The sequence below is a fragment of the Ostrea edulis genome, chromosome 3 (genome assembly GCF_947568905.1).
Source record: "Ostrea edulis chromosome 3, xbOstEdul1.1, whole genome shotgun sequence".
Classification (NCBI taxonomy): domain Eukaryota; kingdom Metazoa; phylum Mollusca; class Bivalvia; order Ostreida; family Ostreidae; genus Ostrea; species Ostrea edulis.
Genome location: NC_079166.1, coordinates 44622679 through 44683626, shown reverse-complemented (window position 1 = coordinate 44683626; position 60948 = coordinate 44622679). Strand labels below are relative to the sequence as shown.

The 60948-nt window shown below is 35.5% G+C and overlaps 4 protein-coding genes across 4 annotated transcripts; 3 read left to right on the top strand and 1 right to left on the bottom strand.

Moving 5' to 3' along the window:
* The first annotated feature begins 1067 nt into the window (after positions 1 to 1067).
* On the top strand, positions 1068 to 19679 carry LOC125673765 (neuronal acetylcholine receptor subunit alpha-6-like). The gene is made up of 7 exons (XM_048910570.2): positions 1068 to 1530; positions 11132 to 11265; positions 14713 to 14867; positions 15936 to 16390; positions 16880 to 16966; positions 17741 to 17859; positions 18985 to 19679. The coding sequence occupies exons 1-7, from the start codon at positions 1467 to 1469 to the stop codon at positions 19315 to 19317; spliced, it is 1347 nt and encodes a 448-aa protein (XP_048766527.1). The 5' UTR covers positions 1068 to 1466; the 3' UTR covers positions 19318 to 19679.
* Positions 19671 to 35179, bottom strand: LOC125673761 (probable ATP-dependent RNA helicase DDX10). The gene is made up of 17 exons (XM_048910554.2): positions 34984 to 35179; positions 34772 to 34832; positions 34501 to 34631; positions 33254 to 33412; positions 33053 to 33173; positions 30121 to 30235; positions 29791 to 29887; positions 29054 to 29158; positions 28439 to 28601; positions 26386 to 26572; positions 26074 to 26161; positions 25121 to 25209; positions 24386 to 24893; positions 23051 to 23203; positions 22876 to 22935; positions 22290 to 22405; positions 19671 to 19961 (listed from the first exon to the last, which is right to left on the bottom strand). The coding sequence occupies exons 1-17, from the start codon at positions 35155 to 35157 to the stop codon at positions 19742 to 19744; spliced, it is 2547 nt and encodes an 848-aa protein (XP_048766511.2). The 5' UTR covers positions 35158 to 35179; the 3' UTR covers positions 19671 to 19741.
* A 28-nt stretch (positions 35180 to 35207) lies between these two features.
* LOC125673770 (N-acylethanolamine-hydrolyzing acid amidase-like) lies at positions 35208 to 45714 on the top strand. Its single transcript, XM_048910575.2, has 10 exons — positions 35208 to 35432; positions 38157 to 38266; positions 39830 to 39899; positions 40297 to 40423; positions 41754 to 41844; positions 42093 to 42172; positions 43177 to 43349; positions 43447 to 43509; positions 43675 to 43770; positions 44370 to 45714. The coding sequence occupies exons 1-10, from the start codon at positions 35239 to 35241 to the stop codon at positions 44446 to 44448; spliced, it is 1083 nt and encodes a 360-aa protein (XP_048766532.1). The 5' UTR covers positions 35208 to 35238; the 3' UTR covers positions 44449 to 45714.
* An 11391-nt stretch (positions 45715 to 57105) lies between these two features.
* LOC125676481 (tripartite motif-containing protein 2-like) lies at positions 57106 to 59016 on the top strand. The gene has a single exon (XM_048914342.2). It carries the CDS (start codon positions 57106 to 57108, stop codon positions 59014 to 59016), a length of 1911 nt encoding a protein of 636 aa, XP_048770299.2.
* Positions 59017 to 60948: the final 1932 nt, after the last annotated feature.

Genomic DNA, 60948 nt, shown 5'->3' with positions numbered 1-60948 from the left:
TTTTTTCTGAGGAATTACTTCTTATCAACCATCAATGGGACTTGTTTCTAGAAAGCACCTGTTAAGGCTTTGAAGGACTCAACTTCAATTACCATCTTGTCCACACAAACATATACATGTAAGATATATTGGCTTGTCGGGCGGATTTAGTGTTTGTCTGAACACAAATCATTATCTTATCCGCATAATCCCATATATACCTTTCGTACCCACCATTTGTGTCCACACAGGATCCAAAGAGAAGACACTTGCCAAGTGACGACTCCATGGAGCTAATTTAATTGTGGGATTTTCAAACAAAGATTTTCATGGTTTATGTTATATTTACTTAAACCTCTTAACCTTTATGAAAAATGAAAAAAGGGAAATGGGACACCAATTGGTCTGTCACCGTGTCAGTTTACATCCCCGCCCGTTGGTTGGTGTCCTGAGTATGACAAAGGCGTAGATTGTGTTTCGACACATTTGAAACCATTTATTCAATTTCCGGATTAGAAGCTATTCTAAGATTACCCTCCAAACATTTTAAAAATGTAATATTTTGTCGATCATGGTGATATACAATCAAGACTTCCATTTATCAACATGAAAGTAATTCCAAAAATTTCTAAAAGAGATAGTGATTTAAGACCAGAGGGCTGATGACGGTTCTAGAGAATGAAATTGATCAGAAGTGTTTCCACTTAACCCGCGAAAAATGCATTACAAAGGAATGTAAGGGCTGATTAGTGAGACATCGGATTTCGCTAGTATAGCCATTATCTGACTTCTGGAGAAAAAACACCAAAAAAAAAAAAAAAAAAAAAAAAAAAAAAAAAACGATGGAAAGTCCCTGCTGTAGGTAAAAATCTCTCAGCTGATGAAAGCATGATAGGCTTTGAAGTGCATGGTGCTTTCGACGAAGACTAGAAGTAGGCGATTGGGAGCTTGATTGCAGTTTCTTACCTGCTTCTTAAACTCATGGACAGTCTTCGTGAAATGAAACCGTACAAGATTTGGTGATATTTTATCGCCTGTGATTTACCAGACGACGAGGACCTCCCGCGGCGAAGCTGCGCGTGCCTCATTGACCACTCCCTCCCGTGGTGCCAAGCCAAACCCTCATTATCTGACAGTCTGCCATCAGAATAAGCACCGATAAGCTCACCAGCGCGACGGGAGCATTCCTACCGCCGCTCTCGTTACAGTCACGCCTCAATCGGAGTAAACTGTTTATATATACTTCTGTTTCTAAATACTACTTTAATGATGGACGCGGCAGGGGAGAGCAGGAGAGCACGGCGCAGAACAATTAGCGACAGTATAGGAACCCGTGATCGCTTGGTCGATTGCTGACTTCCGGAGTAAAACTCGATTCGATGTCAACCGCATCTTGAAGAGAGAAAAAAGTTGTGCGGTGTTTCTGCGGGATGAAAATGGATTCTTAGGGAAGAGTTCTTATTGCTGCGTTTTGGATTATTAGAAGGATGCATAGCTCTAGAAATATGTTTCCTGCTGTTATTCTGCTGATGGCCACTGGTCTGTCTGCAGGTAAGCCAGAATGAAATAAGGTAAAATCTCGTCTAATTCTCAAGCAAAAAGACCAATTTTTTAATGGAATTTTTTTAATTAATTCTTAAAATATTGAAGTCTTGAAAAGAAGTATGAAATAACAAAATCTCAATGCGTTGCGTGTTTAAGTACGAAAAAAATAAAGTATATCTGAGAGTATGAGCACAATAGACCAATCTCGGGCATAGATTGTTTCAAATAAGCACGAAATGAATAGATATGTCATGAACTGAACGATAAGTAATCCTAGAAACCAATTTACCAACACCCCGTCTGTCACTTACGCGGTATCTAGTGGGTTAAATCAAATACAGACGCTTCTAGTCGCCTGGAAAACATGTCCTTTCGGACAACTTTTCTTGTTGCTAGCAATTTTACTTCATTCCGTCGGGCCACTTATACTGTTCTAATTAATTGATTAAGTTCAAACTGGTTCTATAACCTGATAGCGCATTTTAGGGGTCAATATTGAATTGTTCATTGCAAATTTTAAATTTACGCAATTGAAAATAGAAAAACATAAATGATTTAACGTTCCGTTGTAGATTTTATTTTATTTTTTACCCAACTTTCATAATATTTGTAAAAAAAAAAAATTTAAAAAAAAAGTTGTCGACATTTTGCTGTTTCAGTGATACGCCACGATCCGTCTCTTTGAAAATGGACGTTAAAGGAAGAAATTAAATACATGTGAAAACACTGTTCCAATCTATAAACAATCGCAAAATAAACATTATAGAGTAACCCAGTTCTAATCAGTGTTAGGGGATAAACTTAAACAAAGACTGCCTTGATATGCCTGGGTACAGGAACTTCAAGGTAAACATTTACAAACATTTGATGAAGAGTATATATACGTACGAGACTGTATCAACGACGTTAATAACAATGTATCCAATAGATATATATAATGCTAAATAGCCCCCCCCCCCCCAAATCTCACACCATACAAATAGAAAATTTAATACGGTTACAATAAAAACAGCAAGGATGGTGTCATTGCAATCATGTAAAACACAACCAACCGTGACGGCAGCATCCATTGGTGCACTTTTCAGAGTAGGTTGTGTTTAAATAAACACAATGTGAAATCAGAGACACAGGTCAATCACCCCGAACCAAATGAGAACAAACGTCTGTTTTGATATAAGAAAGAATGAAAGATAGAACACATGGCAACTAAGGCCAGCTTATTCCTAATCGCCAGTCACCCGTGACGAACTTTACCTCTTTACGTAGCAGTATCTTTTGTTTTAGGAACTTAGTTTAATGACAAAATTTTTCTAACAATAAATGCCTGATGTCATGCAACTGACCAAAGAAGGAAATCTATTGAATAATTTGTGAAGATTTATTTACACAATATTCATGCGCCAAATGAACATATATTATCAAATTGTAAAGTCCGATATAATGTGTGCAATTAGAGCGCGCATTAATATACCTAAATAACAATGATTCTATATCAGACGTGACTTTAAATAATTCAAAATTACAGCGCATTCTGATTCCTTTTTCATCCAGCAATGGAAAAAGGTCTACAATTTTTAATGAGTTAAATACCTCTCTATCTCTAATTCAGCCGAGGGTGGTTTTATTTAGTGAATTAGAGAGTCCCAATGTTTTTATTTGGCGTTCCATTGTTGTTGTTTTTTTTATTTGCAGTCGATTTTCAAAGTACATTAATAACGCTAAAGGTTCGTTAGACCAGTAGCTGAATGTAGCGCCTTCTTAATGAACTTTCTGGGAAATCCACTTGACCGCGATACATGCCACCCATTAGGGACTCACTTGCCTGCAATTTTCAGTCCAATGGATTTCGATTTGTTTTAGATAAAAATCTACATCATTAAGGAGGCATGTTTACATTCTGACGTATTATAACTGTTAAAAAGATTTCAAATCCTTAATGATGTTACAAGACAAAAATATCAGTGTGACACCACAGTGCAAATACGCGTTAATGTCAGAAAGAAGACAGTTGTTGTCAGAAATTGTGGCGAATTACATTATACTGAAATATGGTTTTACAATATTATTAGAAATTACCAATGGATTTAGATATTTGATACATATGATTGTTTTGTTTGTTTATTTGTTTTTACATCCCTTCGAGAATATTTCACGCATTAAGACGTCACCAGCTCTAGGTGAAGTACCACAAATTCGGGTCCATGCTTAGGCGCTTACGGCCGTAGCATTGGGGTTCTTTAACGTGCCAATGCTTGACGCGTTGTGGGACTACCGTTTTTACATGAAAGTTCATATCCAAAAGACCCGTGATTCTCATTTCTAAATGCCGAGCGTTTGGCGGAGGAACAATCACTACCTATGTTTACATTTGAAGCATCCATGGCACGTGCGGGGCTCGAACTCGCGGTGTAGTGTACATGTATTATCTTACGGATCAAAGATAAGGGGTTATCATGGACCACCCGATATAGTGTAAACTAATGTTCATGAAAAAAATAGATAACTTAGTATATGATGAACCAGGGCGTCTACCACTAAAGCCAATAACGAAACTGGATCAAGTTAAAGTGGACTAGTAATAGCAACAACCACGCTCGCTAGGTGGCGCGTCATGTTCCATTTTTATTTCTACAGGAAAAGTGGGACGAGGTTCCACCCTATTTTTTACGAGCTAGTATGGATAAACCTAGAGCCTAGGAATGATGCGAAGTTGATCGTTCGGATCTAAAATAGCTATATTTAGCGTATCTCACGTGATTAGGAATATTCCAGAAAATCCCTTTGAGATTGAAGCGATTAAGCAGAGCGAGTATATGTAAACATTTACTTAACGGTGAAATACGCAACAAAGAGTGACATATTAATACATTTTATGCATGAATAAATTATACTGAGGTCAAACATGGACGATAATTGCCCGTGTTCATATAGTATTTGATTGATTTAGATATCCAAGGAAAGATAACTCCCATTATTAACGTACTCACAACGTACCGGTGGTATACAATAATACAATGTTTATACATTTCTGAATGATGAGTGAATCTTTATTTTCATTAGAATCTTTTCCATCATACTCGCAGACCAGGTCCCCATTCCCCTATCAGTGTCAATCTGTGACTGATAGCAGTGCGGTATCTAATTTGATATAGTCTAGAGGAAATTCGAAATATGGTAGTCACACAATAACGGAGCGGATCAAAGATCTTATTTTAATCAGATTGATTTCTTCCTCACTGAATTAGCTGGATTTTTAACGTTTAAAGAAAAGTGGGGTATGGACTGGGGGTTTAAAAATGCTATTTGCCAAATTTTCAACAATATTAATTACAAGGCAAGGCAAAAGGTGTCATAAGCTACAGATGATGCAATTTTGACTTGCAAGTTGCACTGCCACAAGTTACACTTAATAAGTGACTTACTTACAGATAAATAAAGTAACTTACAAATATTTTATTTATTTATTTATCTATCATTTCATTTCATTTTTTTTAATATCATGGTTTGTACTTGTAGAGTCATCGCAATAAAGGGACATTAATTATTAGTGTTACAAAAAAATCTGATCATGCAGTTTTTAAATTTCTGAATTTTGTAAAAATAAAAATAAATAAATAATACATTCTGATACCACTCAGCCCCCCGACTGGCCAGATAGTTCTGCTTCTGTCAGTTCTGATGCAACTAGCTCAGCCCCCAGACTGGCCAGAGAGTCCACTGTTTCGGTAAATTCTGATAATGATGCAACTCAGCCCCCCCCCCCCCCCCCCCCCCCCCCCGACAGCTCTACCAGAAGTTCTCGGAAAAGACTTGCTTGCTGTTGTTTAATAAATCAGTTTTCCTATTAATTGTACTTTTGCTCCTGTTCATCAGTTCATTAGGCTATAGCCCAATCTGATTAAATTTAAGATCGTTGATCCGCTCCGTATTCCTCTTCCTTTCCTGTATCTGTGAAGTCCAGAGGTGAGATATATTCTTTCCAAAACAACTAAGAATGTTCATGGAACAATTTAGTATTAATTGTTTTCCTTTTCTGTTGTATGCCTTATTTCAAGAAATAACTTTCAGGTCACTTTTTAATGTGAAATGGAACATTTTCAATTTTTGACAACCTGACGGTAGGGGTGTTTAAGGCCCTATACCTCATTTTCTGTAAGGAAGTGGAGTAAAAGGAATCCAGAATTGGATTCAGCATACTCAAAATTCGTAATTACACCTGCTTTTTATTGTTTTGGGTAATGGTGTTTCAAGAAATAAAGTTGGGTCACTTTTTGATGCGAAATGAAACATTTTCCGTTTTTGACAACCTGACGGTATAGGTGTTTGAGACACTATATCTCATTTTCTATAAGAAATTGGAGTAAAAGGAATCCAGATTTGAAATCAGCATACTCAAAATTGGTAATTACACCTGATTTTTATTGATTTGGGTAATTTTTAAAAAATGGGTGGTGGTTGCTACTAGTAACTATTCTTAAGGCTCTTTATGAGGGAATCCTAGCACGCAATGACATTACCGGTAGATACTAGTAATCTATATTGTACAATATTTTTCCACATACCTACATAATTGTGATATTATAAAACAAAGAATTATTGAAGTTTATAATAAAAGAATTTGAATATATTATATATATCATCGACATCCAAACACATAATATATATATATATATATATATATATATATATATATATATATATATATATATGTATGTATGTATATATATATATATATATATATATATATAGATAGAGAGAGAGAGAGAGAGAGAGAGAGAGAGAGAGAGAGAGAGAGAGAGAGAGCATCGGTATGACCAACTTGTATTTCTAAATGTTCAATTCCTTGGGTATTTGGGACGTATTTTTGATAAAATATGTAACTTCAGAGTTTATATATTTCTATGGAATACACAAATCTCGCATAGAAACCGTTTTTAAAAATGCCATATCACCGATTATAATATATATTATGATCGGTGATATGGCATTTTTAAAAACGGTTTCTATGCGAGATTTGTGTATTCCATAGAAATATATAAACTCTGAAGTTACATATTTTATCAAAAATACGTCCCAAATACCCAAGGAATTGAACATTTAGAAATACAAGAAGGGGGGTACCGGAAGTCCTGTCCACAAGCACCTGTGCTAAACACACAACCTTCGGAACAAAATACTCGTCGAGTAGCCATCATGTTGCAGATAAATTACAAAGAATATAATGGCGAAGATGAATTTAATTTAATTTTTTACACTTAATGATATAAGTAGGAAATATTTTATCACAATTATAGTGTTTTCAAACTGGTGAAATCGTTTTCGGCAAGTAATGTTAAAGATTAGTATCAAGTGAAAAATTAAAAAAAAATTGAATTCACATTTCACTTCCTCGTACTTACGAGATAATCATATCGTAATTATCTCGTAATTCTGAGAAAAGATATCGATTTTACGAGATTTTTATCTTGTAATTACGAGGGGGGAAACGTATATAAAGCCGAGCTGCACTGTTTCAAAGCGTTTGATTTGGTAAACAAGAAATTGTGCGATGGGAATTATTTTAACGATGCTAAGGATTTCAAAACAAAGAAATTCTGCACATAGCTTAGCACTATACTGATTCCATTCTACGTCTATATAAGAAGAGTGTAAAATTCTTTATACAGGATATTATATTTGTACTCGGTGAACAACACTATGAAGTCCTTTCATTGAATGATAGGATCAGTTACCTTTCATTGAATTACAGGATATCATTCCAGGTATCAGTTACCTTTCATTGAATTACAGGATATAATTCCAGACCTGTAGCAGTTACCTTTCGTTACTGTAATGGAAGGTAATCTTATAAAATGATGTAAAACATTTTTTAGGGTTTGAATATGAGATCTTTTCTCGTAATTTCGAGATAATTATCTCGCAATGAAAAGATTTTTTCTCGTAATTACGAGGTAGTATAATGTTACGTATTTATTAATTTTTTTTTTTACATGATTTAAAATTTGATTTTTAAATAAACAAATCACTTTTCCTCAAATGTGTTAGTAGTAAAGTGAATTTGTTATTATGTTGGCAATACTTGGATCTTGAATTTGAGTCCAGATCCCCCCCCCCCCCAATCTTTTGAAGATAAATTTTACAATAAAAGTGCCATTTTACGTTAAAAAAAAAAGTAAAATTTTAAATACCATAAAATTACATGGGTTGTTTGGTGTCTTTTATTTCTATTAAAGATGATCGTTTTTTAATTTTTTAAATCTCTGGTCTCGTGTACCTTGTGGTGGATATAGTGAATTATTGTTTTTTATCGTGTAAAAATATCACTAGGTATAGATAAGATAAGATAAGATAAGAGATAAGATAAGTTTATTCCAATTTTGGGCCCAGAGGGCATAACAGTAAGACATTTTATAAAGAAGGAAATTCAAAAAAGAAAGAAAGTTTACAACATTAACTACAGGTTACATAGACTGCAAACTGCATGTGGATGCAGCATGTTGGGGAAACAAGTACATACATATATGAATTGCTAATCATGTATATATACAAGTAGATGGACAGTATCAGTATTATACCAATATATGAATAATAAACTATAATGATTTTTAATGGTATATATTTCATTATAAATGTTGTTTAATCAATTACTTAGTAAATAACTTAACGGCATGTAATCGGTTTTCTTCTAAAGTTTGAATGAGTTATCATGTAAAATAATTTTCAACAGGCAAAAGTTTAACCATTTTACGTTTTTCCTTCGATTTTAAGTTTTTAATTAAAAGAATAGAAATACATTTCTAAGCTTTGGTCATTTCATTTCAATATCTTAAAAGATTTTTGTCTAATATATCTTTTTTTTCCTAATTGACATATGTTTCTTGAATTTAAGGTACAGGGGACAAAAATGATTCGAGTTTGGCAGACACAAAACTATGTTGATATGAGCTATATTATCGCTTTAAAATTTCTATGAGAGGAAGAAATTAGGTTTATCGTGAGAGCACCCACCCACCAATGATTTATGCGATTTCTCGGTTTGAATTTTTTGCGTTATTAGTCGATCAATCAAACGTCACATCTGAGATTTCTGTTGGGTGAAGAATCTGTTTGAAGTCGTCTGTATTTCCGATTTCTGTCCGGTGTTATGGAGTAATGACATGGTTTTCTTTACTGGGAAACAAGGTCATATAAATTCGCGTTGAAAATATCAGCACAAATAGACTTTTAGGTCACATGAGTCACTATGGACGATTTGTTGTTTCGTCGTCGCCCGTCGTGCTTTTTCCAATTCGTCTACAAAACTATATGGCCAATCTTCTTAAAGTTTGGCATGCATATGCATCATTTGTTAGATAAGGTGAACACAGTTCATGGTCCCGTACCACCTTCCTGGGAACTGAGCAGAGAAACTGCAAAGCCAAAGAAGCGCAATCTTCAAATATTCTCTTTCCCTTGGGACACCTTGCAAATGATGGAAATCATGAACGAGGAAACCTCTACAAAGATGAAGGCGAGACTTTGTGGATCTTCAGTAAAATGCACTGATTCAGAAGCTGCTGCGTGCAGTTATAATGAGTTTGGTGACCTCTCCGTACCAAACTTGTGAAGCCGATGACCCCTAGATCAGGGAATTGTAACATAAGTGCGTCTAAGAATGAACTTTAACTGGACATTAAGGGGCGATGTCCTTCTGATAAAGGTACACAGCGATCATATACTATGTATATTTTCTTCATAAACATGATTTTTCAACAAAAGAAAGTGGTGCAGAATGTATAATTTCTGTCAGAATCTATATGGCGCACAGGGAACATAGAATATCATCATCATTTTTTTTTTTTGCAATGGGGGGGGGGGGGGGCTTCTGATGATGGACAGCATATTTGTGATACAGGGTAGAAAAAGAACATCAATGCATTTACTTAATATACATGTAGTTAAAATGTTAATCGAAATGTTGTTAAACACATGGTATTTGTTACCATAAGTGACATGTTAGAGAAAGTTTTACCATTTGTTTGTTGTTCGTTGTCTCTATGCCGCATATTCAAAACGCGTGAAATGGGTGCTTTTGTCGAAATGAATAAAAACTAATTGTCTACAAGATGAATTTATACTTTTTGTGGAGAGTTGATCTCTGTAACACGGTAATTAATGCGGATTTGATTCTCTGTTGGAGGGTTAGTGTTTTGGGGGTGAGGCTTTACCCCTTTCATTGATTAAAACTGGAGATTTTTTATAAGATATATGACTGTATGACTTTTGTAAGAGTTTAGTAACATAACTATATTGGGACTAGATGACACTTTAGAAGTTCTAACTGTATACATGTAATTAGATATCACACTTCTCTCCTACAATACCTCGTCTTTATCGGGCCACTTCCTTTTTGATAGTATGGACTACTACTGAAAACATTTGCATGCCTATCTTCTTTATTTACAACCCACTTAGTATCTGTGCCATAGCTTAGAAATGGACAGTCAGCAGAACCTCAACCTTGTCACACTGACTACATATCCCTAGAGAATGTGTCTTGACCCGGAACTAAGGTCATAAGGCCAAGGTTAAGTTTACTCGTAAAAAAGAGTTAAGAGTAAGAAACAACGGTCCGCACTACTACATATAATATGGAGACATGAAAATCAGATGTTTTGTTTGCTCTAAGATGTTTAATGATCATGCGAACCAAAACTAAAGTCATTTTAGTGTCAAGGTCACTGATAAATTAAAGGTTAGAACATAGCTCTAGGCCTACACCATTACTTTGTTATTTCAATTTTAGTGCTTTGAAATGCATATAAATGTTAACATTATTATGATTTATTTACTAAAGCAAATGGTTAGATTAAATGATATATCAAATTCACCACACATCAATAAAGTAAGCATATTGGTCATTAGATCTAACATATGCGATTCAATTATCCGGACGCTTCATTTATCTGGACAATTTTGTCTGGATTAATGACGTTCCGCTGTATAGGAAACAATGTTTTATCTTGTAAATATCTGGATTTTAGCTTTTAAAATCTATTCCTCACATTAAAGAGGTTAAATCAATCAATTGTAAGTATGAAATTTACATTATCAAGGTTTTGTCAGTAAATAACCAACGTAGTTTTAGTTTACATGTATATTATTTCTCGGTTGACTTTTCAACTTGATAGAAAAACCTTTGTAATAGAAAATATAAGGAGTAAAAATGTTTAGATTGGTTGTATTACTAGGGACATAGAAACAACGGAAACATAAATAATATATATGCATATAAATCAAGATTTATCGCATATAATCAGCTTTATCGCATATGAATAGCAAGATTATCGAATCTAAATCAAAATTTTTCGCATATTAATTTCAAGATTATCGAACATAAATCACGATTTTCACATGTAGATAACAAGATTATCGAATACGAATCAAGAGTTAAATTTCGCATGAAAATCAAGATTTGTATAACATTGCAACGTTTTACACGCCATGTACAGTGTACCCATAAACTACGTGTATCCACGGAGTGCAGTATGGTAAATCCTAGTCTAAGACATTCATTAAATCTCATTCGAAATGCTTGGATGTTTATTTCAGTTTTACTTCATTACAGGGGAGGTAGGCAAAGAGGGACAACTGATCAAGGCCATGATGTCGAATTACGATGTTATGATCCGCCCCACAAATTTCACTAATCCCGTAGTTGTTGTGGCTCTCGGACTGGCAATGACAGAAATAGCCGAATTGGTAAATATCTCCGTAGGGATGTAATTTGTTCAAAAATTATTTAATGCTTTATTTTTGTATATATGCAAGATGACACATGTTGCACGGATAATATTTGCACAAAAATTTTCCACTCACTCCCACACTCACTTTCATACTGAAATTGCTAACGACCATAAACATACCAAAAGTAATAATCTAATTGTTCCACTCAACAGTTCAACAGTTTTCAGCAAAAAAAAAAAAAAAAAAAAAAAAAATTGTTTTCAAATGGTTCAATAAATCTTGGATATTTGGATCCGTTTTACTTATAGACAGTAAAAGTGTATTGCCCATTGAAGACAATGAAAAAGTGAATGACTGCATTGAATTTCATAAATGATAATCCACCAAACAATGCATTGTTTACATGAAAACCTATTCTTTTTGAAGTGGCATTTTATTTTTGATACCGTGTCCATAAGTTTAGTAATTATATGCAGCCAGGACTCCAGCATATGCTTTCAATAATTATTTGTTGCAGTCTATATCAGTTTTAATTTTCATCACAAAATCAAATTTTGTTACCACATCGTATCTCTAGAGACTTACAAAACATTAATAAGCCTGTCCACAATTGACAAACCTTTTAATCCGAGATATCTGAAAGTTGTTTAGGTTAACCGTGTATAGACCTACTGCTGTATATTTCTGGGTAACTAAAGAACTTCTCACACTTTGATCCCCAAATAGATTTAAACAATTCTATTCTCAGCATAGATACAACATTTTGCTTAGGGTTTGGTAAAGAAATAAATAGGTGATTAAGTTTTGGTGAATTCCGTGTTTTTGTATTAGTGACCCTACCTATACAGGATAAAGCACACCTTTTCCATTGCTGAATAAGTGCATAGAGTTTTGGAATTTTTAAATTATAATTTATCTCTGCAATTTTAGTTAGTCAAGAACAACTGAAACATTCACACCTAAATGGGGAGAGGGTGTTCACTCCCAGTCTAGCTTCTAATAGGGGAGAGGGTGTTCACTCCCAGTCTAGCTTCTAATAGGGGAGAGGGTGTTCACTCTCAGTCTAGCTTCTAATAGGGGAGAGGGTGTTCACTCTCAGTCTAGCTTCTAATAGGGGAGAGGGTGTTCACTCTCAGTCTAGCTTCTAATAGGGGAGAGGGTGTTCACTCCCAGTCTAGCTTCTAATAGGGGAGAGGGTGTTCACTCTCAGTCTAGCTTCTAATAGGGGAGAGGGTGTTCACTCTCAGTCTAGCTTCTAATAGGGGAGAGGGTGTTCACTCCCAGTCTAGCTTCTAATAGGGGAAAGGGTATTGAGTCCCAGTCTAGCTTCCATCTTACATGGTTTCAATAGCAATATGAAGAGAATTTGCAGAACTGTCAATAGTAAGGATGTAACCGCGGCATAAAGGCGGATTCCTTATCATTAACAGCAATACCTTTAATATCATTATTTCAGCACCGAGAAGAAAAAACATGATGCAAGGGGACCGGTCCTGACGACAGCCGCGTTGAATATCAAATTGTTCTGATAAAAATCTACTACGTAAAATAGATACTTTAAAGTTATCCAGCTAATATTTTCACCAAATCCAAAACAGTGAGGAAATTGTAAATAATTGACCATGATGTGGAGCCAAAGGCTTTTTAAAAATATATAGGAACTAAATGAAGGTCCGGATATATCGTGTAACTAGGTGTTTGACGTCGAATCATGTATTTTCATCAATGTACTTACCTTTCATGAAACCTTTCTGATTATCCTATGTTAATACATTCAGCGTAGATTTTATTCTTTGGCCAATGCAACCAGAAATCAATTTATAAAGATATTTAAGAGACATCATATGATCTCAAGTTTTATTGTTTATATTGAAATATCTGCTGAACTGTTTATGTAATATTACCTTAAGGTCATTCCTTATAAAATTCTACCGTAAATCCATCACTCCCAGTGGATTTATTGTTTTTCATATTCTTTAAAACTGATAAAATTTCATGTTCATCAATGAAAAGTGACGATAACGAACAGTGATCAATCTCATAAATTCCACAAAAAATACAACATTAGAGGTGGTCGATCGAGTGCCTAAGAGGAGTAAACATCCCCTGTTGACCGGTCACACTCGCCATGAGTTCCCTATCTTGATCAAGTAAACGGAGTAATCTTTAGTTAAAACAATTGGTATGAAACACGTCAGACAGCATTTGACCTAACGACAGGTTGTATTTGCAAACAAGATGATTATAACAACTTTAGAATTTGCGTTTCTTTCCAGATTGTTGGTGATGTTCTCTTATTATTTTGGAACATCATTAGAACACCAATAAAATCCACAAGTTCAGAATCAGCATTTTGAGAAACCTTTGATTACATTGCTCTGAATGATTGTTATCCACTCCTTTCTTAGGAATTTCAACCTTTTTAATTGTTTTAAGAAAATCATTAGATTCCAGTTGACAGAAATACGTGGCGCGTCTCTCGCCTTCCTTCATCCATCTTGCTTGTAATTTTTGTCTCCTGAGGTTTTCTAGAGAAGCTTGTTTTTCTTTCAAAGAGTTAAATCAATGTTTGTATAATTTTCCCCACTGTTTTGATATCATTCCCTAGCTTTTCTCCCAATTTTATCTCGTTCTCGCTTCTTGAAGGTCTAATATGATACACAGTTAAGCCCCTTATTTCTCTAATACAGAGAAGTAGTCAATATTAGTTGTTGGAATTTTACATTCAGTTTCTTGTAGATACTGTTTTAACACCTCGAATGGCTTTGTTTTACTTTATCAATATCAACTTTGCCACATTGCCCACAGCCTCTTTCGAAAGAATTGATTCTAAGGTCAATAACCACTGCTGAATGGTTTGACCTGTAACCAGATTTTATACAATAAAATTTAAAACACAATCATGTAGTCAGGGTGACTCTGCATCACTGGGTTATTCTTTCTCCTTGTGCACTCCCCTTTCTTCTGATTCATCCAAAACTTGAAACATATCGTAAGAAATCTGAAATATAACAATACATGTTTATAATTCCAATGTTATTTATTACAATGTTTCTAAACTTAAAAGTTAGGGTGAACTTTTCCCACAAAACGGAAATTCTTTTGCCAGGAAACCAGTGTATTAAAGGACGTTCTTACCACTGGAAACTAAATGTCAAAATTTGAGGTTCTCTAAACGACTTTTACTTTCCTTAATCGCAACTTCTCGGACCTTTCCCAGGGAAAATATTAATTTCTAGGAACAGAGATGAAGAGTGTTTCCTTGATCACATCAATATTATCAACAACCAAACAGTAAGCCCCAATGTTCTGACTAATAGTGTGGATTTAAGTTTGAAAATCCACTCTTACTTGAGTACAAGTTATAAATTAAAATAGTAATGTACAGCCAGGCACCTACGATACTTAATTTGACTATAGCAGTTTTCATAAGATGATTGATCAATAAATTTATTGTTTCAGCACGAGAAGGGCCAGATTTTTGAATCAGGTGCATTTCTCCGCCATCTTTGGGCGGATTACAGACTGGCATGGGACCCTTCGAAATACGGCGGAATAATGACAGTCCACATACCGGCGACCAACATCTGGAAACCGGATGTAGTCCTTATCAATAGGTGATGGCATGATATAAGAAATTTTTATGCCTCCGATATGGGGATTATTGCTCTTGGTCTTTTTCATATGTATGTCTGCTCCTAGGAGAACTGCGATGAGGCGTAAATTGTGCCCATTACTCAGAATGATACAGTAATATAGGATGACTGTGTTATTATATAGGGCTTGTTATTATATCTATATACATGTTTATCAGTCGAATATTTCTAACAGTATTTGTTACCCCCACAGTGAAAGTTTTAACCACAGTGGTTGACCATATACAAGTAACACCACAGTGAACCAGTGTTAAACTGGTCGCCGCAGCCTAGTGGTGAGGTTAGGTTGCAACCGGAAGGTCCAGGTTTGATGCTAGATCCCGACGCTGCCTCAAACCCAAGACGTTTAACATAGGTAGTGATTGTTTCTTCGTCAAGTGCCCGAAGTGAACGTCACAGGTCTTTCGGATATGACCTAAAAAAGGAGGCGTGGGCATGATAAAGAGCCTTCACTGCTACGGTCGTAAGCGCCAAGCATAGATCTATTTTTGACACTTCACCTACAACGGGAGACGTCTCTACACGAGTGAAAAATTCTTGAAGGGACGTAAAGCAACAAAAACCTCCTCTCATCTGTATGTCTGTCTGCAACTTGTTACTTTCCATACACCGAACATGGCAACGCTTGGCAACATAACGTTTCTCAAACACCGTTTTTTTTTTTATATATTGAAAAGATTATGTTTTCGTGTCACGACTAGTGACCTCCGTTTAAACGACCTTTAATTAAGTACCTGTCTCCATAACCCAATGTAAGATTCGAATCGGAGTCCTATAGGAACTGCCTTACATCCGATTCTCGAAATACGCGAGATATTGCATTCTATGTGGGTCGTGCAGAGAAAGAACGGAAAATTTAGGGGCGGGCACTCAGCCTTAACGGGAGGGCAATTCGATGTTTGATTGGTTTTAATTGTAAATCAAGACTAATTCTTTACACTTGCAACTTCCTAAATTTCGCAAGATTAACTTTGTGCTTATTTGTACTCGTGTCCACTCTTCTGACGAGTTTCTTTTCTTCTGATTCAGTGCAGATACTGTTATAGTGAAAGAGGAGCCTCTCGCCATTGTCTTTCATACTGGTGCCGTATTCTACAGCCCAAAGATGCGGCTCCGGGCACCTTGTAATCTGGATCTAACCAAATTTCCATTTGATGAACAAATATGTAAATTAACATTTGGGTCATGGACCTATGACAATTCCAATATTAATCTCACGCACTTTGCCCACGGTGTAAACGGACTGGATATAGAAGATCTGAGGTTCAACAGCGAGTGGAAACTAACAGAATCATTGGCGACACGGACAGACAAACAGTTCGAGTACGCCAGTAACAAGTTTCCTCTGATTGAATACTCGTTCCGATTACAGCGGAACCCTACGTATTACCGCCATGTTTTTATTCTCCCAGCTGTTCTGTTGGCGATCCTTGTTCCGTTTCAGTTCCTTCTGCCTCCGGATTCCAAGGAACGAATGACACTAGGTGAGCTGTGATGGGTTACTAGCATGTTGTTAAAATCTTTACCAGAATAGTTAAGTAAAGTGAATACACTACAACAAAGATAACAAACTACATATACCTATCTTGAATGATACATATGGGTGTCATTTCAACATTACTATGGCAGACCTAGAGGGTCCCCCCAACCCCCGATAGAAAATGTTGCCAAAAAGTTTGTCATTTTGGGAGCTGCAATGTAGAAATAGTATCATCTAAGGTAGAATACTCTTCCCACCGCTTGAAAAGCCCCATGCAATATATTTTGTTTTTCGTTTAATATTGTTCATTTCGAGCAATTGCGAAAATGTATTCGATTTCTTCTGAATTTAAACTAATAGCAGTCTGTTACGCCTAGAAACAGTTCTGTTCGAAATACACGTCTTCCATTTCACAAATTCAAATACTTCATGCATTGTGTTTAACAACTAATGTTTCATAGCACAAGATAAAGATGCCCGTGTTGATTTTCAGGCGCTACACTTATGCTGGGAATTATTCTCCTGTTGATGATGCTGCAAGAATTCCTGCCGGAGGCTCACCCAACCCTACCCACGTTAGGTTTGTTCAAACACCTCAGAATACAGTATATTTTCGTCTAAAATTGGGTACTTCAACTGCATGTACTGTTTAGCTGGTGACGTCTGGGGGTGAAATACAATTGGTCAACCTCAATCCCGAATAAAAAAAAAGTATTCATAAAGTACTTTCAGTCCTTACTCTAAGTCCTCTTAACGGTACCGCGGACACAGTGAGGGACGAGGAGGGTAGGGGGCTCTATACGTCGGTCAGTGCAGTTAAGAGCCCGGGGCCTCATGGTTAGGTAATTCAACCGACTTCTACCGGTTTCTTTTTTGTGTTTTGCATCGAATAACAAATAACGTGCATTACTGTCTGTGGGGAGATGGCGCGTCTTCAGTACCCCTTCTTAGGCAAAATATGAAAGTGATTGTGCGCTTGAAACTGTGGCGGCACCGATAGAACTTCTGAAATGCGATATCATACATCACACGGGACGGAGTAAATAGGTTATCTCTACACGCTCAAACAAAATAAATGAAGAAGGCTGTGATATTTCCTCAGACATAGCATATTACTTAGTGCTAAAATTAATGTGTTTATTGTTATTTCTTACCCTATCTGCCCCGCGGAGTTGTAATAAGGAACATCGATATTGCTTTCTTCATGGAGAGCGAATCTGACAGGTCGTTGAAGATAAAATATAGATGCAATATCAGATAAAGTGATTGTTTGATAACGGAGCAAATGGAGTGATATCTCTATTAATGGAATGGCGTGCTGTTTGATTTACCGATGTTTTCTTCACTTTTTTAGCTAGTTATTACAGCGTGACCTTGGTATGGATAGCCTTGTCAATGCTGGCCTCTATATGGGTCATAAACACACAGTCACGTGGTCCCAGAGGCAGACGAGTACCAGATCTGTTGCGACAAGTAAGTCAAAGCAGTTATGGATTCTAATCTCTATATATTTGTATATTAGATATCCCAGCTCATTTTCTTTTGATAAAATGTGCTCCCCGAAATTTTTTCGGGGGAGCATATAGTCTGTTGTGTTTGTCGGTTCGAGTTCCTATTCCCTAAACCTTTCTTCAGAAATTGATCACAAATATTCGTTGGGATAGGGACTTTTGGACCAAGGTCATTTCGAAAAGGTGAAGGTCACTCAGAACATACTTTATGAAAGAAAGTTCCTTATTTCAACAATTTTTGAACAAGTATTAATAAATCATATACATGTATTACACAAAAAAGTAACAGGCAAATGGTTTTCAGACCATTGTCACTCAAGGTAATTTGGTAAAGGTCAAGTTCACTCAGAACATATATATTACCTTATAAATGAAAAAAAAAAACAACCCACCTTCATTTCAACAATATTTCAAGTTACTGATCTTTTGGAACTAGGTCTCTCAAGGTCATTTGAAAAGGGAAAGGTCATTCAGAACATATACCTTAATTGAGCAAAAGGTTCCCCATTTCAACAGTTTTTGATCATATATCACACAAAAAAGTAATAGGCAAATGGCTTTCAGACAAAGGTCATCTTATAAAGGTCAAGGTAATTCAGAACTTACACACCTTATATAAGGAAAAATACCTTCATTTCTACGATATCAAAGTTATTGATGTCTCTCAATGTCATTTTGGAAAGGTCAATGTCACTCAAAGATTATACTATATCCTTAGTTTTTGAACAGGTATTGATCATATATCACACAAATAAGTAATAGGCAAATGGTTTTTAGACAAAGGCCACTCAAGGTAATTTTGTTAAAGACAAGGTCACTCAACATATACCTTGCATATGAAAAAACCTTTATTTCAACAATATTTTTGAGTAATTGATCATTGTGCGAGTCATTAATCATATGAATTCATTGGTTATATGCAGTTCCGGGAACATCCATCAGTTTTACTGATATTCTTGTTTTTTATTTAAAAAAAAAACGAAACTATTTACTGTATTAATAGACCTTGATTCCTCTGAAATTTAACACTTCTGTGCGATCCTTACTCCTAAAATAATAATCACACTGATATTTTAATTTTTTTCAGTGCTTCTTACGAGGACTTAGACGACTAGTCTGCCTTGGTGACGATAGTTACTTCCCTTTAAATGATATAGACACTCTTACAATGAAAGCCCTGGATATTCCCCATGTAGAGCCCATTGTTAAATCAGATGTTACTGGTAATCAAAGTAAGCTGGAGAAGGACGTGGAGGAAATATTACGTCACTTGCAGATGATGATCATTTGTACAAAAGCTACGCAAGTGCAACAGGAAGTACAAAATGAGTGGCGGCAGGTGGCACTCATTCTGGACAGAATTTTGTGTTTCCTATTCGGGGCCACATTCCTTTTATATACTTTTGTTTTACTTGCTTAGTTGTTTTTATAATGGAGAAATTACTTGATAATCATTTGTATTGACAATCATGAGTGTTCAATAAAGAGTATACCAGGGTTAAAAAAAAAAAAAATGTCTCTGCGACGTCATTCACAGTATCTTCACGAATCTGTGGGACTGCACACTTGATATGCATGTTGTGTTACTAAATTTCAGGTACTACATGACCAAGAAACAAAATTAATCAAACTTGTGTGAAGTGATCAAATGACAATGTTACACTGAAATGTATAATACGGACATCTAACAAAGTCGTTGATCTGTGATAAAGCTTGTTCTAGCGACCATGTAGAATTGGCTGTATTTCCTTTATGAAGAATAATACAAAATTTAAAAGCTTATTATATTTTTATTTTTTTTTTATTTTCTATAATATTCTCCAAAGAATGCGTATCATTTTCTATCACTTCTGCAACAGTTTTAGGGCTATTGCCTCATCATCCTGTAGACTGAGTCCAGTGTCCCTATCATCTTCACTGCCCTGTCCATCTTCACTGTCCTGTCCATCTTCACTGTCCTCTTCTTCACTATAATCACTTTCACCTTCTTCATTGTCATCATCATCCCCTTCTTCATCACTACTTTCATCACTGTTCACAACCAGTCGTCTTTTTTTGAATGGTCTATTATTTGAAATAACAAAATGCATATTTCAAAAGTTTTGTCAATACAAATTAAATCATTAAGCATCAGCAATATTTATATATATATATATATATATTTTTTGAAATAAGACTGTTTCTGGTAAATGTGACAAACTTTTCAAAACTGTATTGTAGCAAAGCATGAAAGGGTAATGAAGTGAACAAAGCAATTAAAACAACCTGAGTCCTCTTGGCCCTCCTGTTCTTCATCAGAAGATTTTTACAACATCTTTTCCTTCTCTAATTCTATGATAAATTTTGACCCCAACCCAGGTGCATGGGGTTGTGACTTTAACTCAATTTGAATCTAAACAACATGGGGATACCTCAAAATGGCCTCGCTGTTCTGGAGAAGATTTTTAAAGAAGATGTCTCCCCTTATATTCATGTTTCATGTAAAATCTGATCCCTGATTTTAGCCCCATCCTAACCCAAGGGTCCATTAAAAAACCTGAATTCAGAACATTTGCATATTTATACATGTATGGTATAGTGTGGCCTTACTAATTCCTATATATTCTCATGTAAAACTTTGATTCCCTATATATAAACAAACCCTAGGCAAATATGAATCTGCACCACATTGGAATGCTTGCATATTAATATATGAATCTGCACCACATTGGAATGCTTGCATATTAATATATGAATCTGCACCACATTGGAATGCTTGCATATTAATATATCTAATCAGTAGTCCCTAATAAGAACATTTTCAAAGATTACAATAATTAATGTAAACCTTGGATCCCCTATTGAGGCCCCTCCAACCCCCATGCCATTATTTCAAGGAAATTGAATCTGCCGAGCCCAAGGATATTTGCATAATAATGATGACAAATCATGACAGCTGGTCTTGAGAAGATTTTTATATAAAATTTCCGATCATATTGCCATGTATAAATTTTATTTCCTATTGTGGCACCATCCTAATTCCCAGGACTATGATTTGAAACGGAAATCTGCACTTACTGAGAAGGTTTGCATATTGATATCACTAATCATGGCCCTGCTGTTCCTTGAGAAGATTTTGATTTTTAAAAGATTTTCCCCTATAAATTCCCATGCAAAACTTTTCCCCCTATTGTATCCCCTGCCCCAAGGCCACAATTTGAATCTACTTTGCCGTAGAATGATTGCTTATCATTATGACTAATTATGACCCTGCTGTTTTTGCAAAGAAGATTTTTAAACATGTTTTCCATATGTAAAACTTGTACGGTACCAATTTTGATGCACCAGATGCGTATTTCGACAAATAATGTCTCTTCATTGATGCTCAAGCCAAAATTTTAAAAATTCGAAATAACAATAAACTTGTAAGAGCTAAAAAGAAAACTAGAGTGCCAACAACTGGAGCCAAATTCGTCCAAGGATAAGAGCTATGCATGAAGGAATAATCCTTAATTTTGAAATGAATTTCTAAATTTTATCCCAGCAATTAAATATACATCCGTATTTTCAAGCTTGTAACGAAGTACTTATACATGTATATACATGTATACCCATGTAAAACTTTGAAGTTCTTATCATGGCCTTATCCTACCCCCAGGGTCATTGATTTAAACAACTTTGAATCTGCACTACCTGAGTGAGGATGCTTGCAAATGAGCATGACTATTTATGGCCTACCTGTTCATCAGAAAGAAAATTTTCATTTGAAAGTTTTTTTTACTATATATTTCTATGTAAAACTTTAATCCCCTAGTGTGGCTCTGTCCTACCCCCTGGGGCCACAAATTAAGCAAACTTGAATCTGCACTTTCTGAGAATGTTTAGTCTCTCTGTTCTTGAGAAAAACATTTTAAAATATTTTTTCTATATACCCCTATGCAAAACTTTAATCCCATGTTGTGGCCCTCCCCTCCTCTCAGGGGCCATAATTTGAACAATTTTGAATCTCCACTCATCAAAGAAGTTTTCACATAAGTTTCGTATTTTCTGGTCTCTCAAGGAGATTTTTTAAAATGATGCCACAATATTTTCACAATTTCTTAATCATTTCCCCCTTTAAAGCACCCTTCATTTGAACACTTTTGAATCCCCTTTACCCAAGGATACTTTATAACAAGTTGGGTTGAAATTGGCACTGTTGTAAGGGAGAAGTCAAGAATGTGTACAGCTTGCAGACAAACGGATGAACTGACAGAAGCCAGACAACAGGAGATCCATAAAGCTCACCTGAGCTTATAGCTAAAAACCCAAACATAAATCTACAATGCATTTCTGCAGCTTGATTTAAAGCTCTTTGGATGTGACTCTACTTGTGTTCAAAGACAAACATTTAAAATTTTCATTTCCACTCACACTTCATCTTCACTATCCTCATCAGAATTCTCCGGTGAGGGGATATAACTGAGGGGGTCATCTTCCCCCTCCTCCTCTCCAGACCCTCCTAACTGTACCACCATCTCATCCTTGTCCTGTCAAACAAACGGTTCACATGTTCATTGAAAAGGATTAAATGTCCTAATACAAATAAGCAGCATATAATACTACATATGAATTATGTACATAAATTTTTATTCTCCCACTAAATAGGAGCATTAATTCAAGATTTGTTTAATTAATATGAAATACTCTATCCATGAACTTAATATATTAATGTAGCAGTGATTCATGACCACACCAAGTGATGCATTAGCTCCCTTTGCCCTAAATATCAAATACATGTAGGCTAAATTAGTACACATTATCTGTCTGTGTTATTTGGCACCTATGGCGTACTATTAATTGGTACTTTATACTCATACATTCAATACGTAGATTTTATCAATCTTAAAAGCTATAAGCAACCTACAAATCTAATGAGCCCCCCCCCCCCCCCCCTTCCGACAATACTGATTTCCCCATCCCTGTATCAGAGAGAGAGAGAGAGATCTAATATCACTACCTCCTCTTGTCCCCTTCTGCTGCGGGCTTTTCTCTCCTCTCTTCTTTTCAACCTCTCTTCCTGAATAAAGATACATAATAAAGTATAATAAAAAAAAAGATTGATGAAACCAATATTTTTCTTATTTAGCCTCCTTTTAAATTTAATCCCACACCCTTTGATCTGTGTATCTTACCCTATGCTTTTCTTTGATCCGCTCCCTAAATATCTGTTTATCAATCTTGTCTTCCTCTATCATTCTTTGTTTGGCAGCTGCTATGTCAATGCCTCCCTCTTCATCCTCCTCTTCATCCTCCACAGCGGACTTCTTCAAGACATCTTTCACAGCCTACAGCATTCAACAGATCATAAAGTATTCAATAGATCATAAAGTATTCAACTCATCGTACAGTATTCAACAGATCATAAAGTATTCAACCAATCATAAAGTATTCAACTCATTGTACAACATTCAACAGATCATAAAGTATTCAACGGATTACCAATACAGCATTCAAAGTATTCAACAGATTGTACAGTATTCAACTGATTGTACGGTATTCAACAGATGGTACAGTATTCAACAGATGGTACAGTATTTAACAGATGGTACAGTATTTAACAGATCATAAAGTATTCAACAGATGGTACAGTATTCAACAGATCATAAAGTATTCAACAGATGGTACAGTTATCAACAGATCGTACAGTTATCAACAGATGGTACAGTATTCAACAGATGGTACAGTATTTAACAGATCGTACAGTTATCAACAGATGGTACAGTATTCAACAGATGGTACAGTTATCGACAGATCGTACAGTTATCAACAGATTGTACAGTATTCAACAGATGGTACAGTTATCAACAGATGGCACAGTATTTAACAGATGGTACAGTTATCAACAGATTGTACAGTTATCAACAGATGGTACAGTATTTAACAGATTGTACAGTTATCAACAGATGGCACAGTATTTAACAGATGGTACAGTTATCAACAGATCGTACAGTATTTAACAGATGGTACAGTATTCAGTAAATTTAGGTTCCACTATACAAACAATTACTGTAAAAGTGGTTATTTACGTGTGGGGGAAATTTGCACTAAGCCTAATTATGCAGTCAGGTAATAAGCATGTAAATTTCCCCCATGTGTATAGTTATAAATATTTGATATAATATGTATTACATTGTATATTCAGTTACCGTGTAATTTGCCCCCATGCGTAATATTGGACTTTTAGAGAAACGCATACTAAACCCCCAGCCACTTTTACAGTAGCTGCATTAGACTCTAGAAACCCAAACTCTCTAATCTGTTGTAGATTTGGAAGTATAAATTTTGTGATTCAAATACTGTTGCATATCCAGCACCAGTCTCTGTAGGATTAATTAATAAAAGTTTTCTAATGTTGCTTATAAGTAAATGTTACTCATTTTACTTATTACACATTCTGCATTCCTTACATACATATTCCCATTTTCATTCTTAAAGATTCTGTATTTATATATGAAAGTAATTGTTACCTTTCCTTCTTCATCAAACGTCAGTTTTGTATTCACTTTGACATTCTTTTTCTGTAGTGTTTTGGCTAACGCGTATTTTGTCTGAGTTTTCTTTTCCTTCTCTTTCTTCACAGATTTGTCTCCTTTTTCATTCTCTGAATCAGAATCTGGTAAAATTGTCCTCTTTAAAGTGAATAAATCATCATTGTCATCATTCAAATCAAAATTTAATTTGTTGTCGTTTTCATTAGTCCTCAGATCTCTACTTTCACTTTCAGATTCTGAAGAATCAGGTGCATCCACGTGTTTGATTACAGCAGTTTTCTTTAGTTTAGTTTCATTGTCTGAAAGTGAATCATATTCATTTTCCTCTGAGGAATATTCCTCACTCCCAGAGAAATTCACATCTTCCTCTGCAGCCTGTTTCAATCTCTCAAGACTGGCTTTTTTCTGAGCCTCTCTCTCAGTTTGTCGTTTCTCTTCTCGTTTCAAAAACCGAATTCTTGGTGGAATTGCTAAGCCTAGAGAACTGGGGAGAAAAGACAAATAAGAAACATTCACAATTTAATTTCATCGTCAAAATTGACACAAGAACAAGTCACCAAAGTCTCACACAGCAATGGAGTAATTCAGAAATTATCAACATTTCATCTTCTCTGCTTGATTTAAAAGGTAGCACATAAGATATAATTATGTATCATAACTTTTAATCATTTTTTTTTTTAGAAATACCTGTACATGTAATGTATTTCATACCTGGAGAATTTTTCTGTGTCTAGTTTGTGGACATTAAACACTCTTTTGTTGCTCATCAGAAAAACTGACCTTAAATAACCAAGAAATGCCTGCAAACAAAATAAGTAAATATTAGTACAAAGTAATACTGTGAAATTTTATACCAATTCAAAGATTGAATATGTTCCTAAAACAAGAAGTGTACTAGACAATGATCTAAAACAATATTACACATACACAATGACATATACCTGGTATAAATGTATATGTGTGCATATCGACCTGAAGATAAGTACTTTCACCACACCCCCTTTTTGAGAGCTGGGGAACACTACTGTGCCATCCTATATCAGCACCTATGTTTACCAGATTACACAGAAACTTTTACCCTTCTCCACATCACATTCAGGGCAAAGACTGCTGCCTTAAAACATTTGGACCCCGACAACAGAAGCACACCTTCCCAGTGAGCCCTGACAACAGAGAAACACCTGCCCATTGGACTCTGACAACAGAATCACACCTTCCCAGTGAGCCCTGACAACAGAGAAACACCTGCCCATTGGACCCTGACAACAGAAGCACTCCTACCCATTGAGCCCTGACAACAGAGAAACACCTGCCCATTGGACCCTGACAACAGAAGCACTCCTACCCAGTGAGCCCTGACAACAGAGAAACACCTGCCCATTGGACCCTGACAACAGAAGCACTCCTACCCATTGAGTCCTGACAATAGGGACACACTTAGCCATTGGGTTGCCTCTTTCAAGGTAGGCCCAGACAATAAAGGCATTTTAAACTTTTGGGCAAAACAAATGACAATAGAAGCACACTCTTCCTCTGGGCCTACACAACACAGACACTCTCGCCATATGGGCTATGAAAAATGAACAACAGAAGCAAATTTATCTATTGAGCTTGGACAACACACACACTCACTTTTCAAGCCCCAACAACTGAGATGCACTTACTCTTTGAGCCATCTCTTTAAGGGTGGGGTCTGCTGCCAGTAAAGACTCGAGTTTATTCTGTATGCTCCATAACTTTTTAGGATTGATTCTGTAAATCAAATCAAATACTAATCAATGTTACATACACATATCTTTAAGCCTTTATTATGATATCATTCTGGAAAAATCAACACTTGCTGTATCTTTAAGCCTTTATTCTGGCATTATCAACACTTGCACGAGTCTAATCCAGAATTTTACCATGCTTTCAATGATATCATAGCCATATCTTTGATGAACTTTATAGCTCTACTGTCATATATAAATCATTACCTGATTTTGTTGATGGGTATCTTCTTCTCCTCCAGCTGCCCTACCATGCCCTCCTCCTCCGAGGGGACCAGCACTAACAGGGCCTCACCGTCCTTGTGGAAGCGGGCCGTCCGCCCCACCCGGTGAATGTAGGTGTTAGCATTTTCTGGACAGTCCAGCTGTATTACCCAGTTCACCTCAGGGATATCTGATGAGGAAAAAAATCCTCCCAATTTACTGTGTGTAATTGTAACAGACATTTTTTATGCCTCTGATGGGATTTGAACCCGGGTCTCTGCCACTCAAGTCCAGGGTCCATATTCACAAAATATCTTACGACTAAGATGAAAAACATAATTCTGTCTGATAATCAAATACCGATCCCAAGGTCACAAGTATGTATTCAACTTTTATAAACCATGGATGTACTTTACATATTAATTAAGAAAGGCTACAAGCAATGAAAAATAAAGAAATTACCGTGTTTGTAAAATTTGATCTTAGTCGTAAGATATTTTGTGAATAGGTGCCCTGCACTCTACCAATCAAGCTAAAGGGTTAACCCACTAGCCAGAGCTAGTAGGAATGAAATATCACTCACACTACCACATAATGAAGGACTGATAGGGGCTATTTGACTTTAATAAGAAGTTCAAAGTTGACTTTAATAAGAAGTTCAAAGTTTAATTGTTCATTAGTATCGACCAACTTGAGCTGAACTTACAAAAAAATTGATGGTACCTGTAAGTAGGACAGGTTACTTTGTACAATAATGGACATGGTAGAATAAGGGTCTCATCTGGTCCCCAATTTCACTTAAATTTCAAAATAGACTTAAGACTATGAAACACTGTACAAACTTATTTCAAGATGATTGCTCAGTAAAAATACCTAATCATGATGATGAAAATGTCTATAGCCTTGTCACAGATTTGTCCAAAATTGGGGTATCAGAAGAAACTGGCACATTTTTCGAAAATTTTATATTAATTTTTTGCTTTGGAAAACATGGAATACACATTTACCATTTTCATATCAATTACTTTACAAAATATATACATTTGAAAGGTAGGTAAATGTGTGCTTGATATGATCTAAAGTAAGTGTAATTATTATGCTTCAAATTTGCCAATTTTAGCAAAAACTGAGCTAATTCGGAATTTAATGAACTTTGTGTACTTCCTATCGAAGTCATATTGAGGCCTATCTAAATAGTGTATAGCTGAAGACCAGACACGACTTTCAATGTGATTTATGTTTCACCTACATACAGTGTTAACACCTTATCATAAGACCCGTCACCATGTAAAGTTACTGGTCCTGTTCTGGATCTGTTTGTCCCTCTGGTGACTCAAGATAATGTAATATATTGCTGAACTTTTACTATCAGATTATATTTAGTAAGATTTATTCATAATATTCAGTGATGAATCAGTATCACAATCCAAGAAATCAGAAACATCATCCTCTATTGTTTTATCTGTATTTTTTCAAAACATCAATAACATCAGACTTTTCCTCTAATACCACATCATGTACAAGGTGGGAATCTTTGGATGCAGGCCTACTAACATCGTTCATAAAGCAATTCTCTAATGAAATCAGAAGTCATTTCTATTTCTTTTTTAAATTTCACTTTGTTTTAACTTGGTTTCCATGGCAATGGATAGTAGAAATTTGGTGGTGTGGTTAAAATTATGTAAGATAGTGCAAGTAAAGTTAATACTATAAAAATCGAAGAAATCTGTGAGATAGAGTGGCCAGACCCTCTGATTTCTTTGATTTTTACATAGAACTGATCTTGATATGTGTGATATCCTGGGTTTTTTTGTGTTATAAACCAAACATAAATATTTTACTAGCACAACGTATGTTTAAATTTATCTATCCTCCCAATTGTTTGTTGGTCTCAAGCCAATGGATAGACGTTAATGTCGAACACTGCCTACCAAGCTTTTTGGTCACAAAACTTGAATCTATGTTTAACTAGGTGAAGCTTATAAAGGTTTAATAAACTATGGCTGTTGCACAAAAAAGGACTTTGTCCTCAACATAGAACATAAATAAAACATACCTAACCCTCTGGCTGCGATGTCTGTGGCAAACAAGACAGCATGATGTTTACGACAGAACTGGTTATAGGTGTCCACTCGCTTCAGCTGATTCATGGCACCATGTAATGCCAGTACTGTCACGCCAGGTCGTAACCTTCTGAAGATCTCGTGAATAAACTTCACCTACAGTGTGAAAAACTAAAAATGAATTCTGATATGAAACCACCATTTAACAAATATATACACTATTATATTCCAATAGGAGTGATCTGCCCCTAATTCACCATTTAACAAATATATACACTATATTCCAATAGGAGTGATCTGCCCCTAATTCCAGAATCACATACCAGGATTGTCGCTAACACAAGATTCTGTGTCCTGGATGTAGAAAATTCATATCGGACACAAGAATGTCTTAAATGATAAGTCTGCGGATGTGTCCTGGACTCAAGTAAAAATTTGGTATGAATGACATATCAAACCTGGGTTTGCTATCAAAAATATTTCATTAGTTAATCAGGTTTCCTGAACCATTTTACAAAATTACAGTTAAAGATGTGGGGAAAGGGGCAAGAAGACGATTACCAATGATTACTGATTTTTCACAAAAATCTCCCTGGAGGTCAAAGTACCTGTTTACAACTAGCTAGGAACACAAGGACTTTTGACTTCATGTGATTTTTCACAAAGGACCACAGCATGCTGATTTTGTCATGGAGTTCACACACAACATAATTCTACAAAAAGAAATCATTATCATACAAAGAACATTTCTTCTGCATTAAATGTTTGTGATTGATATTAAAAAGTTGTTAATGTACCTGTATAATTTTACACTGAATAAGAAACTTAAAAGTTTGAAATGAACTCCCTCTTAATTTGCAATTAAAATCAAGAATATACTTCCTAAGTAAACCAATTCGATGCTGAATCAAGTCAATATTTATTATTTTACTTTGAGACAAATAACAATTTCATTTTGATTGGCTTGTACAGGATTCATTTATTTTGATTTTTAAGAGTTTCTATCAGATAAACAATGCCATGATTTATTCCACTTCCAGTAACTGATATAAATTTTCACATAATCTGAAAAATATATTTGGATGGATCAGTTAAGAAACTCCAAGTTCAACACTAAGCATATTTCTAAAGAGATCGTTCATGCCATAATATCATGTGTCAGCTGAGAAGTTAACGTCAGCTAATCATTGGAATCATTTGATGTACAAGTTATCATAAAAGATTATTTACACAATTGCATTCTTAAGATGTCATCATTATCTTGTGTTGCTCTGCTGGTTACCATGGAAACAAAATAATTTGAAAACACTGGAACTGAGAAATGTGATATATGTCATGGTCTTACCTGTTCTAGCTGGGTGGGGGTACTAAACTCAGCATTCTCATGAGCTGATACAAACATTGGATTCTTCAGACTTAAACGAGCTAAATCTTTCACTGATCTATATTACAATAAGAAATACATTGTTTAATCAAAGCATGTTACATGTACAATACATGAAAATAAAAATATGAATATGAACTTTCAAATCAATGTAATGTATGCTTTTACAAGTAGGACTTGGTGGTAGAATGAACATGATAATAAAAAACAACCTAACACTTTATTTCTACATATGAGACAGAGAGTTAGATGTTAAAGAATGTGCCTACTTATTGTAAAGCATATCCTTACTTCGTTTGTGTAGCAGAGAACAGCAGCGTTTGTCTCTCAGGAGGGAGATTTTCAATAATGGCATTCATGTCCCGACTAAAACCGAGGTCCAATATTCTGTCTGCCTCATCCAACACTACAGTGCACACAAAAGTTAGACAGATCCAATTAAACGAACTTACTAACTGTAACACATTAAGCTGTCATATCTTCAAAACTTCAAAATATTTTCACAATTTTTAAATGTCTGAAAGGGGTCCTGTAAAACAGAACATTCCCTTTACAATGTACAATATTTACTAACAAAACACTCCTTTTACAATATACAATTTTACTAACAGAACATTCCCTTTACAATGTACAATATTTACTAACAGAACACTCCCTTTACAATGTACAATATTTACTAACAAAACACTCCCTTTACAATGTACAATATTTACTAAGGGCTGTTCCATTAAAACATATGAGGTACCCGGGGACGGCAATTAAAAAAAAATCTATGGGTGCTTGTCATTGGTAGAAAATTGCATATATGGTGGGTACCTACTGCCAGAAAACTGCATCTGTGGGAGGTTGTATTGATAAAATCTTTATTTTTTACCGAAACTGAGAGGAATGCAACAAAAGAAGGGAAAGGTTGAAAGTAGAATGTGAAACAAACGCCGTTTTCTGTCTTCATTTTATCTCGGTCGATGAGGTTCCGCGATCCGGTTATTGTTTCCAGTTTGACTCTAAAATTATAGCGACCGGAAATTAGGATTATCTCCCTTGTCCAAAATGGAAAACGAAACGTGCGCGTGCTCCATTGAAACGGTTTTTGATTTTTTCTAGCTGCAATAATGTAGCCCTGTCCAATTTTTTTTTATTCTGACATTTTCGGGATGAGGCTACAATTCCATAGGATCTCCGTAATGGTGCAAAATAATTTTATGAATAACCGATAATAAACTCTGCACTGTGTATTAGTCCCAAATGTTGTTTACAAATTACACCAAAAGGAGTACCAACTTTGTGCTCGGGCATGTCTAATAAAGGTGTTTTTCATTAAATATAATGTACAGCATGCAAAATTCTTCGTCTGCTCCGCCATGCTTGTTATAGCGAAATCTCGTAGGTGGATCTAATGAAAAAGCTAAACATTGACAATAGACGCGAAAATGTAGTTACTTGAGCCACTTCGTCAAAGAAAGGAAAATCATTGTTGCAGAAAGAATTTACACTCTGCTGTTTGGTTTTTAACTTGATATTAAATTCAAACCTTTTCAATACCGACGAAATAGCTTTCGCCTCCATACTTGTCCATTGATGTAAATACTACTTTATATGTCAGACATATGCAAATGACTTGACAATCGGAAGTTGAAACTTCAGTACACCATACATGACGCACAAATATGAATCGAGAAATTGGAATTTATCGAAATTGTTGAAAACGGTAGAATAGAGCCTCACAAATCTTAAGTTGCAGGTTGTAAATTTATATATTGACTAAGAAACATAGAATATCATTTTATTTACGTAAAGAGACACATTTTCTTGTTTTTTAATACTCAAAATACCAGTCAATTTTAAAACTTTTAATAGTTGTTTTTGAACATTTACAGTACTAGACTTTTTATGAACAGGTAGACTTATAAAATTAATTTAGTTCATCATGTTTAAGAAAGACAGTCTTGATAAAATAAATTGATGGTTCTATGATCAAGCTTCATTGATGGCCAGTTATTTGAATGGTGATGACACCCAATATACTCTTCTCTTTACTATCATGCTTGGGAACATCTGAAAATAGACCTCTATTCAGGGGTTATAAATAGTCATTCATACATATTGAATTTAAAGAAAAAGTGTATTTCACTTCTATGGGTGGTGCCGCACTATCTAAAATTGCTTCTGTGAGTGGTCCCTCATTACATTTTTATGCTTCTATGGGTGGTTACCCAAATTTTAAAGTGCCTTCCCCGGGTACCTCATATGTTTTAATGGAACAGCCCTAACAGAACATTCCCTTTACAATGTACAATATTTACTAACAGAACACTCCCATTACAATGTACAATATTTACTAACAGAACACTCCCTTTACAATGTACAATATTTCCTAACAGAATATTCCCTTTACAATGTACAATATTTACTAACAGAACACTCCCTTTACAATGTACAATATTTACTAACAGAACACTCCCTTTACAATGTACAATGTTTACTAACAGAACACTCCCTTTACAATGTACAATATTTACTAACAGAACATTCCCTTTACAATATACAATATTTACTAACAGAACATTCCCTTTACAATATACAATATTTACTAACAGAACATTCCCTTTACAATATACAATATTTACTAACAAAACACTCCCTTTACAATTTACAATGTTTACTAACAGAACACTCCCTTTACAATGTACAATATTTACTAACAGAACACTCCCTTTACAATATACAATAGTTACTAACAGAACATTCCCTTTACAATATACAATATTTACTAACAGAATATTCCCTTAACAATATACAATATTTACTAACAGAATACTCCCTTTACAATGTACAATATTTACTAACAGAATATTTCCTTTATAATGTACAATATTTACTAACTGAATACTCCCTTTACAATGTACAATATTTACTAACAGAACATTCCCGTTACAATGTACAATATTTACTAATAGAAACATTTCAATATGACTTTCATTTGTGATCTTTTTCATCCAGCATTCAAAAAAATCTTCTTATCCCTACAGTACATCTCTGCAGCAAGTACATATAAGAAGCCAAAAACTGGAATGGTATACATGTACTACATGTGACCCTGACAACATACATGTCCACAAGCAATGAAGCACACCCAGACAAGATGCCCCTCCAGCCAGATACAAGACAAAATTCTATATCTCCTGCAAATTAATGGCTAGTGAGTAATTCTGATATGTCTTACCTAAAACTTGCAGTGAGTCTGCTGTGAAATTGAAGGTTTCATCCATGTGCTGTAAAAGTCGCCCTGGAGTACAGATGATGATGTTGGTACGATTTATTCTAGCTGTCTCTTCTTTCAATAACTGGATCAAACAACAAGGTATACATTATAAACTTTCTACATCCACATGTACAATTTTTATAAGATAAGGAATAAACCTACCTTTCCTCCTATGACAAGACCTGCTGAAAAATCATGAAATTTTCCAATCCTCTTTAACACTTCAAAGGTCTGGTAAGCAAGCTCTCTTGTAGGGGAGATAATTAGGGCACCTAGTCCATCCAGGGAACTCCATTTCTGACGAAATAAGCACTCAAGAACCTACAACAATACCACAAACATTATAGGTACGAAATACATGGGATATAGTTCCGGAGATTGGCCTCCATAATACAGGAAATTGAGGGCCACTTCCAGGAGATTTTTTTAATTTACATTTATTCATCAGATGCAGCAATTACAACTTACAGCTGTTTTCAGACAACCTTACATTACTTTATCAAAGATGTATCTATATGGTGATTGTTTCCATTTGATCATAATTCTTTTATAATTATTTTTACAACTCGACACAAGTATACGCGTACATATCAATATATTTTCAGAACAGTAAATATATGTGTGTGATAATGATATCTCCATCAATGTATTACGATAAGTGTCACATCATAAAGTGTTGTATCATTTCAGTCCTACTATGGATGGACACCCTGTATAACTTGTTTGTAACAAAGACGTTTATTATACCTCAGTATGAGAATTCTATGCAACGCGTAATCTGATTGGTCTAGACGGTCCCATGCCAGGGATAACAAAACTTCATATCTCCCTCTCAAACACCATATTTCCCTATAATATTTACCACTTGGGCAGCCTCATGCATTTTCCATAAATTTAACGTCAAAGACGACGAAATGTATTGTGACGTCACAATAAGTCCGAGTCATTCTACTTCCATAGTTCGTAAGGCACAAAATATGCGGGTCTCTGATACACAGTTAAATTGCCTGGTTTGGGTTGATACAAAAACAAGCAAGTAAATCAGCATTCAAGGAGAATGGTAAAACAAAAACTGGTTATCATATCACTGAATTTCGCTGTTTGTACCTTCTAATTCATTGAGGCGCGGTGTTACCGTTAGGGCAATCTCAGCTACATAAATGTACAATGTATAGATGAGCGGACTCCAATCTCAAATGCAATTTTGTGGTCTTGCTTTGTTTCGGTATAATAAACAATTTATTGCATGAATGTTCGGGAGATATGAAGATTTATTCACCCAAGAAAAATCATGTTGCCCTCGGGGAATATGATTTTTCTTGGGTGAATAAATCTTCATATCTCCCTCACTATCATGCAATAAATGTATATTATAACAACCAACAAATACATGTAACATGCAGTCTTACGGGAATAAGAAACGCCAGGGTTTTTCCTGATCCTGTTTTAGCAGCACCAAGAATGTCATTACCCTGCAGCGCCAGACCGATGGATTCCCTCTGGATCTCTGTAGGGATGCTGTACTTGTGTCTCTGTAATCCTGTCATATAATTTTGCATCATGAGGAATATTAGGAACCTATGACCGACTTCAATAATGAATAACAACAACAGTACACAGAGAGTATAAAGCTGGATATCACCATACTGTACATAGTACACACTAAAAGATTTCACATACCATCAAGGGTTTTCTTAGATAATGGGAAGTCTGAAAATTTCTTTATTTCTTTAGGTTGTATCTGAAATAATATTACATAGAGGTATCCTCTAACGTCTTCTTTACAGTTACACATTATCAAATACAAATTTCGCACTTCTAATCAATAACTTCTAAGTAATTTTTACCAACAGTAAATTAAAAACCTTAATTCAACAGTCTGCACATCTTACCTTGGGGTATCGGGACTGTAGTCCATTTATTTCCGCGTCGATTAGTTGTGAGTTTTTCGGTTTGGATTTGTACAGTTCTCTTTTCCTAATTTTCCCTTTATATCCCTTAAATTTGTCTTTCTGAGGCTTATTCGTTCCATAATACTTAGCCCTCGTGTTTCCCTTCGGATTCATGTTGAATATTCTTTCACGACTCCTTTACAGAAGAGTTCTTGTCAAGTGTCACGTGACCAAAAATAATCACATGGTACGAAAATGGCACCTTCCGCAGTCGGCAGTTTCGTTGCCCTAGGTATCTTTGTAGTATTTTGTGGCGTCAGTTGCTACCCTGATGTACTAAGAAAACCACCACAGTATACCATCAACTTAGACCTACCTGAGGAAGACAGATGGACTAATGTTGTCAAGGACTATCATCAGATTGTACCTGATGTTTACAACGTTCTGAAGTAAGGAATAGACCGGCATACTGTCAGAAATTTTACGCGCAAATAGTCTCCATTTCCATGTAAAACAATCTAGCTATAAAGATGTGAAATAAGATTTTTGAAATGAAAGGCATTGCTTCACCAGTCACCATTACTGGCATTAGTCTAGTGAGCCTCAAACCCACATATAACTGTATAACAACACTGACAGCAGCACTCAGGGTAGTATAATGAGGAAGTTGTTCATCTTAAACATTGCTTTTAGGTCATCTACAAAAGTATTTAAGTTCAATTTTTAGATAGTTGACATGACTGACAGAGCAATGCTGGATCATTTAAATTCTAAAATTATGTAACTCCCCCTCCCCCCTTTTTTCCCTAAAAAACGGGGGGGGGGGGGGGGGGGCTTTAAAAAGGGGGGTTGGTTTGATATTGTTTAACGTCCCACTGAAGAATTTTTCACTCATATGGAAGCATCACCAGTGCTGGTGAAGGACTGCAGAAGTTAGGGCTATGATTGGTGCTTTCAGCCACATCTGCTGTGACACAGGGCTTCGGTTTTTGCAGTCTCATCCAAAGGACCACCCCATATAGTCACCTCTTACGACAAGCAAGGGGTACTGAGGACCTATTCTAACTTTGATCCCCACGGGATAGTGAAGACTAGAAATTGTATTATAGCTTCTAAAATGAAATAGCTTAAGACACCCAAACTTGATTTCATGTTGGTCCTTGATGATATCATCTGTGAGCTAACTTGCAGGGGAGACATGGTTAGATATGCAAATTTGTGTATTAGAAACAACCAGTCAGATAGTTTTCTTTGGAACTCTTGAATGAACAATATATGATATAGATAAATTAGATGTTGTATTAGAAACAACCAGTCAGACAGAACCATATGGAATTCTTTCAATGAACTTTGACAATCAGACAGATTTGTTCGTTGGTGGCCAGATAGCTCATTTGGTAGAGCACCTGACTAGAGATTCAGGGGGCCTGGGTTTGAATCCCAGTCTGGTCCATTGCATTTTCTCCTTTCTGTTACATTTGGTTCTATAGACCAGCCCCTGGAATTGACAGGTGAAAATGCCTGCAAGAGGATAAAGATTCTGGGTTGATATCTTCAAGGTGCGAAGACATTTAAAGGTCCCATCACCTGCGACATCTTCAGTGCCAAGCTGTATCGGCTCTTGCCCTTCTCTTGGACTATGCTGGTGATGTGGAGAGGGGGGATCTGCTGCGCGGGTAACAGTTTGTCCACCATAAAACCCTGCCCAGGCTTGCCAAGCAGACAGATGACTCAGTTGGTAAAGCCTGACTAGAGATTCAGGGTGCCCAGGTTTGAATCACAATCTGATTCTAGTTACATTTTCTCCCTTCCTGGTTCAATTTTATTGAATAACTAATACTACATAGCTTAAAAAACTTTTGTGTGGTGCATTTAGGTACATTAAATAAATATTTTTTTGAATATTTACTTAAAATGGTTGCAGTATGGAAATTATACAGAAAATTGAAGAAAAAAATTCTTATATGTTTGATAAAAATTATAAGGCCACTGAGTCTAGTATATTTTGGAATGGAACTCTCTAAATTATTTTACGTGGTCGTCATTGGTAGAAAGAAGTAAATTAGACTCCAAGTTTAAACAAAATCAGGGGGAAAACCATGTTTTTATATAACTATACTGTCTATACATATAATTATTATTTTATTTGAGCAAATTCCATTAGAAATCTGTTGCATTTTAATCTTAATTTGCTTCATGACATTTCCAATTATTGGAGGTTTAGTACACACAACAGATTTTTTGTTGCAGTTAAGGTTTACCGATAATAAGGTATAAATTTAATGCATTATATATGAGTAATATGATTATATATATATATATATATATATATATATATAAAAGATAATGTATCTTTATATAATTTATTGTATATCTATGATAAGATTTATTATATATCTCTCTCTATATATGATTTATTAATGTGGATGTGCTATAAATGACACACTGTATGTGTTTGAATATGATAGACTTTTGTTTCTACATTCATACTTCCCATGATGCTCCATCACCATAATCATTTACACAATGTTAAAACTGTTACTTATAGTATAAGTAATTCTCAGTTCTGTTAATTATCTAAGAAATAAATTTCAGTTTTGAATATAAGGATATGAACTGCAACTAATTCTAACACACTTCATGAAATATACCAGCGTGAAGCGTCGCAGAATTCTAACACACTTCATGAAATATACCGGCGTGAAGCGTCGCAGAATTCTAACACACTTCATGAAATATACCGGCGTGAAGCGTCGCAGAATTCTAACACACTTCATGAAGTATACCGGCGTGAAGCATCGCAGTTCAGACCCTCATGCATTTTCAAAAGTGAAATTTATTTCTTATATTTAATCTGCTATTATTTCTGTTAGAATTCACAGCTGTTAAAATAGATGTACTATATTTATTAAGATTCATGAATGCATTGTTCACAATGCAATGATTATGATTTCATGAGATAATGGCGATCAATATAATTTGTAAAGATATCAAAGGCAAAAACATTGGAATATTGTAAATATAACTAATTAATCATAACTCTTGAACCCCCATGAGCAATAGAATGTCATCAAAAGTTCTGTTGACAACTTACATGAAGTTTATGGATCATGAATTCCCATCCCTTATACACATGCATGTATGTATTACAGTAATCATGAATTTGTTTTCAGGTCATACTTGGGCAATTTTCCATTTGCCAACCTGACAATAAAGGCAATCGAGGCGGTAGCTGCCGACATTGACAACTTTTTGCCAAAGCCATATGCTGGAGAAATGAGAGGTAACATTCCCTACAAACAATTTGTTTTGTTTATCAAGCATATTGTGAATGTGCTCCTACAATTACGAGCCTCAGATACCATCCCTGTGTTCCTTATGATTACCTTTTATGTGGTAATAAAAAAATGAATGAAATGAAATGACATATTATGAAAATAAAATGTAATGATCGAAAATAAAAACAAAATAAATATATACATGATAACATAGAATACGAGTGTTGCTGCTGATCCTTCAGCTGGCTGAATGATATATGAACATTAGTACATATTTTGATAATGGAAGTCATTTATTTTTCATATAACAGATACGTTATTCTAATATCAAATGTCACAGGTAATATTATGTCCATCTTTGATGAGGCTGAAATTTTCATGTTGTAACCATCTTTATGCACCCATCTGTTTCATCTCTGATGAGGCATCGTCTGTTTCCCTTTTTACATATCTTGTAAATTATGAATTGTGCACTGTGCATGAGTGAATGGTGCATTTGTCAGTTAATTCATGCATAGAATCTCAAAGGCGATCTCTATTTAGAGACAGTTTATAGGAACAACTTGCCTTTCCCAGTTTTGTTTGATCTGTATTGCATTACTTGAAGTCTTTTCATAATAAATGAATATTTCTTAAACAAATCTCTGGGAAAGGTTTGTCACAGTCCAATGACCTCATTTTGGAATCACATGGCTGTGCATATTGAAATGGAATTAAATCATTCATGTATTTTGCACATTGTGAATTACCGTATTATGCCCTAAAGTACAATCATAGATCTCTATAACCCTGCTGCAGTAGTACAATATATATTCTGAGAGTTTTATCATGTTGCAGTGGTACAATATGTATTCTGAGAGTTGTATGTTGTAGTGGTACAATATGTATTCTGAGAGTTGTATCATGTTGTAGTGGTACAATATGTATTCTGAGAGTTTTATCATGTTACAGTGGTACAATATGTATTCTGAGAGTTTTATCATGTTGCAGTGGTACAATATGTATTCTGAGAGTTTTATCATGTTGCAGTGGTACAATATGTATTCTGAGAGTTTTATCATGTTGCAGTGGTACAATATGTATTCTGAGAGTTTTATCATGTTGCAGTGGTACAATATGTATTCTGAGAGTTTTATCATGTTGCAGTGGTACAATATGTATTCTGAGAGTTTTATCATGTTGTAGTGGTACAATATGTATTCTGAGAGTTTTATCATGTTACAGTGGTACAATATGTATTCTGAGAGTTTTATCATGTTGCAGTGGTACAATATGTATTCTCTGAGAGTTGTATCATGTTGCAGTGGTACAATATTCTGAAAGTTGTACTGTAAAAGTTGTTATTTACGCTAGCGGTTAAGTATGCATTTTTTACATCCAACACTACGTGTGGGGGGAAATTATGTGGTAAATGGATATAATTATCAAATATTTATAACGATATGTGTGGGGGAAATTTACGTGCTTATTACGTAACTGCATAATTAATGTAAATTTCCCCCACGCGTAAATAACCACTTGTACAGTATCATGTTGCAGTGGTACAATTAATGTTTGTGATATTTCAGGAATAGCGAAGGCTCTAAACATGAATCTGGGAGGCATTGTTGGGATGAACATATTGTACGACGTCTCAGCGTAAGTATCTAATATCAATTACATGTTGGGGTTGTTGTTGTTTTTTGTTAAATAGTAATATTTGTTGTTTTCACTGTTGTTACAATGTATGTCTAGATCATGAAATTAAGTGCATCAGATAACATTCAATTGTAATTTCACTCATAAAGAAATAACACTCTGTAGCTTTCTTTGCACTTTATATTAAGAAAACTGTATTTTTGACAAATCCTTACAATTTAATGTACATGAAAATCGAGGAAATCACCATAAATGAAGTTGATAAATGATATGATTTAAATTTTTTTTAATAACCAATGAATAGTAGGATTTGATTTAATCAAGCAAAGCATGTAAAAGATCTTGAATGATATTGTATTCTAAGTTACCGTGACAACAATATTAATGCTGTATCTAGGTTTTGCACCAGTATCGTGACACAAGATGCCAAAGGACAGATCTGGCACTCTCGTAACCTTGACTACAGCTTTGGGGACATGCTACGAAATATTACCATTAGAGTAGACTTCACAAAAAAGAATCAGGTTGGAATTTATTAGTATATGCATACTCTTACTATACATGTACATGTATATTTCATATTTCATTCAATTACACTGTAGATGTTTTTGTCCTATGCACTGATACATTAATCAAGTATATTGGGAGGAGGGGTTGTCGTGTGCCACACGACACAGATAAATTAAGAGTGTTGCAATGTGTTGAGATACACAGATTTATTTCACTATACATGTGTGCAATGCAATATATTTTTCTGAGAAACATCTAAACATCTATTATAGAAAGAGTAAAACTACAACTGTTTGAGTATTCCATATGTAAATAGCAAAATAATCCTGAATCATTTATTTTAAAAATATAAATAAATGACAAATGTTGAGAAGCAGTCATATTGGGGTTGGAAACTCAATGAAATTATGAGCCAGTCACAGGGCTGGCTACACTCAAACGTTTCCAGTCACAGGGCTGGCTACACTCAAAAGTTGTCAGTCACAGGGCTGGCTACACTCAAAAGTTGTCAGTCATAGGACTGGCTACACTCAAAAGTTGCCAGTCACAAGGCTGGCTACACTCAAACGTTTCCAGTCACAGGACTGGCTACACTCAAAAGTGGTCAGTCCTGTTCAAAATCTGCCAGTCCTGATTATCAGTTTTGTTGTGTTCATTATTTTACGTGAATAAAACTACTTATTTGTAATGATTGTTGTACACTGGCTGTTAAAATTAGCCCAACCTCCGGGCTATAGTATGAAATTTTGTCCCTGCCCGCCTGAGAAATAAACCATCTCAGGCGGTCTGTAATCTCCAACCTGGTTGTATTGGTTCAATCGTCAGTGGTTCAGTTGGATGAGCACCTGCCTCAATTCAGGTTTTTTTAGTTTGAATATCAGTCTGGCGTGTTGTATTTTCTTCCATCCTGCTGCAGAGACTTGCCTCTGGATTGACAGGTGAAGAAACCTGCCAGGGTAGAGCCTGATTGTCATTGGGGGTAAAGCCATTTCAAGTGGGAGGAAAATGTAGCAGTCAGACAAGATCAAATTTTGGTAGTTTAGTTGTTAGAGCAACAGACTAGAGAATTGGGGTCAAGGGTTTGAATCCCTGTGAGGTCTGTGGCATTTCATATGCTCCATTTACAATGGAAACTTAAAATGTGTGTTCTTTATAGACAGCATTGTGTAACCTAGCTGCAATAATGTATCCCTCTCCAACTCCAACTCCCCCTGTAGTCCTCTCTCCCCCCCCCCCCCCATCCCACCCCCCCACTGAAAACGTCAGAATAAAAAAAAATCGAAGATCGAGCTACATTATTGCAGCTATGTGTAACCTGACAGACTGATTTCTCTCTTTTTACAGACAGTCTACAGCGGAGTGACGTACGCTGGGTATGTAGGACTAATTACAGGAATCAGACCTAGAGGCTTCACAATGACTTTGGATGAAAGAGGTTTGCAATGCCCAATGCTTTGTATACATTATATTTTATTAGAGTGTAGAACTCTTTTATCAGGTAACAAACTATTACATGTAGACAAATGATAAACATATTTATATAAATGTCTTTTAAAAACTGATTGTTCAAAGTCTGTTCATATAAAGATTAGTTGATACAAATAAGAAACACTGGATGTTCATTTCAGTATTAAGTATTGGCTTGAGTTAGAGTCTCACTTTGTCTGTGTGTTTGTGTTTTAGATCAGGGTGCTTGGTGGGAAAACTTTATCATTGGATTACTGGACAGGAGAGCCATGCCCATCAGCTTCTTAATGAGAGATGTAAGTACCTAAAATTTACAGTCACTGGACACTGTACGTACCTAAAAATTACAGTCACTGGACACTGTCCTGAATATTACAGTCACTGGACACTGTCCTGAATATTAGTCACTGGACACTGTCCTGAATATCACAGTCACTGGACACTGTCCTGAATATTACACTCACTGGACACTGTCCTGAATATTACAGTCACTGGACACTGTCCTGAATATTACAGTCACTAGACACTGTCCTGAATATTACAGTCACTGGACACTGTCCTGAATATTACAGTCACTGGACACTGTCCTGAATATTACAGTCACTGGACACTGTAAGTACCTGAAAGACATCCACCTGTAACCTGTTATTAAAGACTCACTGTGAGATTAATCTTTTAAGTCGTTTTAGTTAGCAGGAGATTTTCTCTTCTCAGAGGGGGCCTCCATGGCCGAGTGGTTAGAGCATCGCGCTCAAAATCACACGGCCTCTCACCTCTGTCGGCACGGGTTCGAATCCCGCTCGCGCTGGTAAGTGAGAAAGTTTCCCAGTTTACTTTCGGAAGGTCGGTGGTTTCTTCCCAGCTACATTGTATCTGGGTTCTCTCTTCCATCCATGAAAACTGGGCGCCACCATATAACTGAAAAATTGTTGAGTGTGGTGGAAAACATCAATGAATCAATCAATCTATTCTCAGATATGTTTTAAAGAGGTTAAATAAGTTAATGTTATCAACAAAATATTTACAGTTAAGAGTAGTACCAATTATATTGATTGCTATTTATAGATACCGGTATAACCCTGATGTCTTTTTCTCTATATACATGTACATGTATGCATAGTATTATCTGGGCATTTTTCTATTAAAAGTAGTTTGAAATCTTAGTGATTTACGTTTTGGTGCAATTTTAACAAGTGTATCATTTATATGAAGAGAAATTTTGGCGAATTTTCCTCATCAGCCATAAAAATCAACATTTCCAACACACCAAACTTACCTAATATACCGTATATGATTGCAGACATTTACTGAGTGTAGTAATTTTACGGAGGCTGTTAATAAAATGGCTTACACCTCCACTGAGGCCTCGGGTTATGTCATCGTCGGTGGGGTCCAAAAGGGAGAGGGAATGGTCATTACCAAGGGAAGACTTGGGCCGGTGGATCTGTGGAAACTGGACCCTGCCAATGGAAGGTAGGGGAGATCAATATTGATGACATACAATCAAGAAGCGATTGCTTCGTCATTGTGTCTTATCAGAAGTGAGCATTGGTTATACTCTTGTTTTCAGATGGTTTGAAGTGGAAACAAACTATGACCACTGGGTTGCCCCTCCAAAGAGTGATGATAGAAGGTAGGTCAATGTTTCTGTGGGTTGACTGAAAACCATCAGATTTTGGTTGAATTTTCCTTTGCACTATTTTTCAAGGGGTAAAATCACAAAATTTTTATATCATGGAGAGGACTAATTTGAATCCCAGAGGTTAAGGATTCAATAAAAACCACTTTGTTTTCACAGAGACCCAGCAGTAAAATTAATGAATGAGATTGGACCCAAAAATATCACAGTGGATACACTCATGTCTGTGATGTCACTTCCTCCTGTACTCAACAAGTAAGTACATTGTACTCACATCTTCTGAAAGGTTAGTTATCTCTCACAATAAAGTTAAAGGGGATGTAGGATCTTACTTCTTAGAGTGTGTCCATAGAAATGTTGTAAACTCAATATAAAGCGTACTCTATCAGTAATAGGTATCATACTTACTAAAAGAGTAGGGAGATGAAAATCTCTGTTAATTATACAAGCGGGACAACAAGGGTGAAAGATCAAATGATATTCTTCCCATTTTTGTTTACAACATTGTTTCATTTGATTAATAACTATGACTATAACCCTTGACTCAGATATAAAGAAACATTTTCCCCATCAACAATGCTTTCTTTCAATTACACTGTATATTCACGGCATTGTTCTGTTCTATAAAGTTGCCAGATAGGAAGAGAAAAGTTCATATTCATTTGTGGGTTAAAGGTCGCATGTGAAGGTCAGGGGCAGTTAATGAATATACAATGTATCAAATCTGATACCATACATGGAGCATTATTGTAGGTTGAAGTAACTTAATTGTAGCAGGAGAGGAGAGATCAAGGTCCCGCTTGTATATTTAGCTTATTATGAATACTTGAATTGACTTAATTATTTCCTTCTAGCCACACTACATACACCATTATTATGTCTGCTGCCAAACCAGAGCTGACCTCAGTATGGATTCGTGACTACCATGGCTAATAGTCCTCACATTGAAGACTGGAATACAGAGGACGGTCATCCTGAAAAGAATATGAAGGAAAGGCTCACACTCCTTAACGCTGAATATCACTCAAATGAAAGCTTTCAATATTGGTGTTAGAGAAGAAAAGTTTTGTTTCTAAGTTCTGAAATATCCATAGATTACTTGTATATTTGTAATTGACATGATATACTTGTTTTATTTTTATTTAAATGTATTTTATCTATTACATGAATATGATTTTGAAACTATTGTTATTGACCACGAATGGTGCTAAATCAACAGAATGAAACACTGTTTGCTCAATACTCACTTCAATTACAATCAAAGACTGGTAACATTTTCTATATGCTACTCTCTGTATAACAGTAATGTATACATTCCAAATTTGTATATTTTCTGATCACTTTAAAATATGTTGCACTAAACTTTTTTTGACTTATCCTAGAAATAAACCATATACAGTGTAATTTTTTCAAAATATCAGAGTATCTTTTACGGAGATGATTAGACAAGTCGCTATTCATATTGTTATAAAGCATATCTGTGATAAAGTGAAGGAGATGTCCTGTGAAACCAGAATTGATTCATGCAGTCTGACGGAAATAAGATATGTCATCCACTCCCATACATAGTACAATGTATGTTGCTACAAGTATCAATATAAGCGTATTTGGGAGCAGATCAAAAGTAGGAATTGAATTAAACCACAATGTAGCTCTTTGGGAAATACCTGCTTTATCCCAATTTCTCCCCAAAAATGCAGTTTTGCAGCTAGTATGGAAGAAAATTGATTTAATTATATGTACTAGTCAACTATATTTTTGTTGGGGGGGGGTGTATCTGCAGACTTACTTTGGTAGTAGGTACATTTTGGAGTCCTTCATGCATTTGGCAAAGTATTAATTCTTGAATTTCAGTGTCATGTAAATTTTGCTGTCTACTGATTTATGACCAACACTAAGATATATCTATTATTGTACAATTCATTATTTTTAATATTATAACAAAATATGCCAGCACAAAGTAATTGATGAATTCTCCAAATAGCCTGTGATGTACAACACTGCATAAGAATTAATGTCTTAAAATTAGTACTTACACATACAATGTATTATGTTTGAATTTACATGCTAGTATTTTGGAAATTCATTGAAGATTTTCTGGTTTTACTCTACATTTGGTGTCACATTTTCTTGTACACCATTTCAAATGTTCTCTGTTACCTATTTGCATTGAAGAAATAAAAATAGAATGATGATTCATATTTTGTTGAGTTCACATGCTTACAGAAAATGCTTGAAGTATTTGCCCAGTATATCTCAAAAGTTTTCCTATCTAGTTAAAAAGGAAAAAAATAAAGTAAGAAGCACTATCAATGGAAAAATTGTGGTATCCTCATTTGCAAGTCTTTTAAAGAGGAAATGGTGTTCACTTTTGAATGTACGTGTATTTTTCTTTAAGAGGGAACATTTATTTCAAACCCAAACCTGAAGTAAATATTTTTGTTATGATATGGACCGGTTGATATGGCTCCAGACCCATAAAACTGGGACTTATAATTAACTTTTTATCTCACTTTTCTCACAGTACATGTACATACATTTTGTAAAGTGAAATTTCCATCAAAAGCGAATTGATCTCAGTTTTATGTCCCAGGAGCCAGGTTGAAGTCTGTTGTGTGGACTGACAAAAGTGAATGATTTAACACCCACAGCAAATGGCATCAGACAGAAATTCTTTGTTATTTCTTCTATAGACAATTTGAGATTCTGATTTCTTATACAGTAAAAACAGTTACAGTGAGCATGCTTATGATGAACTCGCGTTTACACCAAAGTGATTTTCATTCCCTGTAGTACTAGTTTAAAATTATTATGAACTTGTTGGATATGCCGAATTACGTTTATGAAGAATCAAAATTGTTCATTCTCGGCACTTTGCTATAAGCATGTTATACTGTGTATATCCAAATTTGAAAATCATTTTCTAATATTTGTAAAGTACATATTTTAACTGTTACAGTCATGAGTTTTACTTTACTGGACATGTGAAACATATCGAAATTCTCTTATGTAAAATGACAGGTCTAATATATTGAGGATATTTTGTTACATTCTGCTGGGAGCCATCCAAATACCAATAACAGATGTGTAATTATCCAAATACCAATAACAGATGTGTAATTATCCAAATACCAATAACAGATGTGTAATTATCCAAATACCAATAACAGATGTGTAATTATTCGAATACCAATAACAGATGTGTAATTATCCAAATACCAATAACAGATGTGTAATTATCCAAATACCAATAACAGATGTGTAATTATTCGAATACCAATAACAGATGTGTAATTATTCGAATACCAATAGCCACACTGTATTTATCCCGGAAAACAATAGCCACAGTGTAATTATCCCAGATATCAATAGAGGCTGTGTAATTATCTGAATATCCATTGCAGCAGTGTAATTATCTGAATACTCATAACAGCAGTGTAATTATCTGAATATCCATAGCAATAATGTAATTATCTGGATACCCATAGCAGCAGTGTAATTATCTAAATACACATAGTAGTAGCGTACATGTAATTATCTGAATGCCCATAGCAATAATGTAATTGTCCCAGATATCAATAGCAGCAATGTAATTATCCCAGATATCAATAGCAGCAATGTAAATATCTGAATACCCACAGCAGCAGTATGATAATCTGAATATCCATAGCAGCAGTGTAAATATCTGAATACCCATACCAGCAGTGTAATTATCTGAATACTCCTAACAGTAGTGTAATTATCTGAATATCCATAGCCGATGTGAAATTATCTGAATACCCATAGCAGAGGTGTAATTTTCTAGATACCCATAGTAATAGTGTAATTATCTGAATACCCATAGTAGCAGTGTACTTATCCCAGATATCGATAGCAGTAGTATAATTATCTGAATATCCATAGCAGCAATGTAATTATCTGAATACTCATAGCAGCAGTGTAATTATCTGAATATCCATAGCCGATGTGAAATTATCTGAATACCCATAGTAGTAGTGTAATTATCTGGTTACCATTACCAGCAGTGTAAATATCCCAGATACCAATAGAATCTAGATACCAATAAATGCAGAGTGATTATCCGGGTACTAAATGCTGCAGTGCTAAACGTCACCCTTACTTCAACAAAGACACTTTGTAGTACAATTAGAAATATTCAAGTGTCATTTTTCTGTTTATCTGTGTGTATTGCAATAGGATAGAGCGGGAACAAGGGCATAGAAAGCGTATACTTAAACAATAAAATGCTTTCTTTGTTGTTTCATCGGGTAATGAAGGTGCATGGCTAGCATTGCTGAAAAAAAAATCGTAACCCGCGTACAAGCTTGAAATTAACATATGCTTGTCAGTACGTGACGAATCAAAATCCTGGCAGACTGCCTGATATTTGCCCCAATCAGTCTGACGGGACTTGTCAATTTCTAAAACCTTATTTCGGAAAACCCTATCTAATTGCATACTAAGACCTTGAAACATTAATTGGCAAGATTGGAAATATACAGCGTTTAATTTGTGACTGTCATTTGTTGCAGTCAAAATATCTGCGGTCACAAATGAAAAGGGCAGGTACGATTCAGTGCAGATGACCGTTAAAACATTAAATTGAAATTGTAGTTTTAGAAGTCAGTTTCAATCCATGCATCATAACTAATACAAGAGGCTCACGGGTCACATCGCTCACCTGAGTGACTTGGTCTTGTCATTGTTCAGCTGTTGTAATTTTTATAGATTTATTTTTATCAATCTTTATTCCCATGAAAAAATGTTGACCCAATGTTTTGGCCCCAACCTAGACCTAAAGGATCACAACATAACTGAAAATGAATTCACATAACAAAGATGCCTCAACACTAATATGAGTCACGTGATCTTACTGTTCTGGATAAAACCAAGATCATAGATTATGGTATGATAATCTATATACAACATATGGAAGCTCTATCTTAAAAGGACATGGACACGATTTGAGCTGAAAATTTTCAAATTTTATTTTTCCATTTTTATTGTTTGCAATGCTTAACTAAAGTATTTCTAATGGTTAACCAAAATTTGAATATCAGTTGTTGAGTTACAAGCGAGAAATAGCACTTGCAATTCTTTGAAATGTAAACAAGGCTCGTGCCATGTTTTTGTTTACATATAGATGGCTTAACAGAAAAAAAAAGCATGTTTAAAAGAAAATGAGATGTACCAAACATTAGAAACTATTTCGTTGTGTTCAAAATTAACTTGTAAATTGAAAAAATCTGCTTCAAACGAACTTTTACTTGACAGTGTATATTTAACCTATGTTAACAAAAAACATGGCACGAGCCTTGTTTACATAACAAGGAATTGTGAGCTCTGTATCTCTCATGTACCTTGACACCTGATATTAAAATTGCTAACCATTAGAAATACCTTAGTTAAACATTCTAAACAGTAAAAATGAAAAAATAAAATAAAATATCTTCTCTAGAACCACTGGACCAATTTCAATCAAACTTGATACAAATCATCCTTGGGTTAAGGGATTCAATATTTTTTTCAAATGAAGAGTCGTACCCTTTTCAACTTAAAGGGGAGATAATCACGAAAATACCAAAATCGGTTGAGGTCATTTAAAAATCTTCTCCTCAAGAACCACTGTGCAGACAAGTTCAAATTTACATGAAAGCTTTCTGACAAACTTGAAAACGCAAAACTTTTCCCAAATCAATAACATCAAAGCCTATGACTTTTCAACACTTTACACGACCTTTCCTCACGATGAATTAAAGACTAGACTTATTGACATCATAGACAGTTGCTTCTTCAACAAAAATGGAAAACGCAAATATTCATATCTAGTGATCAGTCATCCAAAAAATTGCTTTGTTAAACACCACTCTGATTCCTCGCACAAGTACTCTGAAGTTGAAATAAAAAATATGCTAGAGTTCCTCATTGACAATATCTTCGTAGTCTGGTGATAAGGTCTTCCAGCAGTCTGTTGGAATTGCCTTAAATTGGGCACGAATTGTGCTCCTTTGTTAACTGGCCTGTTTCTATAATCATACGAAGCAGAATTTATTCAAAAAATTTATTCAAAAAAGACGTTTTGTCTATTAACAATAATAACTTTCAATCATATGTTGATTCCATATATCTCAGTGAACTCGAAATAAAAGACACCACAGAGTCGTCCACTTCTGCTTCATACTTAGATATTTAATTGAATGTAGATATTAATGGCAAACTAACAACTCAACTTTATGACAAACGGATGATTTCAGCTTCTTTGTCGTCAACTTCCCATATTCATGTAGCAATATTCCATTATCACCTGCATATGGTGTTCATATTTCTCAACTGATTCGACACGCAAGAGCTTGTTCTGCTTATGGTCAGTTTTTAAATCGAAGCAGGCTACTGACAAACACGTTGATGGTGCAGGGGTTCCAACAATCTCGTTTAAAGTCAGCATTTCGTAAATTCTATGGTCGTTATAACGATCTAGTTTGCCAGTACAACCTATCAATGGGTCAAATACTGTCTGGCGTGTTTCATACCGATTGTTAGGCCGTTCTTGGTACGGTGATTTTATTTACGGATAACTCCGTTTACCTGATCAAGATATAGGGTTCACGGCGGATGTGACCGGTCGACAGGGGATGACTACTCCTCCTAGGCACCTGATCCCACCTCTGGTTTATTCAGGGGTCTGTGTTTGCCCAACTCTCTATTTTGTATTGCTTATAGGAGTTATGAGATTGATCACTTTCGTTATATTCACCTTTTTGTTAAAGACTGTCATTTACGATATCAGTGAGTAATACTTTTGTTGCGGATAGTATATGAGGGAACTTATACTGCCTCGCTAGTGAGCTAGCTTATCTAGTGATGTGGTAGAGTGTCTCTCTTGATCACGCAAGTTAAGCGACGGCGAGCGTGATCAGCACTTAGCTGGGTGACTGCTACACGTAACAAATTGGTGACAGCGTAGTGACTCTGGCGTTTGGTGGAAGGCCTGCTTCAGGTAGAGGTTCTTCGATGCTCTGGGACCTCGTGTCCATTTACGGACGTGGCTTCGTCCGGGGACGACGGTGGTTGTCGTTGGGAACGGTTTATGCCGTTGCTGAGCAGGTGCCAAAAACTCAGAGAGAACTCACGCAAAGTTTCGGGACGAAGCTTCCCTGAGAGGGGGAAGTGAGCGGATAGTATGAGAGGGAACTTATATTGCCTCGCTAGAGAGTTAGCTTTTCTAGTGATGTGGTAGATTCTTTCTCTTCAAGTTAAGCACTTGGCTGGGTGACCGCTACACGTTACACTTTATTCTTAAAAGCAACAATGTGGTCAGGGTGGCATTTCCCTTTACATATATACTTAGCCCAACACTTCCCATTCGGCGGTTTGTACTTTTATAAAACAATCACTAGCAGTTCACGTCGGTGTAATATACGAGTAAATTGATCGCATCTATTGCATATCATATGTGAGTATATTTGTATATGTGAGTGACTGTGCATATGTTCATTGTTCCTAATCTATTCTTTTTGTTTGCTTGACCCATATGAGTGTATTCTGCAATAAAGTTATTTGAATATAATTCGCAGTTTCCAAAGGTGCAATGCACAACATCACTTAGAATTAAAACAAACGGTGAGGATTTTATTTAACTACCTATCACAACCACACATTCACAAATATTAGTTCATTTTATTTCTTTTGCGAGTTTTGTATCAAAATGAAATTTTGTTTTAGTCAAGAATTTTTTTTTTATTAAAATAAACTTGATCCATAATTGTGATTTTGATATTTTATTTACCCTTTGAAATGGAATAAATGTTTAAATTCTGTTGTAAAAATTAATGCCAGATGTAAAATGTTTGCAAATTTTGATTTTCTTATTTGAATAATGGAAAATATCCTTTCTGGAAAACTTTGAACTGGTTGATTTGTCTGCGGACTGGTTGAAATTCAATCTGATTAAATTAAGATCTTTCACTCGCTCCATAATCTTTCTTCTTCCAATTCACGCTATCTCAGACATCATGTGACTTCACGAAACATAGTCCGCATTGATATTGAAACTGAATAATAATTTGTCGCTACTTTTTGCAAATTATCATATCTTTCAGTTTATAGTTACATGTAACAAATTTTTCATGATTTATTTTCTTATTTCCCAAACCTTTCGTAATTTGAACAGCTGTGCAGATATCCATATGCATTTACTTAAATAGTGCCTTCTGTCAGTGGTCTCCAATCGTAACAACTCGGCCACCACCATAACCTACAATGGAACTACACATGTCACTATGTTCATCCGCTACAATACCCAAGGTTTGTTTCACATAGGGAGATATGAAGTCGATCACGGACTAAAATGCTTTTACGATTTTTTTTCTTGTGGTTTGCATCAATATTGTCGTGTCATGTATTTTCTTCTGTGCTTCTTAACAATTCTTAATGCTGTGGTTTGAATTTAATGCTTAAACTTTATAGTGAAATACTTTTGTTTGATTTGTATTTCATTCTTAACTTCTGAAACTGTCTATCTATATAGTATGGGTGTAAATATGTATACTAAGTATGTGTTTTGTTGCATGCTTACCTTGTGATATTTGTAGTTTACTTTGTCTGTGATAGTCGGTTTAAGAGCTCTGTAGAGCTCATGTTATTTGTTGTTACCTTTACACAGTGCCGACTTTAAATAAGATTTACTTACTTACTTACTGTAAAAGCAAGTAATTTTTCGGCGGAAGCATTAAACCTTAAGTCTGAGGGTTTTTTTTTTGTGTGTGTGTTATTTCAGCAGTCAAAATTTTTATTAAAATCTCTAAGTTTCGAGCCAAGCCTTTATTCAAATACTGACTGCTTTGACGTTTTTGAACCGCCATTTTTATTCTTACATGGTAGTATGTAGTTCATATTTATCGTGGTTAATTAGCTTGTATAGAAGTGTAGGGGTGGGTGTAAATGTAGTCCGGGTCATATGTCCCGCGATGGCCGACATTGATGTTCGCTGATTTATCGTTATACGTTAGTTTTCCCTCAGATATCTTACTGACTATGTTTTCAGATGATCACGAAGAGTCTTCATTGTGAAAAAATCACAATTATTTAATAAATTATTTTTATTTATTCTTTAAGGTGTAAAAATAGTCACGGAGATTTTTATAAAGAAAACGCATTTCCGGTTTTTGTTTTCACACACTATTTTAATGATATTGAAGAGAGAATCTCATTTGTATATTTATATATACATGTATTCGTTACAAAATGCTACATGTACTGATCTATACCGTAGTCAACAAGATATGTAAATACCTAGTCTTATCATTTATGATACTTTATATCGGTTATAATTAAATTTCCTTACTATACGTACACTTCAATATTTATACAACGGGTTCAAACTGTCACCTTGTTCCAGTTTTATTTTTACACTCCTAGTGTCGGGTCAGTCATAGAAGCGATGTTCCATAAAAAGCAGGAGGAGTATTCAAATAACATGTTGAATATTTAGTCAATCTTTTTGTTATGGTATCAAAAAATATCTGAGCAAAATCAACAGAAAAGAAAAAAACATTAAAACTTTATTTCAAATATTAACAAGGCGAAAACAAAAACCAGGAATTGTGGGGAGTTTTTTCTCTCGTAAAATCTTCGGGACAAATTTTACACCTAAAAGCCATTTATCGAATAATTTTCAATTTTCATACATCATTTCACAATGAAGACTCTTGGTGATCATCTTAAATTCAGTAAAATATTTAAAGAAAATTAATGTGATCGATAAATCAGCGAACATAAATAACGGACATCGCGGGACATATGTCCCGGACTACGATTACACCTACCCTGTTTTTACGGGTGGGTGTAAATGTAGTCCGGAACAGATGTCCCGGGACATATGTCCCACGATGTCCGATATTGATGTTTGCCGATTTATCGTTATACGTTAGTTTTTCTTCAAATATCTTACTGAATATGTTTTAAGACGATCACTAAGAGTCTTCATTGTGAATTTGGTGTGTGAATATGGCATAAATGGTTTTTATTTTTTTCTTCAGGGTGTAAAGGTAGTCCCGAAGATTTTACGAGGAAAACGCATTTCCAGTTTTTGTTTTTGCCTCGTTTAAGTACAAAGCACTTATAATCTTTAAGTATTGTGTCCTATTGATAATCATAATCGACTATTTTATCTGGTTATTTTAAATAATCTCACTAATCAATACATTATACGGGTTTTTATATCCTTTTCTCTCGGGACATCGCAGTTAAATGAGATACTAATGAGAGAATCGGACTGATATGAAAACATTATATCCGAATTCAACTAAAATATAGCAAATTATTATTATTATTATCCAAAAGCAATGTTAGACGTTTGAATTAAATCTAATTTGTAATTCATATACAATATCGTAGAAAGAACACAACAAAAATGATATTGGGGTTGTTAGCTGTAAGTTAATTAAACATATAAAGTCTAATTAAATTACGTTGCCCAGCTCTTGCCACGTGGAGGCCACCCCTCTAAAGAGCCATAGTTTTATTAATTTGATATTTTGCTAAATCTACATCGAATCATATATTTACTTTTTTCTGATACTTTATTTTTAAAATGAAAAAATATATATTATTTATTTAATACTTTGCTAAATCTGCACCGAATCATATATTTACTTTTTTCTGATACTTTATTTTCAGAATGAGATATAAAGATTTTTAATTTCGACAATGTAATTAAAGAATTTTCTTATGTTTATAAACAAACCAGTGAACTGTTAATGTTGTAATTTAAAACATCTTAAAATTTGAAAAAGCACGGAAATTTTTATCATTAAAGGTGGGGAAAAAATTGTATTTTATAATGAAATTATTTATGTTCTGCCTGTTTTAATTAAAAATTTCTTTAGCACTATTATACCCACTAAAAATAAATACTACAGTAGGTCTACTGCTAATGCTGTAAGCACTAAGAACAACATATTGTCAAAGTATCAAGGAACGCATCCGCAACACCATGAGAAGCTTTGTGAATAATCGCCTTGAAAATTCACACAACGATTGTGGTACCAATTTTCACAGATGTCACATGATGTCATATTGTCAAAGATGCCAGGTAGATTGCAATCTCCGGTGCTGTTTTTGTTGATGGTAAATTTGATGTCTTTGTGGAGACTGAGTCGCCTAGGTGGATTGATACTTCTTCTCTTGGGAAATGGTGTCAGATTCCCTTGTTCAATGCAGTTTACGAGATGATGTCTCATTTTAGAGATGTCGAAAGTAGTGTTTGTTTGAATTTCTTTGCCGAGATGGCAGAACTCTGTCAAGAAGGCTATGGCAAACACACCACAATCAATACAGTTAGTCTGTTGTTGAACTCGCGGAAGTTTAACAGTGAATTGCTTATCCTTTTCATTTGGCCAATAGATTTGACTGAGTTGGATCTGCATGCTCTCTGAAAAGGATTCAATCTTACTTAATGAACTGTCATAGACAATCACTGTTCATGGATCTGGACATACAGATGTTACCCAATGATCTTTACCGGTATGGTGAATTTGTCCGGTTATTCCGTTTCCCGTCCTAAATCTCAGCCCATATTGCCATTCACCTTCACTTCGGACTGGCACCAAGCGAGAGTCTTGAAAACCTTGTATTTTAGGAAAGGATGATGACAACAACTTTTGGCAATAGTTCATGATATCACAATCCATTTTCTGGTTATCTAAGATCGTATTCATGTGAGATGTTGTTAGTTTTCCACCAGAAAACTGAACCCATTCCGTTGTTGTATCTGGTTCGTCTGTTATTGGCTGTGCCAAGTCTGCGTCGGCTTCCATTGATTCAATTTTGATGGATTCTTCTGGAAGTTCTGACATCGGTTCAAATCTCAATTTTTTCGCTGGTTTTGTATCGCATTGATCTGACCTTGGCCGCTTCATTGCAGATTGGGGGGGGGGGGGGTTACTGCAGACTGGGATATCTGTCAAATCGATGAAATCCGGGCGGCTTTTAATGGTGGAATCCGGAGCGGCATTGATAATTGTTTCTTCGTCGCATGGTCTTGGTTGCTTTTTCCCAGCTTTCTTGTTTGGCCTTTTTCTTTGATTACGACGCAATTGGGTAAGGTTGTACACCCTTTTCTCGCTGCTGTCATCAATGCCTATGGATAGGTTGGCGGCGATGCTATGCCAACAGGTCCCCAGTGCTTCGCACTGACAGCTCTCCTTTAGGTGGAGTGTAACAGCATACTTATCGCCACGTGTACCTTCAACGACGAAGCTTTGGGCTGCAATGCTGAGGTGAACCTTGTTATCCCGTATAGCAGATATAGCGAGCGATCTTTGTGCGTTGCTGCTGTCCACCACTTCTGTGTGTTTCTGGATATTTTGTTGGATGTGTTTCCCGGGTTCGTTGAGGTTAAGAGATGTTTTTTCCATGTTTCCTTTTACCCTCTCAATGATTTCATTCGGGGTGATTATTTCATTTGGAAACTGGATCAATTCTCTGTCAATGTGGCAGTTTGAGTGTATTGGCTTTAATTTGAATTCGCCAAGACCACACTTGCCCCGGAGAACCTCGAACTCGAAAAAGCCTTGTAGATAGTACATTGAGAGAAGCATGGCGTCGATAGGGGCTTCTTTCCATTGCATGAGCCGCTTTATTGTGGCATTTAGACTCTCTCAGATATTGTTGGTGATTCCGGAGAAGGGGTTATATATTTCGTATGCCTCCAGAATCCATCTTCAAGCTTTTGTCTTTAAAGTGGACTAGATCTCATCCATATAATCACATACTGAAAGACTTCACATATCAGAAAATTCTGCAAACATTCTATCGAACTCCTCCTCGTTCGTGGCCTGCAAAAGTTGCTCCAAGTGGCTTGGCTATACTGTTAAGTCGTCGGACTTGGCTCCACATTTCTTCAATTTGTATACAAGGTCACGCTTTATGTGGTTCCAACACAAACATAAATTCATGTTGGGGAGGAGTTCAGCAATTACATTTTGAAACGCAATCTCTCTATCTATTACAAGGACGTGCTTGCCAGATGATATATTTGGAATTAATTTCTTAATCTTTCTCCACTTCACTTGTATAGCTATTCATAATACGGGTTGAAACTGTCACCTTATTCCGGTTTTAATTTTACACTCTTCGTGTCGAGTCAACCACCGAAGCGATGTCCCATAAAAAGAAGGACGAGCATTCGTATAACATTCTGAATATTTCGTAAATCTTTTTATCATGATATCAAACAATATCTAAACAAGAGCAAAAGCAATATAAAACACAGAAAAAGTTTTATTTCAATTATTAACAAGGCAAAAACAAAAACCGGAAATGCGTTTTCTTCGTAAAGTCTTCGGGACTACCTTTACACCCTGAAGAAAAAATAAAAGCCATTTATTAAATAATTAGGCAATTTCCACACACCAAATTCACAATGAAGACTCTTGGTGGTCGTCTTAAAACATATTCTGTAAGATAATTGAAGAAAAACTAACGTATAACGATAAATCGGCAAACATCAATATCGGACATCGCAGGACATATGTCCCGGACTACATTTACACCCACCCTGTTTTTACCTTGTAAACATTGCAATATGAAATGGCGACCTATCATACAGAAGTGGAATTTGGAACCGTGTGTCCAATTTGCTACGAAGTATTAACTGAATCAAAGAGGTTTCCCGATTGTTTGCATTCCTTTTGTAAATCGTGCTTAATTTCATACATTGCATCGGCAACCGTGAAAAAGACCGAAATCGCCTGTCCTGTGTGTCGACATGAGTGCGCCATAACTCAAAACGAAAGTTACAGGGATTGGGTGGAAAGACTGCCCAGCATGGACAATATCCAGGACGATAAAGGTCGGGTAGATCCACCTGAAGAAAAAGATAGTGCAGATGTTTCTAAGCTCTGTGACGTTTGTCTCCGTCTGAAGTCAACAAGTGGTGGTGAATTTTGGTGTATAGATTGCTATGACAGGTTATGTAGGAAATGTTGCGACATTCACAACTCGATAAAATCATCCATGGGACACGAAGTCAAAGACATTTCTGAAATGCCAAGCTCCAAGATGTTAAAAAATAATTTATACTGCGAGGTCCATTCCGATAGGAAATTTGAAGCTTTCTGTTATGATCATCAGCAGCCATGTTGTCTGATGTGTGCTACAATAGCGCACAGGAAATGTGATGAAGTAACGACCCTTGAGGAATGTGCCAAGTCTGTGAAAATCGCTGACGTCAATGCCCTACTAGAGAAATTCCAAGCGATGCAAGAAGTCTGTGAACAGAAACAGAAAAACGAAAAGGACAGCCAATTAGATTTCAAATCAGACTGTTCACAAAAAGCGAACGATATAAGGGGTAAAGCAGAGAAAATAATCCTACATGTCCAGGAAAGAGAGAGAGAGATTTTGCGGGATCTCTCGGATATTGAAAAAACACAAAATGAGAAGTTTGAAGAAAACATCAAATGGTTCGACAAAGCCAAGGAAAGTATTTTTCAACACATGGAATCCCTGACTGCCGTCAAAAGTTCTAGCCTCGTTGATACGTTCCTTGAGACAACAAAATGTCGAAAAACCTTGACCTCTTTGAATGATGACCTAGCAAAACTGAACTGTGAAGAAGAAAAGTTTTCTGTGTCTGTGAACATAGATAGTACCGTCGTAAATTTTGTAAACATCTTCAAATCTTTTGGTACGTGTAGGCTGCATGGTGAAGGGAAAATAAATTACCTGGAGGCCATGCTAGAGAGCATTTCCCGTATTCCATGTGAATGTGCAGTTACAGATCTAGAAGTACTCGATGAAAATCACCTACTCGTTTCTTCCCAAACCGAGAAATCTGTATACATTTGTGATAACAAAGGTACACTAAAAGCTAGACTTCACCTCGATGGTGAACTCTGGGCAATATCTAAATGGGGAGATAAATTTGCTGTAGTAAACCGAGAAAAAAATTCTGTTCAAATTCTAAATGTATCAACTGCTCCCCCAAATTGCGTTCTTGAGCGATCCATTTGTTTGAACTATAACCCATCAGGAGTGGCCGAAAATGGAGAAAATATCATCGTATTGTGTGACAGGGCAATGCTTGAGATATCCAAGACAGGAGCAATAACAGAATTATTCAAAACAGATTGTAGTTGTGCATATGGATTTTGTCATGCCACGCGGGATGTAATATTGTACACAAGTCCAAATGATAGCGGCCTGTTGTACGGTGTTAAGAATACTGCAAATTTTCAATCTGTGTTTGCTAAAAAGTGTACGGACGTCAGTCATCCTGTAGGTATTGCTACTGATGTCAATAGCAATATTTACGTAGTAGGTTATTCGTCATCATCTCTAGCTCAGTTGAAAGCGGACGGAACGTTCGTCAGGACATTAATAAAGAAAGATGTAAGTTCCCCCTACGGTGTCCGGATAATTAGAGGTACCCAGTCGACGAAGCTTTTCCTGGCCTGTAATCAGTATATTTGTGTATACTCTTTCACTCATACAAGATGATACACTGACGATATAATGGCAAATAAAACTCCAAATTACTCGCCCTTGATTACAGGTGGCGCACGATCCGTTAACGTCCAAGGTGTTTTAAGAGAGCGTCGGAAGAACACGTTTAGATTAGAAAGTTGTTGAATATTTAGTAACGATGGCGGATTACGGTTCGTAGGACCTCACTGCGCTTAGAGACGAACTTAGAAAACGCATTGCAAGACTCTCTGGGCGGAAAGGAAAGCACGTTGAGAGGTTCAGCTGCAACCGAATTTTCTCTGTCACATCGATTAAATAAAGACATTCAATACACATTGGACGTTTTTCATTATAAACTACTTCGTGATTAAATTTACATGCTTAAACAGTAGTTTAGGTTGAATATATAATATACAATACATAATAATTCTTTATAAGTTGTTGAATTGTATATATATGTTTAAAACAAAAAGATACGGACCCCCCCCCCTCTCTCGATCGAGGATTAAAAATATCAATTATTAAATATATCCATATATCTCTGAATTTCTATTATTAAGCTGTTAAAATGTGAAGTAATAGTGAATGTATATGTATAACTTCTCTTTATAAAATAAAATTCACGATAGAGAAGGCACATGTATACAGAGTACATATATATATCATACACCTTAACTTCACAGTTAACAGTTTATTTGCGTGTTTTAACTTATAATAGCACTTACGTGATGGCGTCACGGTGGGTAAACAGTCCTTGCGATTAACTTTTTCATTAGTCCATAGGGCAAGCGAGAGCATGAAAATTGGCAGGTCAAATAAATTTTACTACCCCATATGCTAGGTGTACAATAATGATTCAAAATTTCGAGTTTCTACATTTTAATTGAATATTACAATATGGATTGCAAGTTTAAGACGGAGTTCAAGCTTTCTTTCAACTTCTAAATTCACGTCTCCATCCATATACTATGATTGATATACTATGAGTTGGTTGTACTCTGCGTGAAAACCACGACTGTATCCTGCGTATAGGAATGGTTGTATCCAAATGACGTTTGTCCATGGTGTTGCAGGAAACTGATGTAGGCCTACATAATTTAACCCGTGTTTACTTTCACATATAAGGATTTATCATGTTTATATGTACCATGACAGTTCATGATATGAATGATTTAAGACTAAAATACATCACTTAACAAATGTAGTACACTTTTCAATTTGAATGTTCATACTTCATATTGAAATCGAAGTTACAAGTGAATATTGAAAAACGTAATGCAATGATTTTTTAAAATAAAAACCACAATGAACGATAGGCCTATGTGTGGCTTTTATTATAAACACAACATTGAATATGACCGTGAAATTTGTATTTACTTCACTTAGATAAATTTATAGCTTTATGAATTTGCATTTAATTTTGATAAAAGTAAATATGATTCAAATTTTATTTCTAAAAAATTCAGAAATATCTTAATCTCTTGAGATGCATTTTTCTTCTGGTTTTCACCAACAGTTAAAATAGGCTAGGTATTCATTTCTTTTACGTATTGGACTGCACTTCCGTGGGTCAGTTGATAAACATGACATAACAACATAACTATGATAATGCAAACTTTGATAAGTTATGAAAGTTTGTCAATTTCACCCCATATTTTGATTAATTTCATACGTATTGACTATATTGAAGAATCCAGACTCGTTTTCCCTGAAATTCAAACAATATTTTACAACACTTTTTGAATTATAACAAAATTAACAATGAAAGTAAAGTGATGAAATTAATTTACAATCCAGTCATCAAAAACAAAAACGAGACCTAGGAATATTCACTGCCTTACAGTTACAGTCTGATTATAGCCACCCCTCCATTACAGTCGCGTCGTCTACGTACCGAGTGACGGCGGAGGGGGTGGGCAATGTTAGCAATCGCGTTCATTCATATTTTGACGACCTTGGTTAACT

Bases quoted from the DNA above. Each gene is read 5' to 3' on its own strand.
- LOC125673765 (XM_048910570.2), top strand. From the start codon at position 1,467: ATGCATAGCTCTAGAAATATGTTTCCTGCTGTTATTCTGCTGATGGCC. The intron at 1,531-11,131 runs GTAAGCCAGAAT...ACTTCATTACAG, and splicing joins GGCCACTGGTCTGTCTGCAG to GGGAGGTAGGCAAAGAGGGA. The intron at 11,266-14,712 runs GTAAATATCTCC...TTATTGTTTCAG, and splicing joins TGACAGAAATAGCCGAATTG to CACGAGAAGGGCCAGATTTT.
- LOC125673761 (XM_048910554.2), bottom strand. From the start codon at position 35,157: ATGAATCCGAAGGGAAACACGAGGGCTAAGTATTATGGAACGAATAAG. The intron at 34,833-34,983 runs GTAAGATGTGCA...ATATTATTTCAG, and splicing joins TACAGTCCCGATACCCCAAG to ATACAACCTAAAGAAATAAA. The intron at 29,159-29,790 runs GTAAGACCATGA...TTCTTTTTGTAG, and splicing joins CCCCCACCCAGCTAGAACAG to AATTATGTTGTGTGTGAACT.
- LOC125673770 (XM_048910575.2), top strand. From the start codon at position 35,239: ATGGCACCTTCCGCAGTCGGCAGTTTCGTTGCCCTAGGTATCTTTGTA. The intron at 43,510-43,674 runs GTAGGTCAATGT...TTGTTTTCACAG, and splicing joins CCAAAGAGTGATGATAGAAG to AGACCCAGCAGTAAAATTAA. The intron at 43,771-44,369 runs GTAAGTACATTG...ATTTCCTTCTAG, and splicing joins CTTCCTCCTGTACTCAACAA to CCACACTACATACACCATTA.
- LOC125676481 (XM_048914342.2), top strand. From the start codon at position 57,106: ATGGCGACCTATCATACAGAAGTGGAATTTGGAACCGTGTGTCCAATT.